We start from the raw sequence: 55980 nt of genomic DNA on the forward strand, positions 1-55980 counted from the left end.
CCACGAGAGCAGATATCGTTGAATATTCAGATCTACACAAACATCTTCAGGATAACAACAACTAGCATTTATATAGCGCCCCCTCACGCAGGGTAGTGTCCCAGAGCCCACACCTCTACATGTTCCCTTCGCTCAGCCGGCTCCGGCCTCCCACACATCCCTCGTCTTGAAGTGATGGCTTTCTTCATGTGTATTTTAATTCATCTTTGAAGTCCCATCTGCTCTGACATTGGCATAACTCCCAACATTCCAGCTGGCTACAGCGGGACCCAATTAAAAAAATAAAAACTTACATGTGAGTGTGTGAAGAAGCTGGGCAGCGCACACACACACACTGACTTGTCTCGAGGTTAATGAATAGAACAGTGTCGGAGCACGGTGGTGAGCCGGTGGGAGTGGGTAGGTGACCATAGGCACAGTCCAAGAGGAAGGACTTCAGGCCATGGGATAGAGCAAGAGTGTTCCAGAGTTTCGGGGTGTAGTGGCTGAAAGTGAAGCCACCAATGGTGGAACAGAGGGCACGAGGGACATGCAAGAGGCTGAAGCTAGTCAAGCAGAGGCAGCGGGTAGCATGTTGGGGAGTAAGCAAGTCGGAGGGGTCAGGAGGTACCAGGGCATGAAGGGATTTAAAAATGAGGATAGAAATAAAACAGGTCGAAAGAGTAAAACCCAATAAGTTACACACTTTAATTTATACTAAGACACAAGCTAGAGTTTTGGTTATATTATCGAAGCATGGGTACCTTCAAATACAGAAACACAAAGGCAGGTCAGACAGTGCATGTGGTTAGACTAAAAGGCTCACTTGAGAAGACGGACTGCATTTCTGACACAGGATCTTTCTTCCTCACTCCCAAACCCTCAACAAGAAACACATACCCATTTCCTAATCTAGTTTTAAAATGCCGTCCAGCAATTTGTAAATCCATAGACAGCAGATGAAGTACAAATGGTCCCTTAAATAAGCTTACACAAGCCTGGTTACATTAAGTCCAGCAGGTTTACAATTGAGCAGGGTGATGAGATGGAATTCTATTGGGAGCAGGTACAGCGGAACTCAAGTGTATTTGGTTACCTTACGTGTCCAATGGCCTCAACTGAGACATGACAATCTGCCCTCTCGATCTCCACATTACCAGCTTCTGCGAAAATCCAAAGCATTTAATGGGAATGCACCCTCAACCCAACGAGCTGCTGCCTGTTTGGGTCAGTGTTCTTGGGAAGAGACACTTTGGGATTCCGCTGTACTGCTGCAATAGCAATGCAGAGCGTGTACTGAGAGCCTCTGATTTGTATTGTATTGTACGAGATCCCAGAGCCACGCCACGCTTTGGCTTCTCCCATTCACACTTCAGATCCTACTTCTTCATAATGGGTCTCAGAACCACACTCATTTCATTCCTCTCTTTAAAATCTGCGTTGAGCTTCTGAGAGCACATCGTGTACACAATTCATCAGGATAATTGACCAGGAGACTCCTTCCCACCCGAGCAACTTCAGTGTGCAAGAGGGAAAGGCAAACATCTTTTTTTGGAGGGGGGGGGAGGGGAAGGGGGAGGACACACACCAGGGGTGGACGGAGACCCTCCGAGCTGACCCAATGTTCACATGGTCATGTGCTCTGGCAAAACATAAGATATGTCGTCCCATGGGTGACGATATAATCCTTGTTTCAATCGCTTCTGATCCAGATAGTGTCCTGAAACATCAAGTGCTTCCATAAGCATCACATTCACCAAAGAAAGAACAGTTCATTACAGCATTCAGCACGCGGTTAACATTCAATCTCCCGGGAACAGGTGCCAACTCATTGGGAAGAATCTCCACTCAACTCTGTACCACAGTCCAGAAGGGACCTGTTCAGTGAGCAGGAATATGGGGAAGTAATAAAAATAGGACCTACGGTAGGGTCAATCTCAGTATAGCTCCCAAAGGGTCCAAATTCACAACACAAAAGCAGACCAAGTGCTGCACTGGGGGAGTAGAGGCAACTCCAGGTGTTGGGGATAAAATAGAGCAAACAGCCTTACCCTGCAAGTCACACCAGATTAGTGGGTGCATGAGCAGAAGAGTTCTGCTACCCAGCGCTGGGATCTCTCACCGCATTAGCTGCAGCTCGAGATCCGTCAGTAGCAACGTGCGTTTATATAGTACCCTTCACGCGTGGTAACAATTCAGGGAGCGTTTAACAATGGCGTAGTCTGACACCGAGCTGCAAGAAAAGGAGAGTGCGACCTGAAGACAGGCAAACAGGGGGCGAGGCAGAGGGATTGAGGCAGGGAGGTTCAGAGGTTTGGGGTGCAATGGCTGAAAGCTCAGTTGCACTGATCGAATCAACTGCAGCATTGAATGGAGTTTTACAAAAGCAAACTGAGAAGCCATCTTTCAATTGTATAAAAATAGTTATTCTCTCAATGAGAGAACTGATATGGAATTCAGCTGTACAGATGTGGACTGTGTGGAACACAGAGGGAAGAAAAGCAAAACTCTTATCACTTGTTTATCGTGCTGGAGTAACTTACCAATGAAGCCCATACTCCTTCCTAAAACAAAGATGCCATTCAGAGCGCCGATCTCCACATATTCATCAGACTCCTCCCTGCAGCACAATCTGAGTGTTAGGAAGGCACGCACAGCAAAACACACACGGCAAAACACACACAGCGAAACCAAATAAATGGCAGAGAATGAGACTGTATTTTAAATAAAAACATAACACTCAGCAGGCCAGGCAGCATCTATGGAGAGAGAGGAAAGTGAGTTAACATTTCAGAGTTCTGACGAAAGTTCATCGACCTGAAACGTTAACTCACTTTCCTCTCTCCATAGATGCTGTCTGACCCATTGAGTGTTCCCTACTCAGCGCCTTGGGACGTCCTCCCGACGTGAAAAGTGCTATACAAATGTAATTTTGTTATTTTTGTTGAGTGTTCCCAGCGACTTCTGTTTTTATTTCAGATTTCCAGCATTTTGCTTTTTGTTAAGAGTGTATTTTAATTCATCTTTGAAGTCACTGCTCTAACCAGGTAATAGAGACCTTGTTCATCAGCTGTACTTTTTAACCTAAGTTCCAGTGCAGTGGTTGCAGAAAACACAGAGAGAGATTGAGAAAAGGGAGATTCTCTTTCTGATTTCACTGCAGCCAGAAGTATGGGGTAGTCAGAGACAGAGAAGGTGATGAACCCAAGTTCAGCTCTGGTAACAATCCACGGCTGCGTGTGGGACACTGCTGTGCGCAATTGGCTATTGCCCACAAAATATACAGTTAATTCGCTTTATCGTATATTGTGTGAAGTGCTTCGAGACATCTCAAAGACGTACTAAGGTACTCTATCAATTGCACAGATTATTATTAATATTGCTCACAGTGCTTCCACAATGCCGCACAACTCAGGAATTGATAATTGGATGAAGTCTTTTCAATCACAAAAAAAATCCTAAAATGATTTGGCAATGAAACATCAGACTAATGCCCTGTCCAATCCTATAGAAAGAGGCCCAGGGTTAAGGGCTGATAGACAAAGAGCTGACAGCAAGTTTCTCTCTGGAGCTTTTGACCCTGGATGACTAAAATGTAACAATTTAGTGTTAAAATCAGACATTTTAAAAATTACACCAAAATACTGGAGATGCTGGAAATCTGAAGGAAAAACAGAAGTCACTGGGAACACACAGCAGGTCAGGCAGTATCTATGGAGAGGAAAATGAGTTTACGTTTCGGGTCATCAACCTGGAATGTTAATTCATTTTCCTTTCTCCATAGATGCCCCTTGACCTGCCGTGGTATCCCAGTGACTTCTGTTTCTATCTAAAAAAAAAACTAAGTCTACCTTGTAAATGCACCACAGTTTCTTAATAGGTCAACCATGCCCACACCAATAAAACCATCAACGTTTAGGATGAGATTTGGTTTCTGAAACAAAAAGATTAGAGATATTTAAGTCATTAATAAATGATATTAAAGCTCATTATAATCAAGAATTAAAATAAACTTCTATAATGCACCTTATACAGGTTACCTAAACATAGGAACATAAGAATTGCTAAATGAAAAAAGCCCAAGGTCCATCTGGTTCGCCTTCTACCATCCTGGGAGTCTCGTGCTATAATAATGCAGATGTTGATAGAAATTCATTCTGCGTGGATTAGTCAACAACACAGTGGAAAGCTTTGGGAACCTTAGATATAAGCAATAGCAAGTTTGGATTTAGTAAACTACATTCAAGCATGCAAATAGTTTTAATTTAAGGTTGGAAAGTTGGTTATTTGCAGACGAGGAGTGATTGCAGTTACACGACCGTACCTTAGAGGTGGTGATCTTCTCCACTTCCAGTGCGTAATCCAGGAGCGGGGTGGCAGGGAAGTTCTGCTTCACGTAGTCTTCAGGATCTGAACCCTCATATCTGGGTTATTGATCTGCAATCAGCAAGTTAGTCAATATATCCCAATCTGCCCTGAAGCCCTACCAATATGGTAACACTTAGAGAATACTGTAACCTGCCCAGTTCGCCAACCACCAATACTGGGAGTCGCTTGACATGTCATGTCCAAACTATTTATTATTTTCTAAAATAAATCTATCTAATTTGTTCTTGAAAGAATTGACACTTTCTGCTTCCACTGTCTCCCTAGGGAGCCAGTTCCATATACCTTGAGTACCAACAACCTATTTAGTACTCCTCTCGGTTTATTCTTATCTTATCCAATTTCTCTACCCTCTCCTCCAATCCTCCAATACTGTGGCATTGGCTGCATTCTCTTCCTTTGTAAAGACAGATGCAAAGTACTCTTCCAGTACGTCAGCCATGCCCTCTGCCTCCAAAAGAAAATTTCCTCTTTGGTCCCGAATTGAACCCACCTTTTATTATTTATATGCTTACAAAATACCTTAGGGTTCCCTTTTATGTTACCCGCTAATCTTTTCTCATATAATCTCTTTGCCCCTCTTATTTCCTTTTACAGTTCTCCTCTGTACTTTCTATATTCTATTTGATTATCTTCTATATTTTCGACCTGACATTTATCATAAGCCTCCTTTTTCCTTTTTATTTTAATCCCAATTTCCTTATTCGTCCAGGGAGGTTTGGATGCCCTACCTTTCCCCTTTGTGGGAATGTATTTGTTCTGTCCCCAAACTATCTCCTCCTTGAAGGCTTCCCATTCCTCATTAGCTGTTTTACCTGACAATTTTTCTTTCCAGTCCACCTTGGCTAGGTCCCTTTTTAACTCATTGAAATTAGCCCTCTTCCAGTTGAGTATCTTCACCTTTGATTGCTCCTTGTCCCTTTCTATAAATACTCTAAACCTAATGGTGTTATGATCGCTGTTGTCCAGATGCTCTCCTACTGAAACCTTCTCCACTTGCCCCACTTCATTCCCCAGAACTAGATCCAGCACTGCTCCTTTCCTCGTTGGGCTGGAAACATATTGATCCTGAAAGTTATCCTGCACACATTTCAGGAATCCTTCCCCCCCCTTCGCCCTTTACTTGCATGATAGTTCTAACCATCTTAAAGACTGATAACTTGTGGAGGAACTTAATGTAAACTAAACGCTTCCAGACTCACCGATTTCACCCGGTGTCCAATCCCCATAATCAGTTTTCCTTCCTTCTTCATCTTGTTGACAAAGTCCATGGCAATGAGGCCACTGTCAAAGGCATTGCTGAACTGTTTGGCGGCTGCATCTAATGCTCCTCCGAACCGGTCGCCCTGCGAGAAGCAGAGACAAGTGAAGAGTCAATTATTGATCAATCAATTGTGAATTGCAGAACTCGGACAGTGAAAGGGCAGCTTCAACAATTACAAAGCAAACACCAAAAATCTACAACTGATTTGAACTCCAACCCTTTGGCTGCAGGGACACTAGAGCTTATGCACATTTTTAAAGAGTTGAATTGTGTAACAACAACAAGGTGCCTGATTTGGTCTCTTGCAGTTATCGGATCTCAGTAATTGCAGCTTTGGCCCTGGGGCAGCGACTATGGGGGAGGAAGAACAAAATCAGCCAGGTGTTCCTGCTCTCAACCACTATCCAGTGACTCCTGCTGTGTATCTGAACATCGGGTGAGAACAGCACGGTGTCCGACTCGGAGGCATCCCACAGATTGACTGTGAAGATTCGGGGCCGATACTCTCAAATGAACAGTAACACAACATGGAGCAACACCCGGGAAAGAACTTGTTACAATCCTTCAGGAAAAGGAAAAGGTTTAAAGCCTACCAGAAGCTGGAGAGGTAATCACAGAAAGTTAGTCTGCAGGTGCAGCAAGCAATTAGGAAGGCGAACGGTATGTTAGCATTCATTATGAAAGGATTAGAGTATAAGAGTAGGGAAGTCTTGCTGCAACTGTATAGGGCCCTGGTGGGACCACACCTGGAGTACTGTGTGCAGTTTTGGTCTCCTCATTTAAGGAAGGATGTACTTGCCTTGGAGGGGGTGCAGTGTAGATTTACTCGGTTAGTACCAGGGATGAAGGGGATGAGTTAAGGGGATAGGCTGACCAATTTGGGCCTATATTCTCTAGAACATAGAAGAATTAGAGGGGATCTTATAGAAACCTATAAGATCATCAAAGGGCATAGAGTAGATAGTGGGAGATTGTTTCCCCCTGCACCTTAAAATCAGAGGCCAACGCTTTCGCACTGAGTTGAGGAAGAACTTCTTTACTCTAAGGGCGGTGAATACATGGCACTCACTACCCCAAAGGGCTGTTGACACTCAGTCCTTGAACATATTCAAGACTGAGATACATAGATTTCTTATTGCGAAAGGGATTAAGGAATATGGGGATAAGGCAGGGTCAGGTTTTTAGCTGGAGTTAGATTAGAAGATCAGCCATGAATGAATGGCGGGGCAGGCTCGAAGGGCCGAATGGCCTACTCCTGCTCCTACATGTTATGTTATTGGGACAGATAACTTCAATGCAGCAAAGACCAAAGCTAACGCAATGGGTCGAATGGCCAGCAGTGATGCATTTCTATGGCTGACCAGATATACAGAGCTTAATGGTTTATGTCCATTAAAAATAACTGTAGACACACTTACAATAGTAAGCAGACCCGAAGTCAGGCTGGATATGAGATCTTTCCCCGCTCGGGCACAGACGATAGTGTTGTGAGCCCCTGAGACCGCTGGTCCATGGTCAGCAGTCACCATGAGGCACATCTCAATAAAGTGGCAGGCGGGTTTAGGCAATCTGCGGGAACAAGAGCAAAAACATCCCTTGGGTTTGGAGAAGGACACATTTTAACATTCTGTAAAAAGCTAGGTTACAAGAGAAGAAAAGTGATTCCGATCCAAATCTGGAATGGTTCAATCAGAATTTCAAAGCATTCATTTGTAAAGGGTTAATGTATGAGAGATGTGGAGTCTGGGCTCAGACATTCTGCAGATGGCAAGGACAGATTGACAAAGCCGCATCAAGCAGAGTTGCTGAAGTAGACGGGAGAGGAATTGCTTTTTAGGCAATGGCAGCTTTTAGTTGGTTAATCTCGAGCAGTAGTCTAATGCACAAACCTTGGCTCTCATTGAACAACATAATAATACTTGCATTTGATATAGCGGCTTAGCACGTCTTTGAGACATCTCAAAGCGCTTCACAGAATATAGATCTGTTTGACACCATTTACCATCAGAAGCAAGGCAAGACTCTGAACATTAGTTTACGCATTGGATGATGTTCTTTTCCATTAGAGAGATTTCCGGGTCTTGAGATAGGGATCTTTCTGCTGAGGGTCTCACCTCCTTTGGAACCAGAGCAAACCCAGGACACCTCCAAGGCCCATGTCCTCTTTGAAGATTTCAGTGATGGGCATTCCTGCGTAGATGAGTTCCTGGCCTCTCTCATCACAGATGCTGGACATGAAGGAGGCTGGCTTACGGATCAGACCCAACTCCTGCACAATAGACACGTGACAGGTCAGCATTACAAACACCAATCCAACATCGGGCATTCAACAATAAACATCCTCCCCACGTGAAAATCCTGTACAAGTGTCAATTGTGTTGCAATTGTATTTATAATACAGTAACCCTTACATTACTGTGCACCCGGCGAATCATGAGAAACGCCTCATAGCACTTTATAGAACGTGAGGAAGGCAGATCATTTACAGCTGCAACGTTCTACAAACATTGAAGTGAGTCGATGAGTATTTGGGGATGAACTTGGACAAGGAGGGAATATTATCCAGGGGACAGGGAGGCAGGGCTTGCTTATTAGTCCTCTTGCCTCCGAGGCAGAAGAATGTAGGGTTCAAGCCTATTGGGACTTTGGACTCAGTCTAGGCTGACACTCCAGTGCAGTGCTGGAGGAAAGCTATATTTTCTGAGGGATCATCCTTTGGATGAGATGTTAAACTGAGGTCCCGTCTGCCTGTTAAAGATCCCATGGCTATTCTCCCAGTGTCCTGGCCTACGGATAAAAAAAAGGTTTACTTCATGGTTGTTTGTTGGAGGTTAATGTGTGCAAACCTATTTCTGCGTCAACTACAAACACAGTCACTTTACTGCGGGCTGTGTGGAGGACCTACCCTTGCCCAAGAGTAGTCCATCGGCACCGTGGGAGGAGGAACTTCTTGTGCAGGAACGATCACACTTTTAGCAACAAGGTCATCGTAAACAGACCTAGGAACAGAGACACAGCGGCATTCAGATACATCCAGGACAACATGAAACAGAGTGCAGTCAGGGGTAACTGATCAGCTGCACCACTCCTCCCTCCTGCTACAAGTGCTCTTACTTGATGACTTCTCCAAGCTCATCAAAGTTTCTTGGTACAAAGACTCCGGCTTCTCTCAGAGCCTTGTTTTTGGCCACTGCGGTCTCAGAGGTTGCGTTGGCACAGGCACCCGCATGCCCAAACTGCACCTGTGAAGAGTTACGAGGGACAGCGACTTGTATCAGTGCTTCAAAACAAGAGATTTACACACACACAAACACACCCACACACCCAGCTTGACCTCAGAGACTCCAATAGCTTCACATGTCTCCCACCCAAGTTGTATTCTCAATGGATTGCATGGCATTTTAACATAAGGAAGAAAAAATGCTCACCTCTGAACTAAACATAGTAGCACATGTGCCAATGCACCAAGCAACAACAGGCTTGGTAATACGTCCCTCCTGAATCCCTTTGCCAATCCTGTACTCTTCTGCTCCACCAATCTGTAGAGAGATTTAGGTTAGATGCCATCTGTTTATCCAGTTAATCCTCACACCACTTTGATTTTCACAGCACTAAATTTACATACTATACAACCATTAGCAGAACTTGGGAGTTAATGTCTCATCCAAAGGATGGTACCTCAACATGCAGCACTCCCCAGCACTGGGTTGGGAGTGTCAGCTTAGTTAGTGAGGTCAGGATCCCAACATGGGGCTTGAACCCCAACCTAGTGATTCAGAGACTAGACTGCTACCACCTGACCTGATAGGAAGAAAGCTGGGTCTCTAAGGCTGATTTTGATTATAAGACAGTTTAAGTGTGTGTCCCTCACACCACCATCGAAACAATTGACTTGTAGACCTTTCTGGATAGCTAGACCATTAGCCACAAGTTATATAAGAACATTAGATTTTGTTAGGCAAAAGAAGTCCAATGTCCATCTAGTTTGCTTTCCACCATCCTGGCAGTCACTTGGCAAGTCGTGTCCCAAACAATATACTGTATCCTGAGATATTATTTTCTAAGGGAATCTGTCTAATTTGCTCTTTAAGAGTGTTACCCTGTTAGAAAGGACTTTTCTATGACTGTTACGTCAGAAATATTAGGGAATTAATTCAGATCCACTCACCTCCCCAAGAACAACAATCATTTTAACTTCAGGGGTGTCCTGGTAACGGAAGACATGATCCATAAATGTGGAGCCTGGATAGCTGGAGGGAAAGGAATGCAGGAATGCTTTAATCCGCAATGAAGTGTTTTGCAATTTGTTTAGTTGCAATTTTTGAAAAAGATGCGAGACATTTCAAAACCAAAGGTTAATATTCCCCAAGGTAAACAAAAAAAAAACACTCAGGAGTTTGGCATAAATGCTGCTGGTGGTAGCTTTATCGAGCAGTGAGTAACACCCCAGAAATCTAACGCCACTGTGGTGAGAGTCAGCAGTGACTCTGTGGCAGGTTCAGCAGATGGCAAGTCACAAACTAAAAGAATCCAAATCTTTCATCGCAGACGTGACAAATTCCAATTTAACAGTTAGTTTGAAAGCCTGCCACGTATAGCTCACATTCAACGATAGAAATGGGCAGTTAGCTGAGGTTTACAGTATTAAGCACAGGGCAACAGACAACAAACAACACCACCACCAAGATTACATTTATATAGCGCCTTTCACGTCGGGAGGACGTCCCAAGGCGCTGGAAAAGATCCTGTTATTAAGCGCCTCGCTAGAATCTCCTGTGGACTCATGGTTACCTAAAGTACAGTACACTTCTCGCTGGAAATCGTAAGAAACATCAGTTATGATGGGACCTAGTAGCCATATTTTTCACAGACCTCTAGCTATATATTTTGATCCCAGTCACCTCATTGTAACAGGTTTCCCTGTAGAAAGAGGAGCTGTAAACGACATTAAGCCTTTGCTTGGACAATGTCGTACAGCTTTGGAATTTACTGCACCATTCTTCACCCGAGTGCCTCGGAGACTGGAACCTGATGAGTAAACGGGACCTTCCCTGATAGTTGTGCCACAGCTCCCTCCTGTGTTGAAACTACGCAACAGGAACCTCGAGCGACGCCAGAAGCGATTATTATTCTAGCGTACAATAATTTCTTTCTCAAAGTCCTTCACTAAATGTTAGTGTATATGACCGCAACTGCGTATTAGTAGACAAACGCAGCAGCTAACTTGCACGGCAATGTCCCACAAACAGCCACGAAGTGAAAGAGTCTAAGGCCACGGCCCCAGGAGAAACTCCCTTCGATTTTCAAATAGTGTCACCGGAACTTTAACATCCACTGCACTGACAGACGGGACCTCAGTTTAATGTCTCATCTGAAGAACATTGCCTCTGACAACGGAACGCGCTCTCAGCATTGCAATGAATTGTTAGCCTAGACTGAGCTCAAAATCCCGATACAGGGCTTAAACCCACAAACTTTAGACTCGGGTGAGAGTGCTACCAACTGAGTCAGATTCACGTCAATAAAAGTGTGCTATTTATAGCATGCAACCGCACTGCAAGCAAGAGCAGCACGGCATTTCATTGAGGGACTGCCTTAACCTCTTAGTCCTAGCACATCCCCTTAATGACCGACCGGCACATCCCTTTGTGCTGTGGTGATGGTTCTTACCGATCTCCACCGATAGCGACACCTTCATAGACGCCGTCGGTCGTTCTGGAGATGATGTTGTTGAGTTCGTTGGACATTCCACCGGAGCGCGAGACGTACGCCACACTGCCGGGGCGATAGAGTTTGGAGGCCAGAATGTTGTCGAGCATTCCTCCCGTGTTGCCGATCTTGTAGCAGCCAGGCTTTATGCCACCCACCTGAGGAAACACAAGTAGTTATCCAGTTAGACGACACCATATCCACCTGTCCACTCGGCCTGCTCCACGCCCCCCACCCTGCCCTGCCCGCCTGCGGTCAGACCTTCAGGCTCTCAGCCCAAACTCTCTGGAACTCTATCCCACAGTCCCTTTGCTTCGCTCCCTCCCTCAAGGCACTTTTGAAGTCCCTCTTCTTCGACCACACCTTCGGTCACTCTCCTAACCTCACGCTCTCTGCCCTCCACACTCCCTGATCCCAAATCTCTGACTATCCTGTGCCTCGGGACTTCCTCCCGATGCGAAAGGCGATGTGTAAATGTAATTTGTGGTTGACACTGTGTGGAATTAGAAAAGCACAAGATACAAGCCAACATTTCGGTCTGTGGTACAGCATCAAGGCTAGCACCTAACGCCTGTTTAAGCTCACCGTGGCCCAACGGGTTAAGATATTGCACCACAGAACATATACAACAGTTTACATTTACACAGGGCCTTTTATGTCAGGAGGACGTCCCAAGGAACTTCACACAAGTGACTGGGAGACCAAATTTGTGCCAGGATCTTTCTACACACAACCAAGCACTTACTGTCGCTGGCCCAATAATCGTGACACCTTTCTCATCTGCCATTTTGATGAGTTTCCTGGTCAGTGCTTCAGGGATACCTTCAGCAATAATGGCGATTGTCCTGATCTGTAACACACAAAAGGCAATCGCAATTAAACAATATTAACAATCCTTGCATTTGATAAAGTGTCTTATTACAGCTGAGATCTCGCAAAGCGTTTCACAGAAATATACTGTAAAGTGAATTGACTGTATATTTTGTGGACAAAACTTGGCAGCCAATTGCACACAGCGTCCCACAAACAGCCGTGGATTGAGTAAACCTTTTTTTTTTAAGGGATTATCATCCCCGGAAAAGCGATCCGCCAATCGACGAACAATCGGGTTCCTACTTGCTGCTAGGTAAACAGAGGCATGTGGAGTAAGGAAACTTACCCAAAGTTTCGCCCTGGCGGGAATCAAACCCAGGTCTCTCGCTTACGAGACGAGCGCTCTAACCACTAAGCTACAGAACTCCACATCCGCATTAAAATGCAACCAAACACCTGCGAATACCCCATGTCTGTACACAAGCAGACAGGCACAGACAGCGAGATTCACACTACATCACTCTATTAACCTTATTCTGCTGTTTTTTCTTTTTCTGTTGTTGTAGGCAAAAGAATCAGAAAAGAGATGAGGATTAAAAAAAAATTTACGCAGGGAGTTGTTAGGGTCTGGAATGCACTGACTGAAAGGGTAGTGGAAGCAGATTCAATGATAATGACTTCCAAAGGGGAATTGAATACTTACTTGAAAAGAAAACATTTGCAAGGCTATGGGGTACGAGCGGGGGAACGGGACTAGTTGGTAGCTCTTTCAAAAGCTGGCACAGGGCAGAATAGTCCGAATGGCCTCCCTCTGTGCTGTTGGATTCTAATTGTACAAGCTCCTGGGTAGCCACCTTCATATGCCTGGAGATCAGGACAGTCAGGTGGGATTTTACACCAAGGTTTCTCTTTCAGTTGGGTTACATCGAGAAGACAACAAACAACTGGACAAACCTGGGGAAAGGTCATCGTTTCCACTGTGCTGTCGTACGCGGACCGTAACGAGGCAAAGTTGATGAGGACGTCCACTTCCGGATGCTTCTTCAGGGCGTCACCCATGTTCTTGTAGACGGGAACAAGGATCTCTTTGTGACCCCAGTAAAATTTCTGTTTATGATCACCGCTGCAGAGACAAACCGCACTCTCATAGCCATCAACAACAACAACTTGCATTTACACAGCGCCTCTCACGCAGAGCAGCATCCCAAAGCTCATAGTTTCCATCGTGCTGTCGTACACCGACTGCAATGAGAACATGAGTTCCTGAGAACGTTCACCTCCCATCACAGCAACTTCAGCAAAAGTCACAAGGAGCTGCTGCTCCCACTTTATAATTTCAATTAAAATCACATTTAAGGCATTAAAACTGAGCTGAAAAGGATCGTCCGTTACAATGCTCCAGCTCAGAAATGCAAGAGTCTCCAGCATTAGCCTGGGGATTGAGGTCGGTGCGTTGAACAATAATATTTCACTGCTAATTTCTCACAAACAACTATGAAATGAGTAATCAATTTTATCTGGGGGATTGTTGGCCAGGACATCAGGAGAAAATATCTTCTCTTTTCAAACACTGCTCTGGGAATTTTTAACGTCCACCTGAATAGGCAGACAGGGCCTCGGGTTAACGGCTTAAGAATGTCCTGGTGTGTCAGCCTAGACTGTGAGCATAAAGTCCCGATATGGGGTGTGAACCCAGAACTTGCTGACTCGGGAGGGTATGTACTACCAACTGAGCCACGCAAAGTTTATTTGTGGAAGGAGGAACTGGGAAAGAGGATTTGTTCAGGGATTTGAATTACATCCATTTGGATTATTGGAACACAGAATGTTGCCTTAAAAAACAATATAAAATGTTCAAAAGAATGCTTTGCCTGCAGCCTTCAACAATCGGCCACTATTCAGGAAAACATTTTGAAAAGAACGTTACAACATGTCCTGTAAATGTAGAGTGCAGCTGCAGGGCATACAGCAGAGCACACACATGAAGAGGTACGTCAATATAAAGTGATCCATTGCCCTGTGTAGTAATGCAGCTTGGAGCTACACTGCACACAGTTAAAAAACAAAAACAAATCAAGATTGCTCCGAAGCTAAAAATAGAATCAAATTGATTTTCATAAGGCTCACTCTCTCAATTGCGAGGATTATGCTCACTGTTATTTTTCAACCTTCATTAGATTCTTCCTGAACAACAACAAATTGTATTTGTATAGCGCCTTTCACGTCAGGAGGACATCCCAAGGCGCTGGACAATCAGGGATCCGCACCTGAGCTGGTGGCTGGCATCAGTTGGGGTGGAGGGCAGGGAGCTTAGGAGGCAAGGGAGGGGGCGAGGCAGCGAGACTGTGGGATAGAGTTCCAGAGAGCGAGGGCAGAGAGGCTGAAGGCCTGCCCGCCAATGGTGGGACGGGTAAGGCTGGGGAAGTGAAGCAGGCTGGAGCCCGCAGAGGGAGCAGACAGGTTGTTAGGTGGGTAACAGGTCATAGAGGTAGGGACGAGCGAGGTCCCGTGGAGGGGTTTGAAGGTGAGGACCAGGATCTTGGAACTGTATTCTCTGAGTGATGGGGTGCCAATGGAGCCGGGCGAGGATGGGGGTGATAGGGTCGAGGAGGCCGGTGCAGCAGAGGACATGGGTTGTGGAGTTCTGGATGATCTGCAGCCTGAGGAGGACTGGGGTGTCTGACAAGTAGGGAGTTTGCATAGTCGAGACTGGATGTTCCTTCAAGACCCATCTCAAGACCCTCCTCTTCGACCGTGCTTTCGATCACCGTTTGTCCCCCCTGCCCTCCACAATCCCGACCCTCAGCTCGGGTCCGAAACACTGGCTGTCCAGCGCCTTTGGGACGTCCTCCCAAAGTGAAAGGCGCTTTACAAATGTAATTTTGTTGTTGTGATGAATGTGAGGATGAGGGTCTTGGTGACCTGGGGTGAGAGACAGTGACGAGAGCGGGTCATGGTGCGGATGTGGGGGATGACGGACAGTTGAGGGTCGAACAGGACGCCGAGATTCCGTCTTGACTCCGTGAGGTGTGGAGTGCATCCACAAAGGGCAATACTGTCAGCGCCCGAGGTACGGAGTCGCTGATGGGAACAAGCAGAAGGGCCTCGGGATTGTTGACATTCAACTGGAGTTAGTTTGCTCTCATCCAGGACTTGATGTCCGACAGGCAGTCTGCGAGGACGGCAGTTGTCCTGGAGTTGAAGGTGAAGAGTTGGCGCAGGCAAAAAGATCAGCTCCCACCAAACCTAAGCACACTTACGTGAATGGATAAACCATGGCTGCGACGGATGGCTCATCCCGTGAGCAGACGTAGTCGAAGTCTAACATTCCCTGCACGGCACGGGTCTGCATGCCCCAAATAATAGACTTGGTGTGGTGGCTGAAGAGAGTGGGGGCTTTACCTGTAAACCAATTGGGACACTTTGTCAGACGAAAGTTTTGAAATTTCATCAAAGATGGAAAGGTCGATTCATAGAGGAACTGAGACCTGAACAGACACGGTGAAGTAGGTAGAAGATAGGAAGGAAAGACACTGAAAATTGTACTTCAATAAGAAAAATGGTGGCAGAGACAACTTTGAAAGGTTTCAGTAATGCAAACAGCCTCTCGGGGCCCATTTTCACAGCTGACCCCAATTACTGCTACGGGCTAGCAAACACAAACCTCTTCCTATCTTCAGGAATGTCTCGTCCCTTCTCAAGATTGCTGCCATACTTCGCCTCCTCCCCCACAACCTACGCCCCATGACATCATTCATAAGCATGAGGCTTGCAGCCACATACACGCTGAAGATACTCAGCTCTACCTCTCCACTCTTCACTTCCATCCCTGTCTGTCCTGACCCAACTGTCCAGCGCCTTGGGACGTCCTCCCGACGTGAAAGGCGCTCTATAAATGAAATCTTGTTGTTGTTGATGTCTGATGGTCAGAATAACACGGTCCTGAATGAGTGATTTTTCACCAGAACCCACATGTTTCTGGCTTGGATTCCATCAACCGGCTGGCTGCTCGCTCAGCCTCATGTGCACGTCCCTGATAAGGTTCTTGAATGGAGCTGAATTTCAAGCTCCATATCTGGTACACTGTCAAGACCACCATCTCCTACCTCTATAACATGCAGGGTCACACCTTTAACTTGCCCCATGTGCTGATGATTGAATGGCGAGGCAGGCTCGAAGGGCCGAATGGCCTACCCCTGCTCCTACATGTTATGTTATGAACTCATGCTTTCAGGAACATAAGAATAATTTGTTTGCAGTCTGAGGCTTCAATCATTGTCTCTAAAACTCTTACAAAAACCCCCAGATTGCTGACCTGCTCCCAGTCTTATATCATGCCTTTGATCAACATCTTTGAATAAACTTCTACACTCACTGTCCATCGCTGCATTTGTCAAGCACTTTAAGACTTTTTTTTATATAGACTACACAAATGCAAGGTATTGGTTATTAAATCCAAACCACATTGCAGCGCTCATCCAGAGCTCTTTTCAGGGGTTTTCAATCAACCACTACCACTGGAAGATACAGAAAAGTAAGTGTGTAATAGTGTCACAACTGTGAATTTTAATAGTTGTTGAGAGAGCAGAGATTTCTCAGTACCATGTGAACAGTGCAGACACCAGAGGCAGGATATCAACCAATGTGGCACAAGAAGATGCACATTCTGGAGACACAGTGCAGAGGAGAGCGACAAAGCTGCAGTGTTAGAAATATGGGCTAAGGTGCCAACCAGATAAGCTTCAGTATCCATAAGAAGAATCTCAAGGAACTGAATAGAGGTGAACAGAGAATCCGCACTAAAGGTTACGAGCTAGCCTGGTGCACAGCTTTATTTTCTGCTCCTTTTCTTACATGGCGTTAGGGGAAAGAGGAAGGAGGAAAACTTACAATGGAACAATTGCACAAATGCACTATAATGGCAGCCAAAGACGACAAACAACAACAAAATTACATTTGTGTAGCGCCTTTCACGTCGGGAGGACGTCCAAAGGCACTGGACAAAACCATACAACAGGAAAAACTAGACTGGACATAATAGAGTTCCTCACACCCTCCATCACCTCTACTCTCTGGCACTTTCTCCTCAAATCCCTTTATTGTTCCTCTCCCTCGACCTCCAAAACACTTTTTAGAAACCTCTCTCTGATCGTGCATTGGGTCAGGACCCTTAAATGTCTCCTTCCTCTCCACTTGGCTCTCCCTATAGTCCCTGAAGCAATCAAGAAGATGGTCCTCAGTGAGATGCTGTACAAGTGCAATTCATATGCCGTTTATATAATTTATAGAGCTGCTACACTGTGCGAAGGCCGCTATACAAATACACATCAAAAGGCCCCAAAAATCTGCCCAGAGGCTTCAATTCACAAATGTGATTGCAATAATGTTAGTGAACCAACTCTGGAAGCAAAGAACTGGCTAAAGGTATTTGGGGTCCAAATTCAAACAAGGTCTTGCTTTGGTTCTAAACTAAAAACTTTACCCACCAATATGGCCTTCAAACACAGCAACCCAGAAATTAACATGTGTGTTTGTACTAAATGCTCAGTCAATAGAAATCTAAGTGTTGAAGCACTTTGGGTTCTTAGCCACCTGTGTTTAGTAAAAAGGGTCTCAATGTTTGCTCTGGAATTTATAGTGACTCAGTCCAGCTTTCCCTCTAAAAAGAATCAGACAAAGCAGGACAACTCAACTCTGCTGGAAAGCAGGACATTAAAAGCAATGACAGCCACCTTTTGAGGGCACACATTTACGATTCCGAGGCTCTCTCTGATTTTCTTGGGTCGCCCGAGGTTCTGTCAAAAAGAAATTACCAACAAAAAGAAACTCATCACATACTATCCAAGTTAAACACTGCTCTCTACTGACTCCCTCCTATTTAGGCTGCCCCAACCACCCCCCCCCACTCCCCCACCACCACCACAATATCTCTGTCACAACTCCCACAGTGAAGAGGAAACCCTTAGCAGAAATTGAGCAGAACCATGAGTTTGGCTGTATAAACAAGGACTCAACAGCACTAGTCCAAACTCGAGAGTTTTTAAACATATGTATGTCACCTACGCATAGAAATTTCCCTATGTCTGGACAGGAAGGCACTCTCTCTCTCTCCCCCTGGGGTTTTGACTAATTTTGGAGAGTATTAGCCTTGCTCAACACTTCTGGTTGTCACTATATATGTAGGTTGTGCCTGATCATATTCTAGAGAGCTGAAAGGGTCTTGGATTCTTCACGCAAGGTCAACAGTACCAGTTACACAAAACAATTAAAAAAAGCCATGCAAATGTTTTACAAAATGCCACTATTATGTTGTTCCCCACAGCACCAGGTTACACAGAACATGAGTGGAGCAACAATTAAAACCAGGTGCATTTTGCTGGTGAATTAAGACAGAAACCTCATTATAGACCAGCTCCAGTGGCTGCGTTAAGCAAGGCGCTGATTAACATCTGACTTGGGGTTACTGCTAACGTCAGTTCCTGCTCGCTGCAATCGCACAGGAAGTACTGCTCGCATTTCCTTTGTGAAGTGACGTCAGCGGTGCCATGCTTCCAGTTAGAGCAGGGCCTCAGCAACTTGGGCTATACACAAGACAACGATCTAACAGAGTATTCTCTAACGGGGTTCCTTTGTATTAGCTCTAGGTTTTTGCTCAATGCTAATGTGAACTGGAGTGAGAAATCACTTTACTTTGTGTATGAAGAACAAACTTATTTTATACAAAGCATCTCATTTGACTAAACATTTGGAATAAAGGTTCCTTCCATTGCGGGTCACACACGAACGACCACCCCCCCCCGCACCCACCCAAAAAAAACAAGTACATATTTGTGCAGCTGTGTTGCATTAATTACCATGCTTTATACTTTGCTTCAAAGGCTTAGCTGCTTTGTTGGTGTCCTCTGGTTTTGATTCAGAGAAAGAAGCTGTTCTGCTAGTGACTGGGGTCTGCAGGAGAAGGAAACAAAAGTTACATCACAGGGAAACTGGACCGCTGCTGTATTTACAACTATCGGTTTGCCCGTCATACATCACTAGTTTGAGAACTTGCTGAACTTGGGCCACAGTGCTGTGTAAAATTCCTCCATTCCAACCCTCGTGAATCAGACTCAAAGTGGATCACAGCGTGATAGGCGCTATAGAAATTTGTATTGCAATAATATCAATACTGACGAAAGGCCTATTTTTCTACTAAACTGCAGCCACTAGACAGAGGCAAAGCAATCAACCAGGAATTCAGCATCAACATAGAGAAATCACAGGTCCTATTCACCCCACAAGCGCATTATGCATTAACCCTTTGAAAGTTAACATGAGCTGAGCAAAGCAAACGTTAACATCAGACACCCACTTTCTAGGTGAATCATGGTATTGGAGTAACGCAGAATGCACTGCCAAAGATGGCCATGGAAGCAGAATTGATTGGGATGATTAAAATAGAATTGGGAAGAGCGATGTGAAATAATAATTCTTTCATTGGATTATAGCACCTATAAAGTCGAAACATCTCAAAGCACTTCTCAGAATTGTTCTAAGGTGCAATGACTGTAAAGTGTAGCATACGGGCCTTGGTTTAACACTTCATCAGTGGAGTCCTGTAGCTTAGTGGTTAGAGCACTCTCCTTGCAAGCGAGAGGACCCGGGGTCGATTCCCGGACAGGGCGAAACTTCGGGCAGGTTTCCTTACTCCACACGGCTCTGTTTACCTAGAAGGAACCCGCTTCTTAGTCAATTGGCAGATCGCTTTTCCTGGGGTAATAATCCCTTCAAAAAAAAATTTAAAATACTAATTTGGTCACTCAACCCACGGCTGTTTGTGGGACACTGTTGGGCGCAATTGGCTGCCGTGTTTCACCCGCAGAATATATAGTCAATTCACTTCACAGTATATTCTGTGAAGCACTTTGAGATGTCTCGAAGTTGTGATAAGGCGCTATATCAAATGCAAGGATTATTATTATTTTTATTATCAGAAGGACAGGACCTTCTGACAGTGGAGTGTTGCCGAGACTGTGACGAGAGCTCATGTGCCCGCAGTTTGAATCTACAAATTTGTGATCCACAGGCAAGAGTTTCACCAGCTGAGCCAGGAAGAGTAGTGGAGAAAAATTATGAAACCCCAAATCATGTTCTAATAAAATGGGGGAAGATGCTTAATATGCCAAGTCCCCACAAACACAAGCCCTAGTTTGTATTCATTCCCAGTTTTCGGATCCTTCACTTACTGAGGGACTTCCGCTGGCATTCAGGAGGAAGTTGGCCGTGTGAGCAGCTACGGGAGGGGAGTCTGGGATATGGCGGTGTCCAAGGGCCATTCCTACAATTGCAGTCATGTGTGTTTCTGTCCCAAAAACATGGATTGGAATTCCAGTCGTCTTTCCTGCCGACAGAGATTAAAGAGTCAGTATTGCCTTACTGTCAGGTAGCCCAGTACACAAATACACCAACTTAAAGCAGCAAAGTGAGGTAGGCAAAGGTAGGTAAACGAGAGGTTCACAGGCAATTCACACCTTAAGGTCATTTCAGAAGCTGCCAAGGAAGCAGAAAACAAAGCCAACTTGATCGACTCAATCGCCACTCAGGTGGTTTGCTGGTTTTTCCTCCATCCTCTAAAGGACACTGAACTCAATTTTGGATTGCCACTTCGTCCTTCTCCATTCAAAATACGATTTCCATCGTCACCCAAAGTTCCAGTCTCTACCCTGCCCAGTTCACAGCAAAACTCATCATGGGGAGGTCCACAGGTCACTGTTCTCAAACAGGAGCATTTCCTACACATTCTCTGCTCCTCCTCCTGGCCTCCTCCCCATGATGAGTTTGCTGACATCACCATTTACTGTGTGGAGAGTCAGAGGCACAACCGCACATTCTATACTGGAACATTGCACTGTGCGTCCCAATGGATATCCAACTTGCTATTCAATGGAGAGCTTTGAGATGCTCACTGTACATGAGAGAGGGTATGCAAGTTCAAGCTCTTATTGTTGCCTCTCCTTCCTCCACTTCTGCTGGAATCAATGATCACATTCCCACTTTTACTCCACATAAGGTACTTCACACAAGGAAAACTGTAATGTAAGTGCAACTAAGTCCACTGTACGCCTACAGTAAATTGGCAAGCGGAGTGAACGATGCACGAATCAAAACAAAATCTGTAGATTCAAAATGTAACATGTGGTATAGTGCAAACAAGGCTGCCACTGAGGCAGGAAAAGAAGAAACCTGTTCAGTCGAGGGACCTTGACTGCCTCGGCCTCAGTTGTCCTCGGTGAAAACATTAGGAAAGGCAACATTAGGAGTGGATTTTTCTACCATTTGAGATCACTCACCAACTTCCCCCATGACACGGAGCCCCTCTTGATAATTTGGCCCACCTCGTCTGACAAATATGGAGATGTTATGGTCCTGTAGAGGGGTCTGGTAGTCCTTGATGGCATGTACAATGCCCTGGGGTCAAGGAAAAGAAAGTTATACCAGACATTCAGGCGTGAAGTGTTTTCTCTCTCCTACTAGCGCCTGAAGATGTTCAACAAAAACAACAACTTGCATTTATATAGTGCCCCTCCGCAGGATAGTGTCCCAGAGCACTCGGCAATGGAGGAGCAAGATACCTAGCCGGGGGGAGGTGACCGTAGGCAAGGTCGAACAGAAAGGACTTCAAGGGTGAAGGAAGGGGCAAGGCGGAGGAATCTCTGTTATTGTAGCACGCGACTACCAGGATGGTAGAAGGCGAACCAGATGGACCTTGATCTTTTTTCATCGAGCAATTCCTATGCTCTCTTATTGCCACCCAACCCCTCCTCTCTCCCAGAAGAACTTCAGTTTCAAGATCTGAGGCCAGCAACCAGGAAGCCAGTTGATAGCCAGCTGGAAATGTATATTGATAGCTCTTATTCTGCCTGGACAGCTTGAATGACCCGTATTTAAGCAACTTTCATATATCTGAGTCCTAGCCCTCAGGCAAACAATACTGCATAAAATCCACCTGTTTAAAATGAATGAATGTTCTTGCTTCTTCCCTCAGAAACCTCTTCAAATTGCTCTTCTGTTTCTGCTTCACCAATGATTACATCTCTAATTTCTGATTCTCCCTATTCTGTTTGAAATACACTGCTTGGCTTTCTAGCGAGAGGCACTGCCCAATTTAGCACTAACGAACAAGGTCACAACTTAACCCCTCATCCAATGAATGGCTTAAACTCAGTCACTAACATTGACCTCATCAATCAGGGGTCTTTGGAGTTAATGAGAGGCAGTCAGGAGAGAGGATTGTGCATGGCAATGAATGCTCTTAAGAGCAAGCACTGAATCAGACAACCATCGTTACTGCCAAGGACAGGGAGATCTCAAGGCTAATGAGTAGTCAATTCTCATAATAATCAGCAACAAACAGTAGAACATTCACAATCTTACAACTCCTGCTTATAAGAATTATGGGAGGAAGCAACTGATTACCTTAAAAGTGGCTGCTACATTTGTGAAGTTAGCAATACTGCCTCCAATGATAAGAATTTTACCTGAATAAAAGAAAGAACACATTGAGATAAGGATTTATTCCTACTGTGAGCAGGCTTCAATAGTTAGAGTGAAAGACTGAAAGTTACAGATGCTCGGTAACGTGTAGATTCTACAAAGCGCTGAAAAAAGGGGATCTGCTTTCAGATCTCTGCTAAATGTCACGGTGTTCTCAGTGTCAAGAAATAAAAGCAGTGCAATTCCATCTTTCCTCCCTGATTCTTCACAGTGATGTGTCTCAGGCTGCACACTCAGGGGAAAGCACAGGCACAAAACTACACAGAGTCCAGGATCATCATGCTGCTCTTACCCCAACACCACCACCAACAACCATTTAACCACAACACCTTGCATTTATATCGCATCCTTCACGCAGGGTAGGATCTTGTCATGTGTGTAAAGAATTTCTCTGAATATTCCAGCTGACTCTCACCCTCTGGATGTTGTTCTCTTGTCATCAGAGACAGAATGGTCTTAGCGTAGTCGTAGGTCTGTTGCTCGCTGGGAGCACCTGAATACTCCCCGTAATTCGCCAGCTCGTCCACTCCACCCAGATCACAGATCGTGTCACTGCGAAGGAGGAAGGAAAATAGACGTTTTGAATGAAAGCAAACGTCTTGCATCTTACACAAGATGCATTGCGTACCCTTTAAGTGAAAGCTTTGAGCCCTTATCTTCTCAGCTTCAATTCACTTTTCAACTCTCAACTTTTAAGTCATTTTTCAAAAAGAAAAAATGTAAAAAAAATAATAATTTGGTCATTCAATCCACGACTGTTTGTGAGCCACTGCTGTGCGCAATTGGCTGCCACGTTTCGCCAAAAAAAAATATAGTCAATTCTCTTTACAGTATATTATGTTAAGAGCTTTGGGATAGCGCTATGAAGACGCGATAAGGCTCTATATCAAATGCAAAGATTATTATTATTATTATTATTAAGTCCGTTCCATGGTGAAAAAATACCAGCCAGCCAGTTAAAGACGGACATTGAGCTAGTAATACAATCATGGTGACCCAGCACTAGCCAATCGAGTGAAACACAATATTGTCAATAAAACATAATGCTCACCTTGCTGACTTTAAAATTAGAATCATAGGATGTTACATAACAGAAACAGAACATTGGGTCCAGCTCCATATGAGCCTACCTAACCCACTCTTCTGCTTACTTCCTACACCCTTTATTATTCCTCCTCTTCAAGCATCGGTATAATTCCCTTTTAATAGAACCTGTGGATTTAGCTCTGAATGACCATGAGTTTACGGTACCTCCACTGCGCTCTGGGATCCTAACCTGCGTGAAGGGCGCTATATAAATGCAAGTAGTTGTTGTACCTGTAGACTACAGATGCACCACCGCCTGCCACCATAGTCCAGATCCTGCCCTTGGGGTTCAGAATGGTTAGTTTCAGGCTGGCACCACTCTTTGCATCAAGATCTGCGATGTAGGCTTCCTGCAACAGCAACACGACATTGGTTACACTTACCCAGGATGGAATTATTTCCAGTCCAGTTATCATAACACACAACAACACATTGTAGGTGTCAGCCTGTCTCAGTCTGGAGCACTCTCACCTCCGAGTCGGAAGGTTGTGGGTTCAAGACCTAAGTCAGGACTTTGAGCCAAGACTGACACTCCAATACAGTGCTGGGGAGCCCTGGCTATACTGAACCTGGGACCAGTACTCATTGTTAATACTGGATATATAAAGCTGTTTACATCTCTGCCTTTGAACAAAATACAAATCTGGTCATTTTGGAAGGTGGGGGGAGGTGGAGCAGGAGGCAATCCTCAATGAATTACAATAAGGCAACAACAGGTTTACAGGATTAAACAAATTCTCCCCGCTCCTTCCCACTCAGTCTCGACCTCCAAAAAGTGTTAGACCACAAGTTGCTTTACCCCAAAGAACCGTTGGCTACATCAACAGATCAACTTGCAACTGTCTCCAACTGCAGCAAGTTACACTGATCAACTGGCCCAGTCAGCCTTTCTCAACTAATCTAGGATAAATAAATAGGATTGCAAGGAAAAAAACGGTTCACCCCAAGAATGGGAGCGGGCAGTAATAATGGAATATCAGACAGAGGGAGGAGGGCGCTGGTGGTCGGTGACTTTCAGTGTTGGAGCTCAGGAATGTTCCAATATAAATGTATAAGCCTTGGCCAGCCTGAATACAGCTGTCCTTGACATCACACACAAATCATGGTATTTCTGTGCCTGTCATTAAAGATGGATTACATCCAAGCACATCCCCAGCATACACTGCTGCTGCTTTTATCCCAATCCAATCCAATTCTGTTGCCAAATGCACCTTTCAGACAGAAAGCCATACAAAAGGCCACCATTTAGGAAGATTAATGCAGCAACAGGAGTAGTGATGCACAGGCACTTGGAACACTCAAGTCCGCATCAGTATTGGTGGCAGGTAAGGCAAGCATTTACTAAGCACATAAATGTAACATTAATCACGAGAGGGTTTTTAGGGATGGCCATCAAGCTAGAATGTCAGGTTAGAGCTAAAGTGTAAACGTGCCTCCAGCTCGAATCACTAATCCACACCAAGCTCTGCAAGTACAAAGTGGCGGGTATGAATCAATGATAACCACTGGGATGGTTCCATTTTTACACAGAGTGTACTGATCTCAATAGCAATGCGGAAACTGCAGTCAGTCTTCAGAAAATTGATGTCAGAGCTGCAGTGCCTGGGAGAGGGAAAGAGAATACGCCTCAACACAATACAAAATTACATTTGTATAGCTCCTTTCACGTCGGGAGGATGTCCTAAATCGCTGGACGTTCCGGGATTTGGACCAGAGCTGGGGGATGGGTTCAGGGAGGCTAGGAGGGTGGCCGAAGGTGCGGTCGTAGAGGAGGGTCTTGAGACCTGCCTTGAAGGAGTGAGGTGAAGGTAATGTGGGATGGAGTTCTAAAGGGTGGGGAGAGAGAAGCTGAAAGTGGGGCGGGGCGGGCCGGGGCCTTGGAGCAGGCGAAAGCCTGATGAGCGGAAGGAGCAGACAGGTTGATATGGGGCTAGCAGTACACAGAGGTAGGAAGGGGTAAAGCCCTGGGGAGCCCTGAAGGTGAGAACAAGGATTTTGAACTCTAGGAGATGGGGAGCCAGTTGAGCCAGACAAGGGTGGGGTGATAGGGTCACAGAGCCTGGTTCGTGTGTCATCTATTGAACCAATGACTCAATAGGTAAAGCCATCATGGATTGGAGCCATTTAGAGGCAGAAATCTGTACTCGACCCTTAGAGTCCTGTAGCTCAGTAGTTAGAGCACTCGCCTCGCAAGCAAGAGACCTGGGTTCGATTCGCGGCAGGGCAAGTTTCCTTACTCCATACGCCTCTGTTTATCTGGTGGTAAGTAGCATCCCAGTTGTTAGTAGATTGCCGGATTGCTTTTCTGGGGATAATGATTCTTTCAAAAAAAATAAATTGGTCACTTCAATCCATGACTGTTTGTGGGACACTGCTGTGCACAATGGCTGCCGCGTTTAACTCACAAAATATAGTCAATGCACTTTACAGCATATTCCGTGAAGTACGTTGAGACATCCCAAAGACGTGATAAGCGCTATATCAAATGCAAGGATTATTATTATTATTTATCTGTGCTGATAGTGATTTCAGAGGGGCAGCAGTATGGGAATTGCTGTTGGCAAAAGGTGCCCTGAGTATGGAAGGGGTGAAGAACAGTTAAGCAAGTGTTTCTTCTTGCGTGCTAATAATGAAGCCTATTGATGTGTATTTACACCAGGTGAGTACTCAGGATGGGCTCAGGTAGGATCCACCACACCCAACGGATACTCACTGAAGCTCACACATTGAGAATGGCAACTCAGGTGAAACGCGGACTTTAGGAGTGAAGGCAGGTCAGATCTGTGCTTATAAGATTCCCATTATAACAAACAAATATTTGGGTCAACGAGCAAAATACTACTTCACAAGGGAATATCTGAATCAAGTGATTTCCATTGTTTCTCTCCCATTCTCCAGCGGATAGATATGAAACACCGTCACCATACTTACCTCGGGATAAGCTTCTCTCCCAAACGGTGGTGGGAACTCCACATCTCCCCATTTGGCCTTACAGATGTAGTCAGCAGTGGCATCAATCTTCGCTGCCAAATCCAGGACAAAGATTCCTTTATCATTCACCACTGCAGCACAACAAAAGTACCTCAATCACAATCAAACAGGACAACAGTGCAGCACGCACTACAGAACATCCTAAGCCAATTCCCACCAAATCCACTTGGTTCGTCGTTTCCTTCAAAGTTGGTTGGTATTGGCAAAGTTATTCCCAATCTATGCACCTCTGACTTGAAGACATTTGGTCACCCTTTTCCCCCATGACTTCTAAATTGTCCCCATATATCGCATTGTGGAAAGAATACAATTGAAGCCTGTAACATCAAGAACGATTCCACGGTGTGCGAAAAGTTTAGAACAGAGATACAAGCCGCTACACAGCTTGTAACTAGTTTCCCCCCTCCTCCCAACCAAAAGCTCAAAAAGAATTGCAGCAACCAAGATTCCAGACAGAAGCTGAAGTCAGCAACACTACAAAAACCCCACGAGCCAGAGGACATTCGAGCTTTAAATGATCAATATGAGGCTCTCGAACAAGCAGCATGACCTCAAAATAATAGAAGCCAACAGAATGTGCAGGAGAGGGTGTTGTTTTAGTAAAACAGCTAGCTTGGGATTGCGAGGTACCATAGAAGCTCTAATTCAACCCCAATCTGTTAGGTATTACTATATTCTATGACTTTTAAATCCATTGTCTTTTCCCCAATTCCTTGCTCAATTTCCTCAGGCCATGCACTTTCTGTGGTCAAGAGTACTTGACTGTGTATAAAACCTCCATTAATCCCAGTCAGTAGCTTGTAGTGAAGACCTCTCAGCAGATCAGACACCCATATCCCTAGTCAATGAGGGGGCACTGTCCTCTGTTTGATATTGCCACAGATCAATACAGCAAGGTAGAGCTTGGGGTAGGGGCATAGGGTAAGGAGGAGAAAGCTCTAGTAACCTTTCCCAACCCCTTATTTTGAGGTGCCGTCCATGAGTGCTGAAAAATTCCACAATCCCAAATATACTCCCATCTAAATAATGATTTCAAGTTGTTCAGAGGCAAATGAAGATATCAGGCACCAAGCTTAGTTTTTTTACCTAAAGGATTAATCTCCAGGTAGGTGAAGTATAGATCTTCATACAACGTGAAGAGCCCAACAATAAAAGTAGCCAGAACACTGAAAGAGATCATAAAGCCAGAGTTAAACAATGTGACAAGACAATAAAGAGCCATGCATATCACTCTGGGGAGGTGTCATTGTTCAGTGGAGATAGATTCAGACAAAAGAATCTGGAGACTGAGGCGAAACTTTCTGAACGTCTGAGCCGGTGATTCAACTTCAACAAATGAATCTTGATGACAGTGGAAGTACTTAGTTTGATGGAAAGTTTAGAGAATGGTCTTTACCTCATTAAGAAAAAGGACGAGATCAAGCAGCATGACCTCAAAATAGTAGAAGTCAACAGAATGCGCAGGAAAGGGTGTTGTTTTAGTAAAACAGTAATAAATATGCTGAACGAACAACTATGGCAGATAGTGAAACAAGGAACTAAAAATGTCATCAAAAAGGCACTAGACAAGTTCCTGGAAATTAAATGGATTCAGGGATATTAGATGACAAGACAGATGCTTCAAAGGAATGTTTTGGGATGTTGAATGGTATGATGGTCTACTTCTGCTTGAGGTAGTTATGCTACTATTACTACTACTAATAACAGTCCTTACTTTTGTTATAGTGCCTTTCCCCTCAGGAGGATGTCTCAAAGCACTTCAAAGGATATCCTGTAAAGTGGAGTTACTGTATATTTTATAGGCAAATTCAGCATCGATTTGCGCATAACAATGTTCCACTGTCAATATCAAGCCACAAAGTGATTCACCAATTTTACCTGGGAGATTATTGGCCAGGACACCAGAAGAAACTCCCTTCTCTTTGAGTAGTGATAAGTGATCTTTAAAATCCACCCAAATAAGCAGACGAGAGATTTTTCATCCAAAGAATGGCACCTTCAACAATGGAGCAAATTCCCCTCCCATATTGCATCACCTAGACTAGCCCAGACTACGAGCTCAAAGTCCTAATAATAATAATCCTTGCATTTGATACAGCGCTTTATCACATCTTTGAGACATCTCAAAGTGCTTCGCAGAGTACACCGTAGAGTGAATTGACTGTATTTTGTAGGCAAAACACAGCAGCCAATTGCGCACAGCAGTGTCCCACAAGCTGTCATGGATTGAGTGACCAAATTATTATTTTTTTTTGGAAGGAATTAATATCCCCGGACAAATGATCTGCCAAGCGACTAACAAATAGAGGAGTGTGGAGTAAGGAAACCTTCCCACGTCCTCTCGCTTTAGTTTAGTGCTCTAACCACTAAACTACAGAATTCCTGATGTGGGGCTTAAAGATGAACAGGCTGATGCACTATTATTTAACTGATAACAACTATTTAAGCTTTGCCAAGAAAACTGAATCACAAAGCGCAACACGCTGCCAGTGTTGGTCAGATCAATGTTTTTTGACAGAATAGTGGAAACTGGTTTCAAGCCATGTCAAGTGATAGCAAAATCCAGGATGTAGCCAAACAGAGAGAAGGTGTTAATCTGCAGCTTGCTCTGAGCAACTGGATTCAGGGACACGTTGGTTCAAGAGTAAGTGATGATGCACAAAAGTTACCTTTTCTGGCTCTCAGGCACACAACGTAGTAGGGTTTTGATCACTTTCTCTTTCGTCAACTTCCCATCAACCCCGACCAGCAACTTCAAAGCTTTGGAGTCGACGTCGCCAATGTCCACCCCACCCTCATGGTGGAACAACACGTAGTCACCTTCACGATCAGCATAGATGCAGACATAGAACTCTTCCAACTAAGCAGAAAACAAACCGTCATACAGATGCTAGATGTCCAGGACTGAGACCCACTGACAAAGTGTTGGGCAGCGAGTGGGGGGCAGAGGCATGGGGGGGTGCAGAGGCGTGGTCCACAATTTTAATGAAAATTTGAGGGATTTCATAAAATTCCTGGTTCATAACTTTACTGTAATATATAGAGAACGTCTAAGTGTCCCAATCTTATATCCTAAGCGAGAGACAGTATTAAGAACTTGTGAGTAAGTCATATTCCCAACCCTATCGACAGACATCACTGATGTCACTGCACTCCTTACACTGCGAGAAAGTGGACCACATTCAGAACACTGAATGAATGACAGTCTTTCCTTCAGATACACTGTCTATAAACAGGGAGACCGAGCTAATTGCTCCCCACTCAATTGCCACCACTTCTGGAGCTTTATTTAAACGTCCATTTGATGCACATCAATTACTGCCCAGCACCGAGCTCTGGGCTCAGTCACTGGCTTCACTGCTGCTGTTTGTTTAGGTTCTGTCAAACTTCACATTTCAAGGGTTTTTAAAAAGGGCTTGACAACATATCAGATGACTCCACGATAGTAGTGGTTGCTGTGAAGGAATGCAAAGCACTTTACTAGGGAGATGTTCCTGGGAAAACTGGAAATCAATTTCTAAAGCAGCAAGTTTAACATACCTGTTCATGAGGTACAAATGGTTCGATCAGGAAGTTTTTCAGGATACCGTTTGCCTTTCCAACCTGCGTACAAACAAACCGTTAAATCAGCAGCAAAACACTAACAATATAATGGCAGTTATAGGCTGCCTGCCTTCTTTTCAAAAGTTCAAAACCGAAGTTTCATTGTGTACCCCCATTCCATTGCAGCAAGTCGGCACAATGTGCTTCAAACAGGAAGGAATCAGAGTTGGTAACAATGCACTCTGATCCCAAATGCAGCGGTGCTAAGCTGGGGAAGCATTAGATAGTCATCTGTACTGGCAACATCTGTGGTGTAATGCTAGATCCTCACTCGATCCATCCCACAAGTGGCAGCCGAGACATCAGCCACCATAGCCCTGCACATCTCCAGCACTCCTAAAATCCTTTGATTTTGCTGGTTTGCACCTTTCCCCAAATCCCTTGGCCTTGCTCTCTCCTCACCTTAAAATCCATCTTAAGAATCTTACCTCTCACCATCTTCTCCTCCAGCCCCCCTATCATCTCGGCAAAGTGCTCAGAGATGTTATTCTATATGATCGAAAGGCGCTGAAAAGATCAAGCTGGTATTAAAGTGCAACTATCGTCAAAACGGATAGTCACCTCTTAGTAATTACCACATGCATAGCATTGCATAAGTCCTGCACTATTTGGTACATGGTCCATGGAGTACCAGAAAGTTATGAAATTTCTCCACCTCTTCCCCCCCACCCTCTCCCTTCCGCCCAGACTGAAGGAATAAGAGTGACCCAATAATTAAACCAATTCTGATTGAACCACATTCTATTTGTGAAATGGGTTAAGTCTCTGGGAAGTCCCTCAATTGCAATGTGTAACTGGAGAGGATGGACCTTCCAGTCCATTACTAATCATATAAATAACGGGTGATGTGTTAGATTAGCCCTTTGATTAGTCTGTAAAAGGAACCCTATGCAGTCGTGGGGAACAAGCAGTTGAATATCATGTGATTATTTTGAATGCCCCTCGCATTGTAAACGAGCGCGTTTACAAAGCACAGACACAGTGATGGCAGCAAACTGAAAGCAGCACACTTTACATTATGAGAGGAATCTGGACAGTGCTTAATTCTAGTCAAGAGAAGTAGCTGTCGGAGTAAAAATATTCAAAATGAAATGTCGCTCGACATTCCTATTTTCTAACCTAATAAACAAATCTGGCCTGAAGATAAAACTAATTACATTTTGATGTAAGTAAATCCACAAATTCACCATTTGAGAATCCTCCATCTGGCCGCAGAGTTATGTGCGGGAGAAGAGGCAGTTTGGGAAGTAGCCACGTTGAGTCAGTTTGCCAATGCCAGAGTTAGCATAAGTACTGCCAGGAGAGGAATTGAAGCACGGAGACTGGGCAAGGATAAGATTCAATATCTGGTCAGCATTCAATCAACTGCAGGTAACAATAAGCAACAATTGGCCTCAACACCTCTGTGGTGCAGAGAGAGAATCAGCAGAATCAATCCTGCTGACAATTCCCACCTGAAAGGGAGCATTGAACTGCGAGTTACATTAAATGCCAACACAAACCATCTAGGCCCAACCATTTCGGCACATACCGCAAACTGGAGACCACAAAATCTCTCTCCATTTTACTTTCTTACACAAATTCCGCTCAGCATTTCCCCCCAATTGAGATCAATTTAGCTGCATGGGGATTGTATTCTCCCCCACTGGTGCTCTAACCTGCTGTGTCACTCAGCCACCCACGCAAACAAAACAACTGAACAGAAGCAATTAAGCAAAACTGTCTAAAGGTTTTCTCGCTCTGTTTGAATTGAAAGAAAACAATCTCAAGGTATGGATAGATATTTCTGCCATGGAACCATGTTGGCATTTAATAAGCAACTCGTTATTCTTCAAATGCAAATATAAGACATCTTCATAACTGCTTGTTATTAGGTACAGTGCACTTCTGTAAACTCCCCAATGTACCTTTCTCTATTTCTGCAGTTTAACAGACAGCTGGGGTTGTGCTTTGAGCAGAGACTGCTGCAGGGCTACTCACTGTATGACAAGCTGTCTGCAGCTGATTTGCTCCAAAGCTGAACCCTTAATATTGCTTTTAAATTCCAAACAGAAAAATGACAGCACACTCTCAAACCCGCTGGGAAATTCAATGCAAGCTCCAGTCGAGATTTCCAAAACAGACCCGAGGGCAGGTCTGGAGGGTATAATAATAATCCTAGCATTTGGTATAGCGCCATATTATGTCTTCAAGCAGTCGCAAAGCGCTTCACAGAATATACTGTAAAGTGAATTGACTATAATTTTGTGGGCGAGATCAATTCATTTAAAGGCACTATATTTCCTTCCTGTGATCACTCAGTTTAAATTGGAAGTTTACCTTGACAGAATTTATGATACTGTGAACTTGTTGGGGGCGGAGGGTTTGGGGGAGAGAAAGAGACGCAGCACAGGCATACAAAATACACGCAGTACACAAATGCACAGAGGTAATAATAATAATCCTTGATAAGTCCATTTGATATCGCACCTTAAAATGTCTTCAAGACGTCTGAAAGCACTTCACAGAATATATTGTAAAATTAATTGACTACATTTTGTGGATGAAACGCGGTAGCCAATTGCGCACAGCAGTGTCCCACAAACAGTCGTGGATTGATTAATGCTTCACACACACTCCGCGAACACTTCCAATTTCAGGAGAGACCCCTACAAATCACAGGTGCAATCCTACACTAGCCATCTGCCCTTTTTTTTAAACAACAAGACCCTCAAATCAAAGATACAATTTACATTTCTTTTTATCTATAAGGATGCAGCTCATGAGACTATTTATTATACAAAATTAAATTTGTATAGCACCTTTCACAAGACACTGCGATTTAATATAGGTGTTCAAGATTATGAGGGGTTTTGATAGATAGGGAGAAATGGTTTCTTCTGTCAGGTGGGTCGGTAATTAGATTTAAGATAATTGGCAAAAGAACCAGAGGGAAGAAGAGGAGACTTTTTGTTAACCCAGAGAGTTGTTACGGTCTGGAATGCACTGCCTGAAAGGGTGGTGGAAGCAGAATCGATAGTAGCTTTCAAATCGGAATTAGATAAGTACTTAAAAAGGAAAAATCTGCAGGGCTCTAGGATAAAAGCGGGAAAGTGGGATGAGTCGGTAGCTCTTTCAAAGAACCGGCACAGGCACGATGGGTCGAATGGCCTCCTCCTGTGCTGTAAGATTTTATGATTCTATTGTTTTCCATATTTTTTACATTAAGTGCTGCAAGACATTATCCTACATGAAAGGACCTGGCAACGCATTAGAAACCTCAATCTGCGGCATTACTCTTAAGTAACGTCCATTTCAGTGCAGCGCTGAGCTGTCTTCTTCCACCCACCCCAACCATCATTAATCTCCTGGTCAGAGCACTCACCTTGGCCTCCTGGCCCAGCCATTTCTTCAGCCATTCCTTCACCCCATTCAGATCCAGGTTAACGCCAATCAGGCCCAGCTTCCCACGGCGCTTGATCAGTTGGTCTGGCTTCACAACCAGGTGCTAAAAAGATAAAAACACACAAGTATTTACTCACAAATATTTATTCAACAAACCTCAGCGTATCCCAGTGGCACATGGCTCACAGGGTAAGTTATAAGGGAAGATGGCAGTGGCACAGTGAAGGGGCTGCAATAAACCACCTCAGTCTGAATCATCAACTTCAACTATATTTTGATGCTTTTGCATCAGCTGAAATAGCACAGTATTCCTGTTTCCAGTGGGGCTAATTCTAATGATAATAGCATTTGATTATAGCACCTTATTACATCTTTGAGAAGTCTCAAATCGCTTCACAGAATATACTGTAAAGTGAATTGACTGTATATTTTGTGGGCGAAACACATCAGCCAATTTGCATCCAGAGGGATGCGTTTAATTACTGCATTTAATTTTCCTGCGTCCAGAGGGATTGACCAAGGCAGAATACTTATGTGTAGAGAATATAACCCATGTACTAACCAGCACCTGAACTTAAAACATTGTACGTGGCTGTGGCATCAGCAACATCCCTTTGAGTGCAGAGGGAATATCACAACAAAGTTGAACACCGTGCCTTCACCTATGCAAGTTAGAACATCACAGGACTACGCGCATCAAGAGGAATAGCCAGCAATGTAGCCACCGACACCTCCGCTACGTTAAACCGCTTGGGCTTCTTCATTGCAGAAATTAATTCTTCTCACATTCTGCAGGAGATGGGGAAGGGGTGGCGCAGGAGTTTGTTCTGCAGATGCTCGGCTTAGAACTGAAGAAATCAAAAATCAATCTTTGGTGAAGGCAAACCGTTCACGTCCCTGAATTTCAAACCCTAACCTACAGATTCCAATTTGTACAAAGAATCTAACACAAATGTAACCTTGAGTCACATTGTAACAGGCAAAAAGCCAATAAAAAATTTAATTATTCTCTCAGTGTCCAACAGTCAGTGAAGTTCCAACAAACTGTCAGATTCGGGCTACTCTCAACTGAGAGCCAATTTTCAGGGTCAGATTGATGTAAAATGACATGACTGGGAGCCAGACTTGTCCTACAGAACAAAATATTAATAAGACTGAAAGTGGCATCCAAATGTCAGCCTGCCAGCACACTGAGTAATTTATCCTTTCTAAGCTTTCAGAAGTCACTGTTTCCTACGGCTCCCACTTAAGGTTGTACTAATAATTTAAGCCATGTATTAAAGGGGAAACGATAGATGACAATCTGGTTGTAGGGTATTCTGTTGAAAATACACTGAGGCTACAATGAACCATACCACAAACTAGCTGCTCACCCACAAATAGTCTTGACATCTGGGATTTTTTTCGGGTGGCGGGGGGGGGGGGGCGGCGGGAATATATAACAAAAATAGCACCATGACCTCGTGGGTTAAGGTAGCAGTTGATATAGCGCTAAACCCAGAAGGTCACAGCTTTGAATCTCAGTCTGTAATTTATAGGGTTTACATCTGCTTCAGTGGTCACAGGTTTAGGGGAAACAAATGAGAGCAAGGATTCTTCACACCCAGTCCCTGTTAACTCTGCACCACCTCTAATAGGTTGGATGATCCTAGCTGGAAGCTCACCAGCTCACCGGATGAACAGCAGGAAGTTTATTAGGCTGTGCCCTCAATGGCAAGCCATGCTATTAGAGCTGGTTAAGCTCCGGGGTTACCACAAACCACACTCCAGGGTTCTTAAGCTTTGTCTCTTGCCAATCTCACCCAATACAACAACAAAATTACATTTATGGAGCACCTTTCACGTCGGGAGGACGTCCCAAAGCTCTGAATGGTCAGGTTTACTAGATTTATTACTATTACAAATTATTTTAAAAATTCTCACTAGAATTAGGTAAGCCGAGTGCATCCCTTCAGGCAGGGAGCTAGTTTGCACATTTCACGTCAAGCGCATAAATTTACATGCGTCGATGGCGGCAAATGCAGAACTCTAAGGACGGTTTGCATACTCAGGCATGGGGATGAGTTTCCGTGTGTGTCAGAAACCCAGCTGACCTCAAAAAGACAGCATCAACTGCCCATTTGACACTGTGTAGTGTCAAACTGCTGACGACTGCTGTGATTCGGATTTTTTCTGCAAGCAGTAAAAAAGAAGCGTTTCTCATGACTTTTTGTGGGACACTGCTATTTGTAATTGGCTGCCGTGTTTCTCCCACAAAATACAGTCACTCCACTTTACAGTATACTCGGTGAAGCGCTTTGAGACGTCTGTGACATGATAAGGCGCTGCATCAAATGCAAGGATTATTATAAGCAGTTTCCTTATTTTCTTGCTCCCCCACATTTTTTCCCCTAATCCTGTGTCAACTGAAGCCAATCCAGCTCCTATAATTCCAAAGTTGTGATTGAAAGCCATGACCTTCTGGTCTGTGTGGCTCAGCATTACATCAGCCACTGCCGTTACCCACAAGGTCATCCCCAGCGGAACACAAACAATGCTTTTCTTTCCCTGCAAAGCGAACATTACAAACCCTCAAAGCTAACAGGTCTGCCTGCCTGGTTCTTTTTGAGCCAAAAAGTGATTTGTAACCTTTTCTTGAAGCTAAACACCATATTGCTGAGTGAAGTACTGCCAGATACAGACAACAATCTGGCACACAGAATCGTAGACAGCGGGTGCTTCGGCAAATACAAACTGCTATTTGGAACAGCTAGTTAACAAACAGTAAACAGGCATTAAAGGATGAGGACTTTTTGGTCAAGTTGAAGCTAAGAAATCAATCAAGAGTTCTGAGCTGAAGCTAACAATAAATTTCCTCATAATGAATTTTCTCTAGCAAAGAGGAAACTGCCTAGTGATGTATATCAGTCAGACAGACTTGCTCAGGTCACATATGAAGCGTGTCCATGGCAAGTCTGTCTCCAGAATGCAGCCATTCCCCGAGTTCAGTCCCAGTCAGAACACTAGTGCAGCACATCTGCACAAGTGGTTTCTCACGAGTTGGAATTTCTATTTTTCTTTGGCTTTAGACAAATGATAGAAGCACAAGAGCGAATTCACTCCCATTGCTCTCCCTCCATTCTGTCTTTATAAAAACAAATTAATTTCAGCTCTGGAAGTCGCACCAAGCAATTCCTTCAGAGCACGAGTTATGTAAGGGTTACATCGCAGCTATGAGAAGGGACTTGAATCCAAATCAATATAAACTTCAAAATTTTCCTGAGCACCAAATGCGAAGCTACAAGTCAAGAGTTAAAAGATTTACAAGGATCGAGTCATTCTTTTGCTGTGGTCCCTGTGTGTTATGAATCACGGCACATCTCAATCTGCCTGTTGAAACTCATTCTACACTTACCTCGGTTTGCAGCCAGGGATTCTCCTGTACCAGCTGGTCCCAGTCAGTGTCCAGTCGCACAGTGGCATATTTAAACTTGTTCTGGACACCAGTCTTTGTGTTGATGAATTTATAAAGGAATTCTTTGGCAGTCTGTTCGGAGATGGCTTTAGCCGACATCTTGCTTCAGCTAGTTACTAGAAAGCAAAGAGAGAGAAAGACAATTTAAAATTGTGACTAATCTTAAATCACAAATAATAAAGGCTCCTTATTAAAAAGCTGCTCCTAATGCAGGAGTTGAATCCAGCATCAAAAATCAACTTCAATGAGACAGAATGCAAATAGCCCAAGAGATCAGTCAAAGCACATTCTCGCTCTGCAACACACCTACATAGAAACACATCACAAAGAGCTCGTGGCACACAACTGGGAGGATACCCAAGAGTGAAGCAACATTTCTTTTATGTTTGTCCTGTGGTATTCACGGCATATCAGCAGCTTTGATCAGGTCCCACCTGAGAATTCATTTATTTGGCTTTGGCTTTTCTAAATCTCAAGAGGAACTCACTAACCTAAAATGAATCTTAATAGTCGACAACCAGGAATCTAACTAACTCTCAAATGCGTCAACAGCAGCAGAACGGTAGCACAATTCTCAAGACTGCACAGATGCTACTTATAATCAAAACTGATCAAATCCACCCTTCATTTCTGAACAACAGTATTAAAAATGTTATTCTATCAAACATTTGATCAAGCTCAGTTGTATTAACATAATAACAATCCTTGCATTTGATACAGTGCCTTATCATGTATTTGAGACGTCTCAAAACATTTCACAGAATATACTGTTAAAGTAAATTGATTGTATATTTTGTGGGTGAAACACGGCAGCCAATTGAGTACAGCAGCGTCCCACAAACACTCATGAATTGAGTGACCAAATTATTATAACATAAATGGTCCAGCACAGAAACTGGACATTCAGCCCTGCTCTCCTGCTTACTTACCAAACCCTTTAATATTCTTCTTTTTCCGAACATCTAGCTAATTCCCCGTCAAAAGAATTGATAAGACTATGTAATTTTCTGCTCAACAACAGTATGGGGCAGAGAATTCCACATTCCAGCTCTCTCCGTGTGAAGAAACTTTTGCGAACTTCAGCTTTAATGTGATTTCTGATCATCGCATTGCACAGTCTAATATGAAAAATCAACAGAATCGATTGCAAACTTGCCTTTGGGGAATCTGGTCACAAATCTGCATCCGATCATTCAATAGCATCAATGCACCGAACAACGGCACAAGCTTGGCTTGTGCGCTGAAGAGAGAATGATCAGACAAACCAGGCAAGAAAGGAAAACAATGCCAATGCCGGCGAATCACGCTTCATTTGATTATAAAAGGGAAGACTGAATGTCATTACATAGTTTAGTGATGCTGGAGAGAGCAGCAGCCCACGTCACAGAGTCTGATAGAAAAGCCATTAACTGAATCAGCTTGATCTTCTGTCCAAGTCTAACAAGAATGACATTTATCAAAATGTTAAAAAGCAACAGGGTTAATTCAATTTCTTGGTAGAAGTTTTAGATGAATGAACTGACGTCAGACAAGATTCCTCTCCCTTCAACACAGAACAGGTTTAACCTTGAGCTATTCAGACAGTTTAAAATAACAAACGCAAAATAACCTAAGATCCAGCAAATCCAGTTTACAAATATTGCATCAGTACAAAACACAGGCCTGCAATGAATCTTCTCCAATTCCTTCCCAAATGCACAACGGGAGCTGGCACTGTATAAACATCAAACATCATATCGGGTAAACGTTCAAAGGGCACAGGTTTGTCCTGACTGACCAGAGAGTCACTGAGGGCTGCAGATAGCATGGTTTTCATTGCCTCTCAGGTCAGGGAGAGAACTGTGGTACTGTGCTTGATCCCGGTCCCAGCTCCCTGGGTGGCCTCAATTTGACTTCCATTCCAGATCCGATCTCTTTGTCTTTCAGCCCCAATCCCCACTCGTTTTCCTATTTTTTTTCCCCTTTGGCTCTTTAAAATTTTCTTTCCGACGTGTAAATTTCCAACATTTTTCTATACAAAGAGAAATATAAAATGTGCTGCCCCTGGTCAATTTTGCTCCTTTACCCAAATGCACTTAAAGAACATTCTGATTAATTTGCTACTCATCTCACTCCAACTGCAGGCACAGATTAGCTGCAATGTGTGGATGCATAAAATTCATTATCCCTAAAAATAACGTATGGCTAAACATCTTACAGCATAAAAGTGATAAGGCACAACATTACAGGCAAGTATTAAATGTACTTACAAATGGTTTTATTAGAATTATCAGTCTAGCATTAACAGGTGCTGACTGTGGATGTGGTGGGATCCCAGGAACCACTTCTAAGGCATTTGATATAGCGCCTTATCATGTCATTGAGACGTCTCAAAGCGCTTCACAGAATACACTGTAAAATGGAGTGACTTTATATTTTGTGGGTGAAACCTGGCAGCCAGTTGCACTCAGCACTCTTCCACAAACAGTTCTGGATTGAGTGACCAAATTATTTTATTTGAAGGGATTATGACCTGTGGAAAAGCAATTCACCAATCGACTTAACAACCGGGTTCCTACTTGGACCGGGAATCAAACCCAAATCCTCTCGCTTTTGAGGCGAGTGCTCTAACCTCTACGCTACAGGACACCACAAGACAGATGCAAGACAGAAGCAGGCCATTTGGCGCACGTGGGTACACGCGCGCACACAATACCGTTATGTTCCAAACACAATCTAGGTTACATTCAAGCTGAAAGAGTAGCAAGACATGCCGGTATAATGAAAACACGATGGCTCGTAACAAGACACTCCACTCGTTTTTATTGTATATATAGGTCTCAGACTTCACACACTTTGTGTGAAGCTTGTACCATTGCATCATATAAAGGGAAAGAAGCAACTGCAGAATCGTTGGGAAATATATGGGGCACAAATCATTGGGACTACATTGGAACCTGCCGCAACAGAGCCTGACAAGCTTCACACACTCGGTGGACCCTTTGCTGTTGTGAAAAGATTGTCTTGATTCCAATTTTAGAGATGATCTGTATGGCTAACGCTACATTTACCCTTTTGTCAGGACAAGGTCAGTACAAGGACTATGGTACATCTGCATCATAGATTTATGCTTTGGAGAACATAAATGAATCCTTGGCGAGACATACAGTGATTAGTATGGCAATATCTAGACAAGAGATAGTCACATCGGTGTTCAAGGACATGATTACTCTATTCCTAGTTGGGAGGATGACAGAGGACCCAAGTACACTCCTCAAGCTCCCTGGGCTCTCCCTCACACACACCAAACCAGTGCACAATCTAGGTGTCCCGGTTCGACCCTCAACTGTCCTTCCTTCCCCACATCCGGTCGCTGACCAGGACTGCCTTCCACGTCCGCCACATTGCCACTCTCTGACTGTACCTTTACCCACTGTAGCTGAAACCCTCGTGTATGCGTTTGTCACCTCCCGCCTGGATTACTCAAACGCACTCCTTGCCCGTCTCCCCAGCTCCACTACTCAAAAAATCCAGCTCGCCCAGAATTCTGCTGCCTGCATACTTACACGAACCAAACTCCGTACCTCCATCTCGCCAGTTCCAGCCAGACTCCACTGGTTCCCCATCACAGAACGGATCGACTTCAAGATCCTCACACTCGTGTTCAAACCCCTTCACTCCCTGGCACCTCCGACCTCTTCACTCCTCAATCAGCACCTGGCGCCTATTCTCAACTGGCGCCGGCCTCCTGCTCGTCCCTCACACCCTCCGATCCATCATTGGATGTTGCGCATTCAGCCACTCCGCCCCGAAACTCTGGAACACTCTCCCTCAATCCCTCTGCCTTGCCCCCTCTCCCCCTTTTTCAAGTACTGCCCGAAAACCTTCCCTTTCGAACTGCTTATGGTCACCTCCGTCACGCCCAGCAGGCTCGGAGTCAGGCTCCGCCACTGTTAAGCCCTCTGAAACACTATCCTGCATGGAGGGCGCTGTATAAGTGCAAGTTGTTGTAGTAAACAGCACAGGCAGGAACCTGGGAGCAGATAGTAATAATAATAATCCTTGCATTTGATATAAGGAACATTCTGTAAAAGTATTTTTGTAGGCAAACCCAGTAGCCAATATTTGCACACAACACCGCTCCACGAACATTGTGAAGTGAATGACCGATTTTATTTGGGGTGTTGAATGATATCGAAACTCTGGATTTGTTTTGTTTGCCTGCAACTCCACAGTCACAACTCCAAAAATACAGCAAAGCACTTTGAGTGTTAGTCTTGATACAGCAAAGCGCTCCATCAGATGCAATAATTATTATAATTACTATTTATTTGAGGTTTCGCGTTGAGAAGCCAAGTCTTTACAAAACATCTATTCTCTGATAATCAGTTTGAAAGCAGACAATGCAAGAACAAAGGATGATCTGAGTAGGTGAACAGATACCTACCTGCACACTTAGAAATATGTGACAAGACCAGTTTTGCTAAATAGCTTTTGCCTAATTGAAGCTTCCTCTCCCATTCCAGCATTCCCCAGAGAGATAATCAGACCACTTGGTGCCAGTTGCCATCATCAATGCTCTGTTGCTGGGTGGTGTGCGACACTATGAGAGAAGCGTGGGTTCTGCTTCAGTACTATTTCCCCGGCCCCACTGTCTTTCACTGGCTCGAGCTGCACCTTTGTGCATGAGAAGAACCGGAAGGAAAGAATCACTCAGTAACAGACTGACAATTAGAAATGATCAACACTGTATTTTACTTCATGTGCTCTAGACTTCTAACTCCATTACAGACTAGTGTATCCACAGGCAGCCACGTATGCGATGTGTGATGTACTGTATATTCAAGCCAGGTGGCATTATTACATTCCTAGGTGCTGTGTGGTAGAGAATTATTTATTAATAATAATAATTCTTGCATTTGATATAGCGCTTTTCACGTCAGGAGGACGTCCCAAAGTGCTTCACAGAACACACTGTAAAGTGAATTGACTGTATATTTGTGGGCGAACGCGGCAGCCAATTGCGCACAGCAATGTCCCACAAACAGTCGTAGATTGAAAATGACCAATTTATTATTGTTTTGGTTTGGAGGGATTATTATTAGGCTCTGTGTGGAGTAAGGAAACTTGCCCAAGGTTTCGCCCTCTGCCTGGAATTGAACTCAGGTCTCTCGCTTGCAAAGCGAGTGCTCTAACCACTGAGCTACAGGACTCCACAATAGTAGCTCCCAATCTTGGCAGGATACAGCGAACAAGAAAAAAAATCAATAATAATCCTTGCATTTGATATCATGTCTTCGAAACGCTTCTGTAAAATGTATTGACTGTACATTTTGTGGGTGAAACGCAGCGACCAAATCCGCACAGCAGTGTCCCATAAAGAGTCATGGAATGAATGACCAAATTTTTGTGAAAATTTAATTAACTAATTTATTTATTTATGAAGGGATTTTTACCCCCATAATAGCGATCCACCAATCGACTTACAACCGGGTTCCTATTAACTGCTAAGTAAACAGAGCTGTGTGGAATAAGGAAACTTGCTCACCATTTCACCCTGCCGGGAATTGAACCCAGTCCCCTCGTGTGCAAGGCCAGTGCTCTAACCTCTGAGCTACAGGACTCCACAATATCTCCACTCAGACAGATCAGCCTCAGAAAAGTTAACAGCGACATGGCTCACCTGCTTTATTAAAAGTAGAAATGCGGACAACAGCTCAGCGGTTTCGTTCAAATCTACAGCCCAGCTTCTCTGAAACTCGGATAAATTCTAGGTGAGCGAAGATATCGAATGATTTCCATGAATGAGATTTAAAATGCCAGGTCAGGATTCCAGAAATGTTAGATATTTACAGGCCAGTTCTACGCCCTTCCTACTGGCACCCCAATAGGCTCAAATCCAATAACGCAACAGGCTGAGATTAATCATTAGCAATCATCCGGCCAAGAAGGATGTGTTCTGGTTAATCACCTGCCAACGTGATTAAAACCCGCAGTAATGGCACAAAAGTGCTAGGAGTAAAAAGTAATTTTGATTCAAGGCTGTAAATTACCACCAATTAATTGCTGGTAATTTATATCTAAAAACCTGTGCATAAAGTTTTACCAAGTTATAATTCAGCTCCAATCAAGACAGAATAAAACAGCGCAAAACTGTCGACAGTTTAACATAAATAGTGTTATTTTTCTCAATCTCGCTCAAAGGAAAACGAGGATAACTAGAGGGATATTTAGGAGTGTCAATACTGCATTTTCCAGCAGGGTGAAACCTTGGGCAAGATTCCTTACTCCACGCGCCTTATAATAATTCCTCAAAAAAACCCAATAATAAATTAGTAATTTCAATCCACAACTATTTGTGGGACGCTGCTGTGTGCAATTGGCTGCCGCATTTCACCCACAAATATACAGTCAATTCTCTTTACAGTCTATTCTGTGAAGTGCTTTGAGACGTCTAGAAGATGTGAAAAGCGTTATATCAAATGCAAGGATTATTATTATTATTATTATTTTTAGCATCACTGGTTTGGTCTTGGAGACAACCACTATAGTAATGATTAATGGGCAGTTTTGCCAGTGTCAGATCCAGCAAGAATGGACTCAGGACTCTTAAGTCACCAAATGCCTCCATACTATGACTATTCGACTCAATATTGTAAAGTCAGATATTTAAAGTATTGTAAGCTCTCCTAATCGCCCGGAATTGGATCAGCCCAATATTGTAAACTCTCCTTGGTTAGGTTCCTTTACCATAGAGAACCATAAGTCTACGTTCTGCTCATTCCTGCGAGTAAATACAAGGTGAGGGTTAGTCACTTTTTAAACACCACAAATCAGGAACACAAGCCTCCCAATGTCTGATACCAGCAACATTTTAGTTGCATTTCACCAATGCAAAATGAGCTTTCTCCAGTGTACTTACTGCTGTGGATAAAGTAGCAGCTATGACACTGTTGGCTATGATATACAGGGAACTGATCCTAGACACCAGAGTTTCTTGGTCATTGTTAAAGACCAAGCGTTTTCTACAAAGGGTACCTGCTTTCCACCGAGTTTAAAATAACTCACTCAGAGAGCGGTTTGATTTCCAGGTAATCTGAAGCCTCAGTACCCAGTAAACTGTACATAGATCAAAAGACTGCAACAATCCAAGACAGAAATCAGCTCATCTCCATAACTTAGCAGTTTGTTCACATAAGATTTTTAACATGTGTTAAGAAATAAAAATGATTCCAGTATTGTTTCGTGCATTAAGCACCAGCTAGCAAAGTTTCATTGAGTACTTTCTCTGGCAAAAGTAGGAATGGAGCAGAGGTAGCGTCAATTCCTTCAACACCAACTTAAGAGCAGCTATCCAAAAAAATACGTCGTAAAAGGAAACAATCCTATATTGCATTTGTCTGCCTTGTATTAATTAACTAGTTGCAGAGCCTCAGCTCGGATGACTTTACTTACGAAATCAACAGCTTCAGCAAACAGCACTACTAAAAGCACTGGCTATATCGAGCACACTGATAAGAAAGACAAATATTGGTCTGGGACACAGACGAGTGCAGTCAGCAGATGAGGGATGGAACCAGGACTCTGGATCCGCAATACCAACAAGATTCTGGATTTTTTAGGTCAACAACACTACAGCTGGATATTGCAGTCACACCACGAGGGCTACAAATTATTGCTCTACCGGAGCGGGACTGGTTGATGCCCAATTTAAGCAGATTCACCAGCTGATGATGCTTTGCTGGGTACACCAGGCTACACCAGTCTATGCACGGACCCATTCCCCCTCAGTCTCAAGACCCCAGCTCTGGTGCCCAGCCAGCTGTATGAAGCGCTTTGAGACGTCCTCCCGAAGCAAAAGGCGTCATATAAAAGTAAATAATGCTGTATAAAAGAAATAGGAAAATCCGTCAGGGACTAAATGAAGAAACACAGCTTCAAAGTTAAACTGCAGTTAATGTTCTGAAATACAGTCTAAACTCACCACCCTACCCATAGGCATAGCAGAACAGAGCTAGTTTTGTGTTGCAAGCAAGGGCTGCCCTTGGAACCAACCAGGGTTCGTTGTCCTAATTTGGTGTACTATGGTCAGTTGCCACGTGTTGAAATCCAGTCGAATCAGATCATGACTGTGTTTGGCTACTGTGTTCCTGCAGTCAAATTAATTGCCAAAACAAATAATGGGTCAAGTGCCAGAGATTTTTTTGGTCAGCCAAGTGGTTGACACATCTCGAAATTCACTACCGTGCTTTAAGAGTATCCAAATTAGACTTAAGAGTATGACATCTCCCGAAGGGACACACCCTCCTTACCTAATTTCGGACAGCATTAGGGACAGGCTGGCGAGAACCAAGGCTTGGGGGCGTAACTGCTGGAGCTTGAACAGCCCAAAATCTCATCACTTGTCACTGAAAGCACTGTCTTACAGGCTTCCCCTGCTCGTCCAGCTTGGACCGCTCTACCTGTTTGGATTTAGCTAGGAGGGTTAACAGGTGACAAGTGCGAAGAATCTGACCATCACTCCAAATCCTGACAATGAATCAATCACCTGCGGTGCCCTGGAGGACTGTGCACCCTCCTGGTTCAGTAACTGGACTATCAAGACCACCTCAGAAAGTTGACTGAATTCTAACACTCTATTGCCAAGAAAGGCCTCTGGGAGTAAGTGCAACTTTATATGCTGTTAGATCCAACTCAAATCAGTCACATCAACCAGAAAAAACAACTCCCCGATTGGATTCACAACACGTTGCGAATGAGACAGATGGCCTGTAACGCACAAACTATACATTATTCAGAGTTGGTGAAATATTAATCTTTTCTAAATGTTCATCGATGCAAATCAAGATGCTCCAGAATCTAAGAAGGAACTGGAAGCAAATTAACCCTTTGCATAACCAATCAGCCTTCTTTAGCTTTTAAAATAATTTAGTTTTATTTAAACCGTATGAAAGAACTTAAAAGGTACAAGATTCCTTTGATTAAGTATAACCAGGTGGCATGCCTTTCTGGAGATGACTTCCCAAAAACAGAGGTTGTTGGGTGCAGACTCGCGGATACAATAGGCTCCTTTCTTTCCCACTCCTGAAATTACTTGGTATACACCAGGGGTCACATGTGGGCATTGCAATGTCATCCCTTCATTATTCTGCTCAATAATAATACTTGCATTTGATATAGCGCCTTATCGCGTCTTTGAGAGTTCTTAAATCGCTTCACAGAATAGACTGTAAAGTGAATTGACTGTATATTTTGTGGGTGAACCGCAGTAGCCAATTGCACCCAGTAGTATCCCACAAACATTCGTGGATTGAGTGACCAAATTTTTTTTTTAATTTAGTTTTTGTAAAGATTAATACTCCCGGAAAAGCAATCTACCAATCGATTGACAACCGGGTTCCTACTCAATGCGAGGTAAACAGAGGCATGTGGAGTAAGAAAACTTGCCTAAAGTTTTGCCGTGCCTGGGAATCAAAACCCAGGTCCTCTCTCTTGTGAGGCAAGTGCTCTAACCAACGCGCTACAGGACTCCACAAATAGCGTGCCAGGGGACTGCATGAATAATGGCTTCCTGGACAAGACAGCAGCACATGTATTACAGTAGAAGGAAATAGGTGGTCAAATGTATCCAAAGGGAGAAAGCTTTTAAAATAAATAATTTACAAGTAAAATGTGAGATTTACACTTGAGACACTTAATCAATACCTCCCTCCCATGTCTGGAAGTTACTAATTCATTCGAGCAGAGAAAATAAGGAAAGCCTGCTCAAACAAGATTAGAACTGTATCATCATACAGCCCTTTGAGATCACAACAATATTCCAGCTGAATCGAACGCAGAAAAATTCATTTCTAGAAAAGGGATTGTGGACAAAAATTTTGAAAATGTTGCTTTGAACAACTGGACTGAAAGCAGACAGTCAGGAAATTAATGAGAAACCAACTTTCTCAAGCCAACTGGGCTGTATGTCTCATTAATCTAATAGGCAGGTTACTTAAAAGTTTCAAAAGAAAAGGAGCTGGAGGTGAAGGTCCATGAAGATATTTATTGCAGCAATAATCTCTTTAAGTTAAGAGATGTACCATCACCATCTCAAGGATAATTTATCCTCTGCACTAACACAAGGCATTCCAATCTTTGCACTTTCCAGTACTCAACCTTTCCCCAAATAGGCCTGGTCTGGCAACATTTCCTTGTTTAAAACCCAAGTTTTTAAATCAAGAAAAATAAATGTGGTCACTCAATCCACAACTGTTTATGGGACACTGCTATGTGTAGTTGGCTGTTGTGTTTCGTCTGCAAAATATAGAGTCAATTCACTTTACAGTATATTCTGTGGGACGTCTCAACGATGTGATAAGGCGCTATATCAAATACAAGGATTATTATTAATCCTTTCCTCTCTCAGCACTGATGACAAGTTGTATGAAACATCGCCTCCTCCTTTCACTCCCTACACTTTTATTATTTTGTCTCTGCTGCAGCACACACTAAGACAAAGAATCAAAAAATCTGGAAAGTGTAAAACCACCACTTGACAATTTATAAACATCAGAGCTCGGTTCTGTACTGAGTAGGGTCTGAAGTGGCAAAAGCCATCATTAAGTGTGGGAGATGCTCAAGTGCACTACAGGGAAAGGACAATACAGCATCCACTAAGCAGCAAGCACAAGCCCTCCGCTGAGCCGTAGCTCAAATGCTGTCACACCTAATTAGCAACTGGAAACTTATAACAACAGAAAATAAGTAAGCACTGCAGCGAAAGCCAAACACCTACACATTTCAGGTGCTTGAGGTCAGATCCCACAAAATGTAAGCGTGCAAGAAATGACAACAGTTAGAAATCCAAAGTAGGTTCAGGAGCTGTGCCTATATCCCACCACAGCTGAGATCCACAATACCAACTGTCAACCCACTGATAAAGAAAACCTCCATCTTATCCTGTTCATTACCTTCAAAATACTGTCGCTACCATTTCCAGTAATTCCTGCAAAAGTGATTTGAGACTTCCTCCCCGAGGTAAAAGCCATGCTCGGTGGAATGCATGTACATCATGGCTGCGTGCGGAGATCAGGACGGCACAAATGCCGAGTTTGTACACAAAAAAAATTCCCTACAATCAACAGTTACACACCAAGCGCTTGGAGACATTTCAGCGTGATCAGATGCTTTAAATGAAAGCATTCTTTTCTTCCCCCCACTCAGTCACCCCACTTTGAAGTTCTTTTCCAACCTTGGAACCAAGGGGGAAATGGCCAAACAGAGAATATGGAAAAAGCTTCATGATTTGCAAATGAGGAAACTGGTATAGTAGCTGCAGAGGCGCAATGTCAGGGTACGTATTACACAAGTTCAAGGTTTGAATTCAGAAAAACCTGCTCTGCTCTCTAGAAACGTTTGAAATCTCCCTAGAGATTTCAAACTGTGCACTGTAAAATGTCCAAAAGGAATGAGGTTTAAAAAAAATATAATTTATAGTTCACTACTAAATAATTTGTCTATAACATAGGACACACAGCGGCAGAGTGGAGAATCAAAGGAATCGAGAATCATCTGATTCTCAAAGAAAGTCTGAAGAAATCCAACAATCTTCTGCTTCAGCCCAGAGAATGTTAGCAACAACACATTACATTTATATACAGCGCCTTTCAAGTCTTGTCCCAAGGTGCTGGACAACCAGAGATTTGGACCCAAGTAGGGGGTTGGCATCAGGAGGGGTGGAAGGCAAGGGTTGAATGGTTCGAAGGGAAGGTTGAAAAGGAGGGTCTTGAGATGGGCCTTGAAGGAGGTAAGGGAGGGAGCAAGGCGAAGGGACGGTGGGATGGAGTTCCAAAGGGTGGGGGCAGAGAGGCTAAAGGGCCAACCGACAATGGTGTGGCAGGCCGGGCAGGGGACGTTCAACAGGCCAGAGCATGCCGAGTGCAGAGAGTGGACAAGTAGATATGGAGCTTGCAGGTCACATAGGTAGGGAGGAGCAAGGACACGGAGGGCTTTGAAGGAGAAGACTTTGAAATCTATCCTCTGGGGAATGGGGAGCCTGTGGAGGATGGGGGTGATAGGGTCACAGAGCCTGGTGTGGGAGAGGACACGAGCTGCGGAGTACTGAATGCTGTGCAGCTTGTGAAGGGAAGTGTTGGGAAGGCGGCAAGCAGGCAGGTAGCGCGAGTTAACCCACTAATCCACAGAGAATTAGCTCTGCTTGTTACAGTGAAAACCAAGGACTGAAGATTCTCAGTAACAATCCAAGTCGAATGGCACTCATTAAGGTATTAATGGGTTAATAGCATTTGGTTTATGACAAAATCGACTAACACAGAATTACATAATCCAACTTGCAATTTCCCAGAGAAAAAAATAAATTGCACAACACGGCATAACTGTAGAATTTCAGCAGTAAGCAAAATTCAACATTCACCACACCGCTCACACCACCCTTACAACATTTGTCCAAGGCCTAGTGTTGGATTGTATTCAGGGAGAAAAGGAAGAACACAGGTGGAAAATTGGCAAGAGAGAAAAAAAAAGGTGGTTTGGACGTTTTATTTGCACTTGAATGAAGTCCGGAGGTTTCAAGTTGTCTAACCCTTTTGTTTCAGCTTCTGCTACTTACCATTCAGTGAGGCAAAAAGTTCACAGAAACAGGATATAATGCAGGATATATATTGCTCCATAAATATTTACATATTTCACTATCACAATATTAACATACCCACATCTTTGAGAAACAATGAAATGCTAAAGGTAGGTAAACAATAATTTATGGCTCATGGACGAAATATTTGACCCAGCAGAGTTGCCTCATTACATTAGACTTGGGCCACCCAACAAGATGAGGTAATAAAATATTAAAAGGAGTAGAGGAGCAAATGGACATGGGAGTTAATGTACACAAATCCTTAAAGGTGGGAAGGCAGGTGCACAAAGCTGTTAAGAAATCAAATGGAATCTTAGGTTTTCTAAATACGGGTATAGAATATAAAAGCAAAGAGGTAATGCCAAACCTTTATAACTTGCCACAGTTAGAATAGTGTTAGTAATTGTCACCTCGAGGGGGTGCAGAGGAGATTTATTAGGATGACACCAGAGAGGAAGGGTTTGCCTATGAACAGAGGCAGAAAAAAAGAGTCAGCTACAGGGGCTTGAAGAAAGGGCAGGTAATTGGGACTGAAAGGATTGCTGAGGGAGCCGGCAGACATAATGGGTCTAATGGCCTTCTTCTGTGCCGTACATTTCTATGGTACTTCTCATTCCAGAATAAATTGCAATTCATTGGAGATTTTAGGTATGATAAGATTGTGAGCAGGCAGGAACTGGGCTGTGATGCTCCAAAATCCATTCTAATATTCCTTTCCTGCTGGATTGAAAACACCTTCCCTGCTGCAGAGTAGGATGCATCCCATCTGGACTGGGTGATGTATATACCTTAAGCATCGACACCTTTTCAGTACCTCCTCTCGGTTTATTCTTATCTTATCCAATTTCTCTACCCTCTCCTCCGATACTGTGGCATTGGCTGCATTCTCTTCTTTTGTGAAGACGGATGCAAAGTACTCTTCCAGTACGTCAGCCGTGCCCTCTGCCTCCACAAGAAGATTTCCTCTTTGGTCCCTAATTGGACCCACCCTACTTTTGACTAATCTTTTATTCTTTTTATACTTATAAAATACCTTAGGGTTCCCTTTTATGTTACCCGCTAATCTTTTCTCATACAATCTCCTTGCACCTCTTATTTCCTTTTTCAGTTCTCCTCTGTACTTTCTATATTCTATTTGATTATCTTCTGTATTTTCGACCTGACATTTATCATAAGCCTCCTTTTTCCCCTTTATTTTAATCCCAATTTCCTTATTCATCCAGGGAGGTTTGGATGTCCTACCTTTCCCATTTATGGGAATGTATTTGTTCTGTCCCCGAACTATCCCCGAACATTTTCCTTCCAGTCCACCTTGGCTAGGTCCCTTTGTAACTCACTGAAATTAGCCCTCTTCCAGTTGAGTATCTTCACCTTTGATTGCTCCTTATCCTTTTCCATAAATACTCTAAACCTAATGATATTGTGATCACTGTTGTCCAGATGCTCTCCTACTGAAACCTTCTCCACTTTGCCCCACTTCATTCCCCAGAACTAGATCCAGCACTGCTCCCTTGCTCGTCAGACCAGAAACAACAACATTTGTAAAGTGCCTTTCACCTCGGGAGAACGTCCCAAGGCGCTGGAAACATACTGATCCAGAAAGTTATCCTGCACACATTTCAGGAATCCTTCCTCCTCCTTGCCCTTTACACTGTTATTTTGCCAGTCTATGTTAGGATAATTGAAGCCCCCCATTATCACTACTCTATTGGTTTTGCATCTTTCTGAAGAAAGACTGGAGTACTGTATTGGGATAAAAGTTAAAACTGCATAGTTGGTCATGGAGCACTGCCTGGCAAGCTTCATGCTGCTTGTGCAGCTATAACCTTTCCACCCATTAAGGCTTTGGTTTGCAGGATTAAGAGGAGCTGAGTGGGAAGAATCTCTGCCCCAGTGACTGGTCAATTCGTCCAAGTCCTGGCAAGAGCTAGGCTCCCCCTGAGTACAACAGATCACCTGTCTCAGCAACCAGACCACCAAGATCACATCTGAGGATTGACTCGATTCTGTTACTCCACTGTCAAAGCTGTCACCCTGGAGTCAGCTCATGTCCAAGGCGATTCCACTTACTCCTCTGCCCCCACCCACCAGGACGATAGTCACTACCTGCATTTGATGTAGTGCCTTACCAGGTATCAAAACACCAGATTTTTTTGTAAATATCTGCTTTTATAGGGAAATGCTGCAGAAATTTTGCAAACAGCAATGTCCCAGAAATAATTTCTTATCTGAGGAGTGTTGGCCAGGGCACTGGGAGAATCTCCTTTCTCTTTTCGAATAGTGTTCTTTAACATCGACCTGAACAGGCAGAAAGGACCTGGGTTTAACATCTCATCTGAAGCGCAGCACCTTCCACAACGGAATGCTCCACGAACACTGTACTCGAGGGTCAGTCTAGACTGTGAGCTCAAAGTCCTGACAAGGTTTGAGTCAAACTTCTAACCTTCTGACTCAAATAGCAGCACTACCAACTGAGCCAGGCTGACAAAATCCATTTATAACACACAACTGTGGAATGACTACCCTTCACAAGTGGACAAGATTTTTTTTTTGAAAACCCGTATCGCCGGAAAAATATGGCTTCACTTTCCAGTTCCTTATTCTGCTACAAACTGCAGGTGAGGGAGAGGAGGATAAGCTGTGGATCACTGTTGCTTTTAAAAACAAGGCAAGAACCGTGTTCCAACAGAAAACCCACAGGGGATGAAAAGGATTGCTCCCAGTTCAACAGCACAACCCATACGCCAATGCCACAAAACAGCTAACTCAGCCCAAGAACCTGGATCAAAAGGAAAACAAACAGCAAGAAGTGCCAATGTCGGACGCACAAAAAAAATTTTTTTGGGGGGGGGGTTCAGCCGGGTGTCTGACGCATGCGGAAACCCATCCCCGTGCTTAAGAGTCTCCAAACCGAGCTGAGAACTCCATGCGTCCCACCTACAACAACAACAACCAACAGCAAAATGACATTTACAGAGCGCCTTTCATGTCGGGAGGACGTCCCAAGGCGCTGGACAATCGAGGGGTCGGGGCCCGTGCGGGGGGGGGGGGGGGGAAGGGTGGTGGGGTAGGGGTGAGGGAAGGCGGAGAGGTGGGAGGGCGACCGAAGGCACAGTCGAAGAAGAAGAGGAGGGTGTTGAGACCGGGCCCTTGAAGGAGACGAGGGAGGAAGCGAGGCCAAGGGACCGTGGGATGGGAGTTCCAGATGGAGACCACCTCAGTGCCTACACATGGACGGGATCGTTGGAGTGGAATGCGGACTCTCCCTCTCCCCTCCCTCTCTCCTCTCTCTCCCCTCCCTCTCTCCCCCATCTCCCTCTCCCCTATCTCTCTCCTCTCTCCCATCTCCCTCTCCCCTATCTCTCTCCCCCCTCCCTCTCTCCTCTCCCCCCTTTCCCTCCTTCCCTCTCTCCTATCCCCCCTCTCCCCTCCCCTCTCTCCCTCCCCTCTACTCTCCCTCTCCCCCCCTCTCCCTCCCTCCCTCTCTCCTATCCCCCTCTCTCCCCTCCCCTCCCTCTCCTCTCCCTCCCTCTCTCCCCTCTCCCCCCCTCTCCCTCCCTCCCTCTCTCCTATCCCCCTCTCTCCCCTCCCCTCCCTCTCCTCCCTCCCTCTCTCCCCCTCTCGGGACTCCTCCTGCTGACCCAATCCCGGATCGGGTATGGGGTGCCGGTTGGCGGGAGCCCAGGCCGCGGGGTGGGGGGGGGTCTAACCGGCCCATTGACCACGCTGCCCGGCGAAGGGTTCCCCGCCAACTTGACCCACGGGGTGGCGGGGGGGGGGGGGGGGGCGGCCGTCCGGCTGCAACGTGGAGGGGAAGCCTCTCCCTCCCTCTCCCGCCCGGTGAGCGGTGGGGGGCGGCCTCCTTCTCCCTCACCCCCCCGCCCGGAGAGTCAATTGAGCCCACCCGGAGCGAAGGGGCGGGGGGGCGGGCGGCCTGGTGCCGGGGACAGGGGCGCTGAGCCCCGGGGCTGCGGCTGTTACCTGAGGCCGGGGATGGCGGGGCTGCACCGAGCGATGACTGACTGAAGGCGCACTCTCTCTCTCTCCCGCCCCCGCCCCCCCCCACCGCGCGCGCGCGCGCTCCGGCTGTCACCTGACCCTCTGCCGATGCCATTTGCCGGCCAACCCCCTCCCGCCCATTGGTCCAGACCCCCCCTCGTGATCGCCCCACCGCCTCCTGATTGGCGGACGCGGCACCACCTTCTCTCCTCCCTCCTCCTCCACCTCCTCGACCCCACCCCCCCCCGGGTCGGATGCGCGCGCAAGTGCGTTGCGCGGTGCGCCCTGGGAGTTGTAGTCAGCTCCGGCCAGCCTCATGCTCCTGGGCACTCCCACCAGCTGTGGGGGACACCTGCTGCCCCACCACCCATTCGCTCCGTCGCCAACGGTGGGGCTCCCAAACCAGTGCGCTTGCGTTTGGGTTTGTGGGGCAATTGGCCGTCGCGTTCCGCCCGCAAAATACACCCCGTGGGTTCACGTTTCCAGCGCATCCAACGCCAAACGCTTTGAGAACGTCCCGAAGACACGCGATAAGGCGCTGTGTCGAACGCGGGGATAATAATAATAGTAATGATAATACGTGGCGCTCACCTCGCAAGCGAAGAGGACCCGGGTTGCGTGCCCGGGCAGGTCAGGGCCAAACCTTGGAACAGGTTTCCTTCCTTCCTCCACACGCACACACACGCCCGATGGTTGCCCAACACTGAGTGAGAACCCGGTCATTAGTCAACTGGTAGATCGCGTTTCCGGGGCTAATAATTCCTTCAAAAATAAATAATTTATTGGCCACTCAAACCACGATTGCTTGTGGGACACACTCCCGTGCACAATTGGCTGACCCTTTCTCGCCCACCACACTTTCATTATGTTCTGTGAAGCACTTTGAGACGTCTCAAAGACGTGATAAGGCGGTATATCAAATGCAAGGATTATCATTATAAGGTGTAGATAAAACAGAATATAATAATAATTTGGTCGCACAATCCATGACTGTTTGTGGGACGCTGCTGTGCGTAATTGGCTGCCGAGTTTTGCCCACAAAATATACAGTCAATTCACTTTACAGTATATTCTGTGAAGCGCTTTGAAGACGTGAAAAGCACTGTATCAAATGCAAGGATTATTATTATATTTAATATCTGATTAATTCTATCCCCAGATAAAAATTAATCATTCACTTATAATAAACCTGTAGCTCAGTGGTTAGAGCACTCGCTTTGCAAGTGAGAGACCTGAGTTCAATTCCAGGCAGAGGGCGAAACCTTGGGCAAGTTTCCTTACTCCACACACCTAATAATAATCCCTCCAAAACCAAAAACAATAATAAATTGGTCATTTTCAATCTACGACTGTTTGTGGGACATTGCTGTGCGCAATTGGCTGCCGCGTTCGCCCACAAATATACAGTCAATTCACTTTACAGTGTGTTCTGTGAAGCGCTTTGGGACGTCCTCCCGACGTGAAAAGCGCTATATCAAATGCAAGGATTATTATTATTATTATATAATTCTCTACCACACAGCACCTAGGAATGTAATAATGCCACCTGGCTTGAATATACAGTACATCACACATCGCATACGTGGCTGCCTGTGGATACACTAGTCTGTAATGGAGTTAGAAGTCTAGAGCACATGAAGTAAAATACAGTGTTGATCATTTCTAATTGTCAGTCTGTTACTGAGTGATTCTTTCCTTCCGGTTCTTCTCATGCACAAAGGTGCAGCTCGAGCCAGTGAAAGACAGTGGGGCCGGGGAAATAGTACTGAAGCAGAACCCACGCTTCTCTCATAGTGTTGCACACCACCCAGCAACAGAGCATTGATGATGGCAACTGGCACCAAGTGGTCTGATTATCTCTCTGGGGAATGCTGGAATGGGAGAGGAAGCTTCAATTAGGCAAAAGCTATTTAGCAAAACTGGTCTTGTCACATATTTCTAAGTGTGCAGGTAGGTATCTGTTCACCTACTCAGATCATCCTTTGTTCTTGCATTGTCTGCTTTCAAACTGATTATCAGAGAATAGATGTTTTGTAAAGAATTGGCTTCTCAACGCGAAACCTCAAATAAATAGTAATTATAATAATTATTGCATCTGATGGAGCGCTTTGCTGTATCAAGGATAACACTCAAAGTGCTTTGCTGTATTTTTGGAGTTGTGACTGG

The 55980-nt window shown here is 44.5% G+C and overlaps 1 protein-coding gene and 1 non-coding gene across 2 annotated transcripts; both read right to left on the reverse strand.

The window, feature by feature from the left end:
* Nucleotides 1–668: 668 nt before the first annotated feature.
* Nucleotides 669–53882, reverse strand: aclya (ATP citrate lyase a). Its single transcript, XM_042343173.1, is given in 30 exon segments — nucleotides 669–1699; nucleotides 2523–2599; nucleotides 3831–3913; nucleotides 4304–4383; nucleotides 4386–4416; nucleotides 5568–5711; nucleotides 7048–7198; nucleotides 7744–7898; nucleotides 8535–8628; nucleotides 8744–8871; nucleotides 9058–9168; nucleotides 9798–9879; nucleotides 11300–11496; nucleotides 12084–12188; nucleotides 13106–13274; nucleotides 15412–15553; nucleotides 17884–17946; nucleotides 19006–19099; nucleotides 20377–20531; nucleotides 21481–21598; nucleotides 22607–22668; nucleotides 23100–23236; nucleotides 24002–24120; nucleotides 26702–26832; nucleotides 27848–27927; nucleotides 29431–29621; nucleotides 30302–30364; nucleotides 33729–33851; nucleotides 37143–37318; nucleotides 53797–53882. Coding segments are annotated over 29 exon segments (3339 nt in total). The 5' UTR covers nucleotides 37302–37318; nucleotides 53797–53882; the 3' UTR covers nucleotides 669–1604.
* Nucleotides 12506–12577, reverse strand: trnat-cgu. The gene has a single exon. It is a non-coding gene; the product is annotated as a tRNA-Thr (tRNA).
* Nucleotides 53883–55980: the final 2098 nt, after the last annotated feature.

The sequence above is a fragment of the Callorhinchus milii genome, unplaced genomic scaffold (genome assembly GCF_018977255.1).
Source record: "Callorhinchus milii isolate IMCB2004 unplaced genomic scaffold, IMCB_Cmil_1.0 Scaffold23, whole genome shotgun sequence".
Taxonomy (NCBI): Eukaryota; Metazoa; Chordata; class Chondrichthyes; order Chimaeriformes; family Callorhinchidae; genus Callorhinchus; species Callorhinchus milii.